The sequence below is a fragment of the Mizuhopecten yessoensis genome, unplaced genomic scaffold (genome assembly GCF_002113885.1).
Source record: "Mizuhopecten yessoensis strain PY_sf001 unplaced genomic scaffold, ASM211388v2 scaffold8149, whole genome shotgun sequence".
Lineage (NCBI taxonomy): Eukaryota > Metazoa > Mollusca > Bivalvia > Pectinida > Pectinidae > Mizuhopecten > Mizuhopecten yessoensis.
The window spans coordinates 1,212,521-1,283,181 of record NW_018407403.1 but is presented as its reverse complement, the minus strand read 5'-3'; the positions used below and the strand labels follow the sequence as shown (position 1 = coordinate 1,283,181).

Sequence of the window (70,661 nt, the reverse complement as noted above, 5' to 3'; positions counted from 1 at the left end):
ACCCCCCCAACCCCCAAATTAAACATCATAATTCAGATATGCAATTTGGATATTTTGAACGTGTTCTTCAGTTATTAAAAATGGTCCACAGTGTGGACACGTTAATGCAGTCGGTAAAAAATCATTAGGGTGGATATCTTCATAAAAGTAGGTCACCGGAATTTGTTAGATGTCCAACTCTTTAGTGACCTTACTGAACTACTAACTGACATTATCTTAAGTACATCTAGGTCATGCATCGGAGATGGATACCGGTCTCAAATAAAGATGGATGTGGCCATGCGAAACAGCTGTAATCGTAGTAAAATTACCCAGTAATGTATTTCATCAAAATGTAAATACGAAAACGAGGCTAAATAACTTTTATTAACTCACCTGGCCCGAATGGCCAAGTGAGCTTATGGCATGGTGCGGCGTCCGTCGTCCGTCCGGCGTCAATTTTTTACTTTAAACAGCTTCTTCTGAATAACCAAGAGGCATAGGGTGATGATTTTTGGCCAGTAACATGCTGGGATGAAGGGCTACCAAGTTTGTTCAAATAAATTACCTTGACTTATATTCGATGTCACTGGGGTCAAATATGCTTAAAACATTTAAACAACTTCTTCTGAATAACCAAGAGGCCTAGGGTGATGATAGTTGGCCAGTAACATGCTGAAATGAAGGGCTACCATGTTTGTTCAAATAAATGACCTTGATTATATATTCAAGGTCAAAGGGGTCAAATATGTTTAAAACCTTTAAACGACTTCTGAATAACCGACAGGCTTAGGGTGATGATATTTGGCCAGTAACATGCTGGGAGCTGAGGGGCAGGGCCCAATAGGGGAAATATAGCAAATTCTTTAAAATCCTTCTTCTTCTGTAGGAATGAAAGGATTTGTTCCATATTTGGTCTGAAGCATCCTTTGGTAAAGGGGAACCAATTTTGTATAAACCGTGGGTCTTGCCCCCGAGGGGGTGAGGGGCGGGGCCCAATATGGGAAACATAGCAAATTCTTTAAACTCCTTCTTCTGTAGGAATGAAAGGATTTGTTCCATATTTGGTCAGAAGCATCCTTGGATTAAGTGGAACCAATTTTGTATAAATCGTGGGTGTGACCCCAGAGACCTGAGGGGCGGGGCCAAAAGGGGATTATTTGGCTATATTGCTACAAACGACTTCTTCTGTAGAACTATGCACTGGATATCAACCATATTTGACTGGAAGCATCCCTAGGTGGTGGGGATTCACAATTGTACAAATGGTTGGGCTGATCCCCCAGGGGGCTGAGGGGCGGGGCCAAAAGGAGGCAATTTGGCTTTATTGCTATAAACGACTTCTTCTGTAGAATTATGCCATGTATATCAATCATATTTGGGCAGAAGCATTCATGGGAGGCATGGATCAAAAATTGTACAAATAATGGTGGGGCTGACCCCATGTGCTAAGGGATGGGGCCAAAAAAGGTGTATTACTTGGAAATGGTTGAGATTCCCACGGTATAACCATATATACAATTGTGGAGTATAAAGAGAAGAATGCACATTTGCTTCCAGGATGGCTTAGGGTCTGGCCCCACCCTTTGAGACATAGTCCCTGGGTCATAACTTTGAAACAGTTGAGATCCCCACCCCAGAACTATATATACAAATGCTTGGCATAAAGAGACAAAAGGAGTCATGGTATTAGAATAGACCCTGTGGTCTGACCGAACCCCTAGGGACCTAGTTTCTTAGTCACAGCTTGGAAACAGGTGAGATCCCCACCCTATAACCATGCATATATACAATTGCTGAGTATAAAGAGATGAATGCACATATGCTTCCACGATGGACTTGGGGTCTGCCCCACCATTGGAGACTTAACCCCTGGGTCATAACTTTGAAACGGTTGAGACTATAAATATACAAATGCTGGACAAAAAGAGACTTCACGCTATCAATGTCACAGGGGTCAAATGTCTTAAAATCTTCAAACGACTTCTTCTCAAGAACCAAAACGCCCATGGTACTGATATTGGGCCTGTAGCATGCTGGGATGAAGGGCTACCAAGTTTGTCGAAATGAATGACCCTGACCCGCTTTCAATGTCACAGGGGTCAAATGTCTTAATATCTTCAAACGACTTCTTCTCAATAACCAAAAGGCCCATGTTACTGAAATCGGGCCCGTAGCATGTTGGGATTAAGGGCTACCAAGTTTGTCCAAATGAATGACCTTAACCCACCTTTAAGATCGCAGGGGTCAAGTGTCTTAAATCTTTAAACGACTTCTTCTCAGTAAACAAAAGGCTCATGTTACGGAAATTGAGCCTGTAGCATGTTGGGATAAAGGGCTACCAAATTTGTTCAAATGAATGACCTTGACCCATTTTCAAGGTCACAGAGGTCGAATGTCATAAAATGTTCAAACGACTTTTTCTCAATAACCAAAAGCCCGATGGTCCTGATATTGAGCCTGTAGCGTGCTTGGATAAAGGGCTACCAAGTTTGTTCAAATGAATGATCTTGACCCAATTTCAAGGTCAAAGGGGTCAAATGTCTCAAAATTTTCACACAACTTCTTCCTTCTAAAAACCAAAAGGCCCAGGGTACTGATAATGGGCCTGTTGCATGCTGGGATGTGGGGGGCTTGTAAAAATGAATGACCATTACCTACTTTCAAGGTCACAGGGGTCAAATGTCTTCAATCTTTAAACGACTTCTTCATATGCTTGGGTGAAGGGCTACCAAGTTTGTTAAAATGAATTACCTTGCCCCACCTTCAAGGTCGCCGGGGTCAAATGTCTTAAATCTTTAAACGATTTCTTCTCAGTAACCAAAACGCCCATGGTACTGATATTGGGCCTGTAATATGCTTGGATAAAAGGCTACCGAGTTTGTTAAAATTAATGACCTTGGCCCACCTTCAAGGTCACAGCGGTCGAATGTCATAAAATCTTCAAACAACTTCCTCCTAATCACCAAAAGGCAGAGGGTACTGATTTTTGGCTTGTAGCATGCTGGGATAAAGTGGTACCAAGTTTGTTTAAATGAATTATCTTGACCCACTTTTCAAGTTCACAGGTGTGAAATATGTTAAAATCTTCAAACAACTTCTTGTCAATTACCAAAAGGCCCAGGGTATTGATATTGGGTCAGTGGCATGCTGGGATGACGACCTACCAAACCTGGCCATATGAGTAACATTGACCTACTCTCAAGCTCACAGGATTCAAGTATGCCAAAATCTTTTAACAAGTTCTTTCCAATGACCAATTACCCTGAAGTCATGGTATTTGTGTAATTACGTACTTGGGAAATGGGCTTTTAAGTTTGCAGAAATTGACAAATGATCTGACAATGTCTTAATAGTAACTGAAGAACAGGTGAGCGATTCAGGCCCATTGGGCCTCTTGTTACAATTATTTTGTCGGTAAATGAAGTTACCGGAATATTTTAGATAGGTAAGTTTTTTCATTAATTCCATTATTCATTGCAATTTTGCGCCACTAGAATTCTGCATTCAAATGTTACTTTTCAGACAAAGTCAACAATATTTTCAACAAATAATTTCTGCAAAGGTCATTATTGACATTTTTCCTGACATGGGAATACTAATCAACTTCCACATTTTTATCATTTTGAGGAAAAGTTATGAGCCAGTCTCATACTATATTCACGGACATGAGCCTTTAAGAGGTTTAGATTATCTGCGCCTAATATTCTCAACACAGAAACTGGACGTCGTAGAAATATTGGCAAAGAAAATAGATTGTGTAACAGATGTAATGACGGTGATGTAGATATGAAGATATTTATTTCTCGTTCTCAAACACAGATTCTTCAATGAAGCAAAAGATATATGTATTTCAATTTAATCGAAATCAGAAACTTGGTATGTCAGTTGCTAACAAGGCTACTGTGAAGCAGTATGAACATGTACAGTGTACCTGTATTTACACTAAGCAACCGGATACTTGTAAGAGCTCTACCCAGTATTAATTACAGTCAGATAACAATGTTTATTAATCTTTATGAGAAGTTAATTAATTAAATAATCACTCAAGATATTAAGTGGACACTTGACCGAATCATTCAAATGGCAATACATGTAACTCCCAAGAAATACAAAGGAATAATAATGGTCATAAGAGATTCCATAATATAATCTGTTATTATTCGTCATTTAGACCTTGCGCTGTGATTTGCTGATTGACAATGCTTTGAACAGATTGCTAACTCGACAGTGATCATTGTGGTTATACAAGGAAACACATTTAATCTCCAACACCGGTTACAACAACAACAACGTTAACAACAACACCGGTAACAACAATACCGGTAACAACAACACCGGTTACAACAACACCGGTAACAACAACACCGGTAACAACAACAACAACGTTAACAACAACATAGGTAACAACAACACCGGTAACAACAACACCGGTAACAACAACAACGTTAACAACAACACCGGTAACAACAACACCGGTAACAACAACAACAACGTTAACAACAACATAGGTAACGACAATACCGGTAACAACAACACCGGTTACAACAACACCGGTTACAACAACACCGTTAACAACAACACCGGTTACAATAACACCGTTAACAACAACACCGGTTACAACAACACAGGTTACAACAACAACACAGGTTACAACAACAACACAGGTTACAACAACACCGGTTACAACAACAACGTTAACAACAACACCGGTTACAACAATAACATCGGTTATAATAGTCCGAATTATTCTGACGTTTTATCGACTTTTTTCATATCGGTCTGTCGTCGATTAACGTCAGAACTCCGGCCCTTTAAAATATGCGGGAAATATGCGACCCGCGCCCGGAGCGCACTTCCAACTGATATTTTAGAAACAAATCGTCACTTTCACACTTTCATCTTTCCGACGCGGACCTCGAATGTAACCTCTAGGATACAGCAGGTTTAGCGTACTATGTACTCAGTGCAGGGAGTTCAATCCTGCAGTACGTCTGTCCGTAATACGTACCAGATTGTAGCGACATAATGAGGTCTCGTGTACATAATTACATTCTTTTATGCCAAACACATATAGTTTCTCTCTCTGTTAAGTGTATATCTGCACGTTCGATACTATAGCACGTGTTTACGAGTTACGTGTCGTACGTGTTATATCAGACACACTTGCAACAGATGGACGTTGTCCGTACTATGTTGAAACTCCAATGCTTTCGTAACATTAGTTTAGTCGTAATTACGAAATATTAATGCATGTTTTATATTTAAAACTTCGTATATTTATTTTTATGCATTTTTTATGCAATCAATAACATCAGAAAAACAACTTGATTTCTTTCTTCAAAAATATAAAAAAAAAATGTAACGTCTCCTTTCTGTGTTAATCTTTGCGTAAAATAACTCGGATATGCGAGCTGATTTTATATGTGATTTATAGTTTTTTTTAAAATAAAATTGATAGAAAGAATCAGAAATCAAAATAATATGTTTAAATGGTTTATCATGTCACTAAACTTTGGTTTCACTGAATTTCGTAATTGTTTCACTTTCTGTCACGTACTTGTCCGACAAATGAGTTTACATGTATATTGGTGCGCATGCGTTGACTGTTTCGTCGCCTTGTTGTCGTTCTTGTAATTGGCGAGGTGTTGATTAATTTGTCACAAAAAAATGTGTTATAAGCCCAGAAACGACTAAGGTTGAATAAATGGAAAGTGTCACGTTTTCGAGCTTACCTCTACCTAGTCCGAATTATTCTGACGTTTTAACGACTTTTTTCATATCGGTCTGTCGTCGATTAACGACGTTAATCGACGACAGACCAAAATGAAAAGAGTCGATAAAACGTCAGAATATTTTGGACTAGCGAAGTCCTGGCTTTACTGGAAGGTACAGTGTCCGTCATTCCACGCTCCGTACGTTGTTGGTCAAATATTCTACAGACGATTTATAAAGTGACATTTTCTGTGTATCATAGATCAAACTGTGTTGATCTGAGGTTCTCAATAGGTACACAGCATGAACAGATACATTTCAGGAAATGTTATGAAAATAAGCCGAATTTTGTATGTTTACAAAAACAGAAATAATCTCAACAAGCAAGTATGGAGAGTAACACATCTTCACGTGATGACATTTTCAATAGAGGTTGAATTTAGCTGGACGTGCTAAATATAAAATATTAGCTTAAATGGCTTTGGTTTGATTTGATATCATTTAACAGGGCGTTAACAGCTAGGGTCAGGAAAGGACGTACCTCAGGCTAGAGGCACCCGAAGACACCATGCCATCATAGTGTTTGGCCCGGTCACATTACACTGAAAAACGGGGGAACCAGTTGTTGCCGTCACCTGGAATCCTTCAAGTTGAGCAGGGAATAACAGCTACCATTTTTAAACACTTTTGTGGTATGTCACGGCCTTGGGACTCGTCCTTCCTCAGTTGGGGGAACAACGTTCTGCACTTAGGACAAAATAACGTATTGTCAAGGAAGGCGCTAGGAAACATAACGGTACACAATACCAGTTATTACATCATCGGGGGATCATAATTCATTGTTTTTCATTTTATTTATTACCAAATGCACATTGCATATAGGCGTACAGAAATAGACATATAGATAAATATTTACAAATATCTTGTACAATGGCGGAGAACATATGCAATAGATTCAATTCCATACATAATAATTACAAATTCATGAAATAGTCATAAGTTGGGGAACACTTTAAGGTTTTCCTAAGGTAACTTAGCGGACTGTTATGAAGCATAATTTAGATGTTTATGAAATAATACAAATAAAACCTTAATCTAACCAAATTTCTAGGAAATAACAAAACTTCAAAGTCAATCACGAGTACTTTATATTATATAATGAAATGAGAATATAACACATTGTGAAGTAAAAGACATAGATCTCAATCGCATTATACAGTAACAAAACGTTTATAGCAAGACTTTGATACAGCTTATATTTCATAGTATAAGACTTCTCTTAACAGTTGCTTGAATCAAGTACTTACTTAAATTTCTAATAAGTTTAATTTTTTTGCTAGCCAGTAGCTCTATTAATTTGAACACAGAAGGACGAATACGATAATATGGCTTGATATACGTACTCTTAATTCTAAAAATACAGAACACATAAGAATGAAATGAAACTCGTCCTCGACATCTTCTAGATCACATAAAGTACACAATCTCTAGTTTCAAGGCCCTGCATTATATCTACCTGTCTCTATATTAAGTTTATGTGCTTGCAATCTATATTTCGCAAGAATATTTTTTTTTTCTTCCTAAATAGCGGTTTGTAAAATACCATTGTAGATCGAAGAGGTCAACAATGTGTTTATACAGCAAACATTTTGAAGATGTCTCGAATATGTTTCTCATTTCCTGAATAAAAGTATCCTTCATGCGTTGCATATAAAATAATAAAAAATATTTCTCATTTGGTGCACATTGTGCCAACCACACATCTCCAAAACCCAACGTACACAAATCACGTCTAGGATGATAAACCCAATTTGCTTTACAATTTGGTTTCCTGTTATAAAGCTCTCAAGGAAAGCGCTAGGAAACAGAATGGTACACATACCAATCATTGCATCAGGTGATCACGTGACCGGCATTCACCGGTCACCCAAGCAACAAATTCTTTGTCACGTCAGACTTTAAAACAGACATTTCAAAAGTATTTTATTGACAATACATACATTATACAAACATATAAGTTAACATTAGAGAAGATATTAGAACAGTATTGACAAAAGAATTAGACAACAGGCTTTGCCTATATCAGTCTTCTTCTATTTCCGGTAGCTATGTGCTTACTTGCTTGCTTAATCCTTTTGCCCCTTGGTGGAGCATAGGCCACTAACGATATTCCTCCACCTTGTTTTGTTTTTTGCTGGCCTCTCCAGACCATGCCACTTGTACCCTTCTTTCTCCATCTCGGCTGCAACGTCTCTTCTCCAGGTGTATCTTGGTCTGCCCCTGCCACGCTTTCCTTGTGGGTTCCATCGTAAGGATTGCCTTGTAATGCTGTTATTTGACTTCCTCAGTGTGTTCCCTATCCATCTCCACTTTCTCTTTTTCAACTCTTCATCAACTTCTTCTAAAGCTTGGGTGTTAACCATCAGACTTGCTAGGGTCCTTGTGTTTGACTTTAAAACTTTGGTCTTTTTGTAGTTGATAGATAGGCCTGTTTCTGCAGCTCTCCTTTCAACCTGTGCTAGTTTGTCCTGCATTTGTTGGTGGTTGTGGGACAGCAAGGCAATGTCATCGGCAAAGTCTAGGTCATCCAGCTGGTTGAACATGGTCCATTGGATACCGTGTCTTCTGCCGTCTGTGGCTTGCTTCATGATCCAGTCAACCGCCAAGAGGAATAACATAGGTGAAAGGATACAGCCTTGTGTTACCCCAGTTGTGGTAGCTATGTACAATGCTTAAATATATAAAATGTTGTAATTCATTTTCCTCTCGCACACATTCACACCTACACCCACACCAGCTTATGTCTAATACTTATTATTTAAGGGACGAAACTGGCCTGAATAATAATAATAATAACAATACCTGAATATTAATTTGGAATTTATCTAGCACATTTAAATAACGAAACGTTTTGATGATTTAATATAAAAGTCAACATGTCTAAGAATAGTTTTATTTAATTGGTCAGATGCATTACTAACACCATATAATAAACAGTGCAGATTTAAATATCCTAATATATTATAAATAGTGGTAATATGATGCCTAATATTTGAATACAGAGGACATTGAAAGAAAAAATGTATTAGATCTTCCCTCTGTCCACCACATACACAGGAAGCATCATCAATCAGATGGTCTTGTAACTGATCAAAGTTAAGATCATTTTTAAAATGTCTTAGCTGACATAAAATGATGTTAAGTTTCCTCGGAACACAGTTAATAAAAGTTTCGGAGACAGGTGTATTAAAAGTTTTTTTAAGATTCTTTTTAAAAGATGAAATTGAGATAGAGTCTCGTACAGTGCTATCAAGTGCATTCCATTTTACCATTGTAGAAGGGAAGAAGCTATTCATATATTAAAAAATCTTGTTATTTCTGAAGGTATAGTTATCATTTACATTTAGAAATGGTTGAATGATATCATCGAGATAAGTTGGAGTGTAATTATTCAGAATCTTATACATTGATGTTAGTTTATGATTTTGTCTTCGTGTGTGTAATGTTTCACGTTGTGTTTCAGTATACAGAATGTGATGAGATGTACCTCGTCTGAGGCCAGTAATTAAACGCATAGCTTCTAGTTGAACTGATAATGTCAACTAAAACAGATATAATGTAAGGGGCGGCTCAGACGACTCAAACCCACTTTAGGTTCGATAAGGTTAATTGACTTTATATAGAGAACGACGACGACGAAATGCAGGTGTCAATATCGACCCCATCAGATCATTGTAACAGCACGAGATTGTCGACACTGTATCGACCCCGTCAGATCATTGTAACAGCACGCTGACACTACACNATATATATTGTTGGAACTGTTTAACTATCTTGTATGTACAACATAATATCTCATTGTGGTACTTATAGCTTACCATCGTGTACGTACAAGAAAGTATCTTCACACAGCATACTATTGTGTACGTAGTAATAAGTTGTACGTACCAGAATGAGATGATATGCTGTACTTACAAGTTTGATAATTTCAAACTAAATTTAAAGGTGACGCGTATGTGCCTCCTAAATTGTACCATTTTAACCAGTAGCTTAGCAAATGTACCACCGTTGGTAATATGCACGCCCTTACAACCTTAAAACTTGAAAACTTGAAACTTGAAACTACATGAGTTAATCAGCGTTAACATTTCNTTTTTTTTTATCGTAATCTGCTAATATTGTATTGAATATGGCAATTTATCATATTCATTAATTAAAGACATACTCTGATAAAAAAAAATGTCAAACCATGACACTTCAACTATAAAATATACATGCTCCAAGTCAGGAACCGTTACATTAGTGCATTTCACAATTATTTTATGTTTTTTAGCAAAAAAAAGGTCCAAAACTTTTTTCGCCTCGCTCCGCTCGGCGACAGATTTTATTCTACGCCCCCTCTTTCAAATATCCTAGAAACGCCCCTGTATATAGCTAGTGGCCTTGGGTGTCGCACTGATTTGAACTAACCGTTTGTTTAGCAACTTAGTGATGCCATGAATAACTCATTAATTAAACAGCAACGATGTTATGGTGTTATTTGGTCTTTTGTACGACAAACGTACAATGTCTGAAGACTAGATTTATATTTTGACGGTGGACCTCTCGTATCCCCCTTGCGGGCGGGACGCCAAATTAGGTAATAATGAACAAGCCCCCTGTGGATTAATACATTTGTCATCACCAGGTTGCCCCTATAATAATACCATCTGACTTCTAAAACACGCTGTTGATAGAGAATTTGAAACGAAACTTTAATTTTCTTTCCAGTACACAAAAAAAGTCTTTGGGCCATACTTAAAATATGCTTTTTTCTTCTTGTTAATCAAACATAAAAACAATCCTCAGAACACGGGAAATCGCTCCTGAGACGTTCTAGAAAACACATTTTTTTGGGGGGAGATCCCCCCAAACCCCCCTTACGGGGAGGCCAGGGGGTCTGTACCCTCCCCCTCCTCGCGCTACGCGCTCGGGCTGCTGCCTTTCGCAACACACCGTTGACTATTGAGAAAAATTTCTCGGCCCCCCCTTTTAGGAAATCCTGGATCCGCCCCTGGACCCCATCAGATCGTTGTAACAGCACGCTGACACTACACGAGATTGTCGACACTGTATCGACCCCGTCAGATCGTTGTAACAGCACGCTGACACTACACAAGATTGTCGACGACTTCGGGGATATTCCTATATTGAACATTTAATTGAATTGACAGATGATTAAAGTATCAATTTTCAATTTAATTTAAATCTGATGACTTGAAGTCGCTCCTGTGATTTCCGATACGTGCGATGCGTTAAGTGTGGTAAGGTCAATCGCGCCCCTCCCTAAATAACAAGGATGACAACTTCTGTAAAACAAGCCGGCAGGTCACGTGTTTCCCGGTACATTAACTTTAAACCTAGTAGAAATATACGGGGAAGTTAGAACACAACAAAGTGCCTAATAGATATACAGTGAAATCACCAACTTTAGTGAGATTTGAATTTCGTCGATTCAGGACGTGGGTACTACCAAAGCCAAATGGCAACACGATATTTTAACTTCTTTCGATGTGACCCTAGGATCCCGCCACTATATTTCGGCTATTGGATAAATACTTACTGCCCAGTGGTCACTGTGCTCTAGATCGGCTGGTTGTATAGAGGCGTATAGAGACATTGCCGCCAACAACTATCCTACGAACATCATACCCGGTATGTATTGCAGTATTACTTACTATCGTGTGATTGTAATATATATATAGCGGTCGGTCGGCGCGGAAGTTGTGTAGTATTTATTGTATGTATATGTGAGGGTGAGTGTATTTACTGTATTGTCCTATATCGTAGGTTTCTCGGAGATACAGATGTAGTAAAAGAAAGATGATAGAATACACAACTTGTCCGTCTTTGTAATTTATACTGAGCAACCGGTGACAGAACGTTTATGAAAAAAAATACAGATGACCGATATTTTTACGCGAAGGTGTTTACCGTATTAGTAAAAGGTGGAATACTGCCAGATTTCAAGGGTATACAAGTAATCCACGAATTCATATACCCATGATTTAGTTTGGTTTTCTTTTATAAAACTACAAAGTTTGTGCCCGAAAATAATATCTGATTTCACAGGAGACGCTTCTTATCGTTCAGGTGACATAACATGCATTTATTGGGAACACCGAGAAAGATAGAAGTTACAGTCAGGAGTGGCCGTTATCTAGACAGTAACTATCGCGGGATTGGGGAGGGTGCAATATTTATATGTAGTATAATAAAGAGATCTCTGGCACTCAAGGTTTTGCAATGTCTTTGTTTGTTCCTTCACAGTTTCCTACATACTCGTTATCCAGGTATTAACTTCACTCTCGCTCTCTACACGGCGAAAGTGAGCGTCGCTCTTTACACGGCGAAAGTGAGCGTCGCTCTCTACACAGCGAAACTGGATATCGAGGATGAGTTTCCTAGCGCCTTGGCAAGTTGCTTGGCAATAATTTACGTTTGGCCTTAATGCTAACTGTTAAGCATTCGCCCAAGTGGGGTAGGCAATGGGTTCCGTCCAAAGGCCGGGACATAATATAGTCCTTAAAAGATAGTTGCTGCTGTTACCCGCTTAACGTCCAGCATTTAGAGGCTATCACAACAACTGGTTAACCCGTTGTCAGTGTAATGTGACCGGGTGGAATACTGTGCTGGATGCCTACGGCATGGCATTTCAGTGAGATAGCACTCTCAAGTCGGCATCAGACCCGCGCTGTGAGATAAAACATCTCCAAGTCGGAATATGCAGAACAAATTGGAACTCTTCTACGTTAGAGGTAAAACACAGACCGCTCGGACTCTCAACCTTAAGGAATCTTTTGTATGAAAGCAAATTAGGACTGTTTTGTATGAAAGCAAATAAAGACAATCTTATGAAAATCAACGGAATTAATCCAGAAAAAATAATATACTCAATACTAATTGGAGGGCTATGAAGAAGACGTATTGATATGAAATAGCGATGAACATAACGATATATGCACAGTAATGTTTCGGTTGTTTTCGTGTTTATAATTTGGATGATTTCAATCTTATAGATATTCTCAAGACTGCAGAGATTTAATCTAAATCTGCGGTGGTGTCTGTTCTGGCACGAGTCCCTCGCCCCTCCCAACCCCGACCCCTGGGTACTAGGCACTGATTAATATGCAGAGACACAGATGTTTGGTGTTAAGGTAATTAAAAAAAAAATAGAATGAAATATCGGTCGAATATCGATTTGTAGCGTGTGTGACAATAGCCGGATGAATTATATCCGTGTCTATAAATACTCCCACCTCCTATATATTTAATAACGGAGAAGTCGCCTACTGACTTACTGAGGATTCGTCACTTCCCGACCGAGAAAAACAAATACTTAAAAACAACGATAGTGAAGTGAATTGGCGTTTAAATATACCCCTGCAGCGAAATAAAATAAATTCAGTTTTAAAAACATTTCATCAATGCATATGGTTGTGATAAATAAAAACATAATTGAAAATTGCATCTACATGTATTTACTTTATCACAATAAAAACATGTGTTTTACAAAATAAAATGAATTAAAAATTGGATTTAGTCAATGGCTAATGTATCTAGCCTTTGCAGAATAGCATGGTGAACACGGAGTTTGTTACACATGTATAGTGTACGTGTTTACGATTATCTCGGTGACCGTGTTCTCAGGAGGCTCTAGGACGATGTCTCCACATGGATTTGTAGTATGTCAGAATTGTGTACTATATATAGCTGACCAAGTTATATGGAGGAAGTCAACACGAATATCCATGGACTATTGACATGTGGTCCCGGGTTCGACTCCTATAGCGGTGTTGGCACCTGGGAAGGTGCCCTCGGTTACTTCCTGACGAAATTATCAGTTCTTTGCAGAACCCTTTGCTTGTTACAATTGTAATACTTCTTTGTGCCAAATGTAGACGGTACCGTATATAAACAGTGGCGATTTAATGATGGTAGTGTGTGTCTTGGGTGTGGGGCAATCGGGAACCGTCGGCACTTTCCGTAAACGAGAAACGGAAAGTGCCGACGGTTCTCGATTGGGGGCCGGGGTTTTGGGTTTTGGGTAGAGTGATGGGGTGGGGTTTATGGGGAGCTCGAGGGAAGGGGTGTACACCGTATTTATCCTCGGCGGCTCGTGACAGAAAACTGGGACAAAACTACATTGTACTGACACGATGTGACTTTATTACGTCAACTCCAGACATGTTCCGAATCACCAGATTATCGAGATTCTCGGAAGTAATGTATCAGTTCATACATAACTGTGACAAAAATATCCGTTATTTTATCACAGATAACAGACAAAATGATTACTAGCCTTAACCTTGCAAATCTGTATACACCCCATCAAACCTCAACAAAAACCTTCTTCTAAACCCTTAAACATCCACCATTCCACTCCCGTCCTCAATCCACAATTTCACTTCCTCTCTACTTCCACAATTCCCCCTTGATCCCCTACCCACCATTCCCCATCCAACCTCCATCCAGAATTTCCCTTCCTCCTTCCATCCACCCGCGGGATCCCTAGCTGTACTGTACTGATGTTAAATAACAACACGAATTCCTGGTAATCACTGATGTTATATAACAACACGAATTCCTGGTAATCACTAATGTTAAATAACAACACGAATTCCTGGTAATCACTGATGTTAAATAACAACACGAATTCCTGGTAATCACTGATGCCAAGCTGTACTTCACTAACAATATGTACAGGTGACTTTAACAGTATCTATAGAGTGAGGAGTATCACAGTTATACGTGATGGAGTCAAATATCCATGAACGCAGATCATCCCTATTATACAACAAGGGAAATCCTACGTATTAGAATATTTGAAGTTGAGAACGCCGTGAAATATTGGATAATAGGTGGACAAGGGTTCTCTACAAGGTTAATATAAAAAATCAATATATTATATGTTCAAGTTCAAGTTCAAATATTTTATTTTCGTGTCAAACACATAGTATTCATAACATCACAATACATATATACCTTTGAATATATAATGTGTCTAGCCAAAATGTCTTATTAGACACGTTAAAAGAACAATCACACTATTTACTTTTAAAATTATCTTCAAACATGTAATGTTGTAAACAATTGTGCTTGATAAAATTTTATTTGTAGCATGACTTTAATTTCCATATATATATATAATACCATGTACCCCAACAGGATAAGAGATATACAAGAGTGGTTGGGCCTATCCCTACCGACAAATTATATATACCCCACCCCTTACCTGCACATCTAATTATAATACATGATTTAATATGGGAGAAACAAAATGCTTCTCCTCCACATAAGAGAAAGTTGGGTAGCTAGTGTCGTTTGGAGAACTGGTTCACACATCACATATCTGAACTGTTCAAATTTGTTCATATCATTGAAAAGTTCATATACATTGTTTGCTTTCGTTAAATTTACAGATCTAAGATCATCATAACATATACATTCCATTAAAAAATGATACTCGTTTTCTACATCATTGTTGCACAATTAACATAACCCATTATTGACAGGAATCACAGGTCGGGCATGCCTACCTTTTTCTATTTCAAGGGGCAAAGAGCCACATCTTAAGTTACATAAAAAAAATCTTTTACATTTGAGATGTACAGATTTTGCATAATCGCTAGTGACAGACTCGTACTTGTTAGCGCGTTAGCGCACCATGTTAAATATATCGCAAGCCCGATGTAGTTTACACGCCAATAAACGTCAAAAATATGACAACCAATCCTTATATCTATATTCCAAACCAACAATATTAGTTGTGCAATGTTGCGAGAATTGTTAATTTCTGTTTTAAAACTCTTATACACACCGACTGGGTCAGCGGTAAATTGTTCGGAACAGCCGGGTAGTTTCGCATTCCACAGTCGTTGTCAAGGGCAACCAGGCCGTCAAAAACAATAAACAAGAAAGTTCCACAGTAAACACATCAATTTCATAATTGATTTTTTTTTATTCAAATGCATATATGTCAATTACCAATTTGTATACTAACATGTAACATCCCCGTTGTAGTTCATTGGAAAATATGTTACAATGGGACCAGTAGAGTTATCTAGGCACTATGCAGTGCAAATGTAAATATTAGTTAATATAGTCTAAAAACTTCAGTTAATTGGTTAGCTTCACATGAATTCCAACCCATATCTCTTTGAAGGGCTACATTACTTGGTTTTCTAGCAGCACCCAGAAAATACCTGCATGCTTTATTTTGAACCATAGCAACTTCTCCATATTTATTCAGACCCCAGATTCCAGTACCATAAAATAGCACTGGTTCCACTAGGGATACATACAGCTTACAGTAAACATCCTAACACATTTCTCCAGCATGTACATACTTAGAATAAAGAGCGTACAATGCTCTACTTGCAGATTTACACAGTTCTTGTACAGTAAAATGTAAAGAGATATGGCGGGTTGCTATGCCTATTTCCCCAAAGCTATGTTACGCTAGTGCGCGCATCCAACCGTGCACTGTTATGACCCGTCCTCAGCTATGTTTTTTTATACAGGTAGCAATATCGGAATCCCGTGTCTAAGAATAGATTATTGTGAACAGACCTTATATTTGGTATTTCGGCATTATTTGTTGGTGTTTAAGCACTTGATATAATTACTATTGCCAGTTGGAGGGTAAAACAATTCATAAATTTCATCAAAAATAGTCTTACCTACAAAGTGTAGCTGTACTGTACACGTGTACAGGGATTTGTTGACAAAAGTATGTCGCACTAAATAATAAAGAAATTATTACTAACAAAACTGATAAATCAATAGGTATGTTATTAAAATGAAAACAAAATTGTCCATCGATTTAAAAAAACACTATTGCCTTATTAAGGAAAATGATCACATGCCTAAATATTTAAAAAAAACAAAACTGAAGGAGGATTCGAATCTGCACCGTTTATTTTCTAGTCGCAAGTAAACTGCGTTACACATTCAGCTACATAGAACATATAGATATTGGCAATTACAAACTTATTTAACCCGAGAAACATCGGTCGCAGTTTAGAGAAACTTGATCACCCCTGTTTTTCATTATTTTGAGCACTTTCCCAAAGGAGGACCACTTTTCCGTAATACGATTTGATTTTGCAAATAACATCACGGTGACAAAAAAAATATTCAAAAGTTGGTCCACGGATGGGAAAGTGTTGAAAGTATTTGTTTAAGTCCGGGAAACCCCATCACTTTCATAGATATAGTGTATATGGCTATATTTGCAGTATCATATTAGCAATACCTAATTTCTCAGCAGTTTCAAAATTCATATTCAATTGGTTTTGTATCTTTTGTATGCATTTTTGCTACCCGAAATGCTTAACTCCTTTATTTTTTTCCCCGTTTTCATAAATGCCGACTTAGGGAAATACGGGCAGTTTTCCGCCATACCTCTCTTTCAGTGTTCATGAAACCATAAACCAAGATATTTGTAATTCTGGATTTTTTCTATAGGTATATCCCCACATGTAAAATAAAAATTTGTTATAGGTACAGATGGATTGCGAAAATGCACCACTTTAGTTTTTTCTTGATTTGTGCCTTATTTCCACTTTTTACACCAACTACCAAGCTTGTCTAACATATGTTACATCGACTCCTCATCTGGTGCGATAAGTGCTATATCATCATGGATACCTGGGCATCATCGACCTTGACACCTTTACCTAGTGATTTTATATCAGAGTGGACGCCAGATCATTTATATATAATGAAAAAATTGTTGGGGAGACTTAACATCCCTGTTTCAATCCTTGTTTTACTTCAAAGGCCTCCGTAAGTTTACTGTAAATCTTTACCCTTGATTGTATATCATGGTACATTTTTTTTTACTAATTTTCCTATTATTTGAAATAGAATATAAAATGTACTGATGATCAGGACAACTTCTATTTTTCTAAAACCATTCTGTTCTTCACCTAGGAGAGAATGGTTTTAGAAAAAGGCATTTGATTGTGTTAGACGGTAGTTTTTATGGATTAAAATGCAACAATTTGGTATCCATGGTAACAGAGGTCAATATTGTTTTAATGCCTCCGCTTGGAGTCGAACCCGGGTCTTCTGATTTGCTAGTCTTACGCTCAACCGAATGAGCTCAAGAGGAATTCTCTCTAGCCGAGTCGGTAGGAAGCAGCTAGTATTTTTACCAGGGTGATAAAAACACATGAATTAAGTCCCCCAGTCAAGTCTAGGGACTTCTTAATTAACTTGTCTTTCTCATTATCTATTCTCTTCTTTATTTGGGTTTGTCCGTCCGTCTGTCAGTCTGTCTGTTTGTCACGCTTCGTTTCCGTGCAATAACTGAAACAAATGTTAACTGATTTTCTTTAAACTTGCTAACAGGGTTAAATGCTAAGGGCTCGGCCAAGTTCGATGACCACTTTCAGGGGACTTTATTTGGCAGAGTTATGGTCCCTTGAATAACGAAAAACGTCATTATCTGCCGTTTCCGTGCAATAACTACAAAAAGTGTTAACCGATTTTTCTTGAAACTTGGTACCAGGGTTAAATGCCTTAAGGGCTCGGCCAAGTTCGATGGCCACTTTATTTGGCGAAGTTATGGCCCCTTGAATAACGAAAAACGTCATTATCTGCCGTTTATGTTAATTAACTCTCACAAATATTATCCGATTGTCTTCAAACTTAGTAACATGGTTAAACGCATTAAGAGCGCAGGCAAGTTTGACAACCATGGCCTCTTGATTAACGAAAAACGTCATTTTCTGCAGTTTCCGTGCAATAACTGCAACAAATGTTATTTGTGCATATTTACGGATAATAAATGCGGTTAGTAAATTATGATGAATTAAACTATTCATTTACACTGTAATACCTACATGTTCAATAAAAAGTCTGTATAAGGTTGTTTTTTCTTCGAGTTTCAAGCTATACATTATGTCTCAACAGCACGGTACTCACATGTTTAAACCAAACCTCAATAATGTTTACCTACAATATGTCCTGCAATCGGGGGATATAAATTCCACGAATTTGCTTGTTATTGTTAGGGACTACATACATGTCGGGTAACAACGAAGCGTGAATATTGATAGCTGTGTATATGTGCTGAACGGTTCCCTTTTCCCGATCGCACATCATGCCGAAAGTGATAGGGTTTGAACATAGGTGTACGGCAAGGTTCCGATTTGGGGTTTAAAATAGGTGTACGGCAAGGTTACGCATTTGTATCTCCTCAATTTTCTTCTTTCTCATGCCATTTTCTCGTTCATGGCTGCAGTAGTAGTTTGTGAAACTCTGTAGCATTCCTGTTACAGTTATAACTTCTCTAATCACCTTGCCATTCACAATTCTCACAATGAACTCTCGTTTACGACAGCATTACAGACATTATAATTAAATTCAATGATAGTACGGACTTTTATGATTATTAAGCCATTTGAAAAAATCAGTCTTCTAGGAAAAGAACTGTTCTTTTAGAGTCCTTGTTCATTCCCCAAAGTCCATAAACCAGCATATCGTCCAGAAAGTCATATTGTGGGTTTTAGCTCACCATAGGACCAGTGAGCGTATACCTGAGCGCGGCGTCTATCGTCCGTCCGTCCGTCCGTCCCCTTTCCTTTAGCATGCTACTTGTCCCGAATGGCTTAGTGGGTTTTGACTTAATGTTGTCTGGAGCATCTATCCTTCGGCAAAGAAGACTTATTTTGTGTAAATGGAAGGTGTGACCCCCCGGGGGCAGAGGGATGGGGCCCGATAGGGGAACTTGACGTAAATGTTTAAAATCGACCCCACTTCACGGGGGCAGAAAAAAGGAGCCCAACAAGTGACTGGTGTTTCTGAGAGACAGAGCCCCCCTCCTCCTTCTGCAAATTTACTTCCACCGTTTCTTTAAGCATTACATCCATCCTACTTTTCATCCTGCAATTAATACTTTCACCGCTCCTCTCAATCTTCCATCAACTGTCCAACTCGTCAACAATCCATCCTTCCGTTCTACTGTCTGTCAATCCTCCCTTTTAAACTTCTCATCCGGCCTCCCCTTCCACCCTTCATCCTTCCTTGCACTAGCCCAGCTATACTTGGTTTAACAATGTTTTATTTATAAATATGCTGTAAATAACGTATAATTTTACATGATGTAATATTAGGTATCTGGCAACAAGAGTAGGCTCTTATATTAAGCCATCTCCCAACAATGAGAAGATTGCAGTATAACACAAACAGGTTAGATAACATCAATAATTACATAAATTCAACTGATATAGCTAATTTAACAATCGAGGCCGACCATTTGAAATAATAGGCTATACTTTACCAACACTATGCTGTAACTGCAAAGTAATAGCATTAATGACATTAATGACATATTAAATGCTGTACACGTATTGGAAACAAATAATCGTAAACGCAATCAACAATATCTTTGAACTCGGTCCCATTTTGTCTATACTTGTACTTGTTGGAAGATTTTCGATTTTTTTTTAAATGTATCAGCGAAATCCGACTGTCATTTTCCAGTAGGAGACCTACGTGATGTATTAGTGTAGTTTTGAAAAAAGGTAATTCAAAATATACATCATCGTGCTGTAGCTTTAAGAAGAACTTAAAACAGCGGGGTATGAATGGTCATTAGGAGAGAGTTGTTTTCAAACTAAAAAAAACAAATGATTATTTTAATGACCTTTTACACAACCCTCAATGTTAAGATATACGCCCATTCGGTAGCATGATGACTAAATTAAAAATGAGATTTAATATTTATAAGGAAAGAGTCGTCTAAAAAACTGGTCGCTTTAACATCTCAATGTTGTCTCCCTTGTTCAAAAACTTACCTCGTCTCGTTAATAAGCGAAGGCAGCTATAATATTTACTTGAAAAGTCAGTCATATATATCAGTATTCCAATAACCAACATATTGTTCAAACGGCCACGCGCTTTAAGATATAAAATTCCCCCGGGGGTTGGTCGGTTCTGACTGACTGTACGTGTAACAAGTTGAATGCTCGTGAGCAGGGACGTATACTGTCCCTGTCGTGAATGACATTTTGTCTTATCACAAACATGCAGTCGGTCAGAAACATCCAGTGCACTAGCATGGTATTTGACAATAACATGTATCCTCGTTTTCTCGGTCAGGATTACTTCTGTTAACTTCCCCACACTCCTGCCCTAGCATTGTATTTGATAATAACATGTATACTCGTTTTCTCGGTCAGGATTACTTCTGTTAACTTCCCCACCCTCCTTCAGACCCCCATTCACCCTCCTACAGACCCCCATTCACCCTCCTTCAGACCCCCATTCATCCTTCGTCCTCGACGCACAAACAACCTCTTTACACAGAAGATGTGTGTAGATGATATCCAACAGCGACCAGCCAGGGTCCGATTCCCTGATCAGACGTGAAAAGGTATGGGGCCAACTGACCGATTACGTGGGGTTTCTCCGGGTACCCCGGTTTCCTCCCACACTGAGACTNATAATATGACACATGATACAATTCATACAATAACAACCCATTTCAATAATTCTTTTAGCTAAATTATTTTAGATATTAAGTAGCTTCATTACTCTTTGTATAAATTTACTTACTTTTGTTAAGAGTACCGTGTTACAAATTGAGAACATTCCTTTCATTTTGATATAAGTTGGGTTGACATAATAATAATTTGGTATATAAAGTTGTCTAAGAGCTACAACAGATACATTAGTACATTGGTATAAGTAGTGGTATTCGTCCCCAACACAGTTATTACATAGGGGACATAACCTTTCCTCGCGTGGGACTCTATTCCATCTTCCTGTTTCTATAGGAAATTTTATATTTGATGTTCTTAATTTACATATTACTTTTCGTTCATTACGATTTAGCTTTAAAAGATATGGTTCAATATTAAACTGAAATTTGAATAAGGAGTAAACTTGCCCTCGCGAGGAGGTTTCAACATCATGAAACCAACCCTGAATGAATTGATCGCATAATCTCTGCTTAATGATATTTTTCAAGCATTGTCTAACAATTGTACATGATATTTGGAAAGTTCATAAATTATTAAATCCAGTATTGTTTAAGATATCTCGTATATACGTTAACCATTTAAAACTCCGCAAGTTCACGCGGGAACAAGAATGTCCGCATCCTCAATATTTAGCTCACGTGGTCCGAAGGACCATAGTGAGCTTATGCCGTGGCGTAGCGTCCGTCGTCCGAAGTCAACCTTTTCTTTAAAACACATCTCCTCTTAAACGCCAAAGAAGGATTTCAACCAAATAGTCTGACGCGTCACTAGGGGAGGGCAATCATTTCTTAAATAAATGAGGTTGGTTCGACCCCTGAGGCTAGGGGGCGGGGTTCTGAAGGGGAACTTAGCTGAATTTGCTTTAAAACGCATCTCCTACTTAACGCCAGAGAGGATTTCAACAAAATTAAGTCTGAAGCATCATTAGGGGAGAGCAATAATTTCTTAAATAAATGAGGTTGGTTCGTCATATCGAGATTAACGAGGCACCCATCGATACGTCCATCTGATTATCTGGTCTTTCCTGGAAATAATCACGATATTCAGTGCAGAAAGTTCCCCGTAAATCTCGGTCAGTACAGGGCCGTATATAGATGTCCTCTTTGTTACGACTCATTGCAGCTATAAAAATTGCTTTTATGAAAAATATGATGCGTGTAAACACGAGAGTGGTTTAAGCCTGTCACCAAAACATACCTTATTCATATTCTTATCAGGGCGAAGGTCATTCCCTGGGAGCTTTGAATATCGAGAAATCGGTTAAATTGTACGATGTTAAGAAAATATTTTAGTTCTGTTTTAGTCAGACTTTTGACCAGAGCACTGCCTTTATTAGAACAATACAATAAGGCGTCTGACCGTCTGCGATCACTAGCGCTGTATCACATGGTCGCGGGTTCGAGGCCTGCGTGGGGCAGTCGCAAGTGATACACTCCCCAGGTCGATGGTGTTTCCGCGGGTACTTTGGTTTCCTCCAATATGCATTTATCTATAGAAACTGGAAGATGGATTGGAATATCCAAAGAAAACAGAACTTGTAATCTATGTTTTAATGAAATTGGTGATGAATATCATTATCTATTAAAGTGCGAACACGTATCTGTTAAACAAATAAGACAACTTTTGATTCCAAATTACTACTATACTTACTCTAGCCTTTTTAAAATGCATAGACTATTTACTATATGCAATGTAAAAGTTTTATTAAATGTTGGCAAATTTCTAGAAAAAACTTGAAAAGCTATTGAATGTACGTAATTAGTTTGTAGCCTTTATGCCTTTGTTATCCGCCATGTATATATGAATATGATACATATTGACCTCTTGTTACATACTTTGTATGTCTGAGACTCCAGAGAAATACAAATCTGAATCCACCAATAAAATCTGGCTCATTCTTAACTGATTAATTTATAGCTGTTAATATGACCTAAAACACAAACAAAATAAACAATAACTTGACCGGTTCTGTAAACGTAATTTAAATAGCATTTTTATGTCCTATAAGTACAGGATACGGTGTCATGATATCGTGACGTCACTTTGCAAGACAATAGACACGAAGTCCAAATAGCCGCGCTAAAAGGACTTGAGTAGAGTCTAAATTTAAGCTTTTTTGTTAACTAATTTTTCATATATTTTTGATAATTTTTAAGATTATCTTTAATTTCATGAGAACCTCAGAAGTGATTGTTTTAGTTCAACGAAGCTAAAAAGAAAACGCTCAGACTCATTTCAATAATCTTATTTAAACTGTAACCCTGTACTGATCATATTTGCAAGTAATAACACCATGATGTCATCACCAACTATGACGTCACAAGCAACAAAAACATGACTCAACAAACCTATGTTTAAGGGGAAACTAGAAGTGTTTTCCTTTGATTTTCCGGTCTTAATTATTCAAACATTTTCATTCTATTTATTTTTTATTGTAGGATTAATAGAATTTCATACTCGTTCGTTTCGGCTTTTATGAACGTAATAAAAATCTTATGAAAGTTGAACTCGTTTCAAATCATAGGATAGTTGTAACTGCCACCATTTGCCGAACAGATTTCAGGCATTCTAGAGAGGTTTCGCAATAAATCGAAGGAGACACATAAATTAGTTTGAAATCAAGTTAATGGACATTGAAATATGATGGCTACTAAAGCAAATGCCAAATAAATCGAGTGACGTCATAACAGAATTTTCTAATGACAAGTCATCTTCAAAAGACTTCTCTGAAAATAAAGTATAGAAAATATTTGGTTTGAAGAACAGAGCCGTTGGATTTCGGGATGGTATTTAAGCATAATTTCATATAATTTCTAGAATATTCAAGATGTATAATTTTCACTATGATACAAGAATAACCTATTAGTTCAGCCTCTAGTATTGCAATAGATGATAAATACAGATCATATATCAAATATCAAAAAGGTACAACAGTAAAATTATGTAAATATGCAGTTCTGTTTTTTGTAGTTTACTAGGTATTAATAAGTGTTTAAATAATTAAATGTACGAAATCAACATATGTGTATATTTCATATTTGGTTAGTTGTATAAAAATCTGACATGAAGAATTGAAAGGGTGTTTTTATTACATACAATACTCAGAAATGTTTCGGTCACATCATCTACATACCTATTTATATGTAATTATATGTTGTTCTTATATGAAATTATTTGTTGAAAATCCTATAAGTTGTAAAACATACGTGGAAAAAAAATATAAAAAAAATATGACAACAATTAATATTATAATTGACCGAATTTAGATTTTTTAAAAACTCGGTAGTAACGGCGTGTTTACCGCAACACGAGGGATCATAATCACACATCGCTTGGCTAGCGAACCATGAACGCGAGGAAAAATGGGTCAGTTCGCATTTCATAGCCGGTGTCGAAGCCGAGCAGGCCTCTCCAACGAAGCGACGTCGACAGCTAGCAAATACAGTCTGTTTGGAATGCATAGAGACAAATCCGACATATAAACAAAAAAAAACATTTTATGCAATCATACAATTTCCGATTTTTGCAGAATTGATTTTCTTTGTTGCCGTTCAGGTAGGTCACCGGCAATTCTAGGGTAATATATGTGGTGTAGTGTAATGTCAGTTGACGTCGTCCAATCAGATTGTCGGGATTGAGTTCACTCCCACAAAGGTCGAGGTCATCACCAGCGATCAGCTGTTCGCAAGTCCGCGAGAGTAAGAAAGCCAGGCGAGAAAAGCAACAACAGCAGGAGAATGAACGGATTTTATTGTGATTTTAGAACGTGTATCGGAGTATAAACAATCAAGGAGGGGAATCACACTCCCTGGTATGTATGTCTAACTCTACTTTTCTCGATTTCACCCCATTTTAGTACGATTTCTTTGTCCAGATTTAGCAGCTGACTCGTAAATGGGTCGATACTCAGGGGCTACATGTAGGTTGTGTATTATACCGGTAGCAGACCTGTACATATTTATTTCAGATATTATACTGTTTAAAGAAGTGAAATAACATCCGCAAAACATCGTTAACTATCTGTAAAAAAAGCTACGTGCATCAGCTCAGTTTTTCCCGCAGTTGTTTCAACCGAATGACAACAATTTCCATGAATTTTAATAAAATTATTCGGGAACGATGACATCATTTTCAGGTTCAAGTTTCACTTAGTAAATTGCTGATATTGAGCAAATTTGCGATTTTGTATGCAATAACTTAAAGTTTCATTACATTATTCGTGATATAATAGTATCAATGATTAAAATAATATACTTTGTGCAAACTGATATCGTATAAAATGTGTCTTGTACTTCCTTGTACTGGGCACTGCGTTGTATATACATAAACAGGGGATGATTAAAAATTATCATAACTATTCTACATGGAATGTTAGGTTAGAGAAAAAATGTCAGTTTATACCAATATTTTAGAAAGTTATACATAAATTACAAGTTTATACCGTATTGAAATATTATTAATTATCATATAATTATATAAAGAGAAATAGATAACGATGAGATGTATTTTAATCAGAGGGAGTTTATACTTAAATAGGAAAAGTGGAAATTTATTAATCATGGCAGGAAATGGATTAGCTAATGCCTTCAGTTATTCTTTGGATACGTTATTAGACCCATCCCTTTCCTAAAATCGTGGACATTTTTCTTGTGGAGGGATGGAATTGAACCTCCATGCTTCTAAGTTAATCAAAAGCTGATGACTTAATGAAAATTCTTTTTACAATAATGAATAGTTTTCTCTACTACATGAATGAGTTTGGTACACCCAACATACTCGTCAGAATTATATAGAATGAAATAGGAATTATTCTACCATCAATGTGATGTCCATCCTGTGTAGCCCTGAACCCCCTCCCGGGAAACCTTACTGCGTAAAACCCTCGAAACACAGGCCTTGGAAATACTTCAAAACTTTTATTTTTTGCAATCTTTGCAAAGTGAAAATGACGTTAGTTTTCTATTCTAGAATTAATATGGACTTTTTTTCAGACAGTTATTTCTCGAAATTAAGTCATGTCCCCCTCCCCTCCACTGCAACAAAACAACTTTTTTTTGTGGGGTGATAGCAGGAGAAGCTATTCTTAGCGTCCGCAGCTAAAAGCTAGGAGGCCCATAGGAGGGAACATTGCTTTTCGGCATACATTATATCAAAAATGATCAAATCTTTCAGACATATTTCTTCAACTCCAATCGACATTCCAAAATTTTCCAAGGAGATTTGTCAGATTTTTCACTTCTTTTGCTAAAGGCCTGCTAGAACAGACACGTATCTTCATATTTTAATTTTTAGAACTCTAAAGTTTATAGGTTACAAATACACCCCAGTTGATACAGTTGGTAAACGATTTAACTGTCAATGAGATTAAAACAAGAAAAACCCCACTGCACTGCACGTAGGTTTTGTTTCAAAAGTTTATTTTCCAATATTATGTGCTGTATGTAAACGGTAAACAGGTCTTTGTTCCTGTGACTCGACTCGTGTTAAATTCTCTACAAGTCGGAACACATCTTTCGCGATCTTTGTTCAGCGATGCCTTCGGGTTTGCTGCGTTAAATTTGAACAAACGGGTACGATAATGTTTCTTATCGAAACGCGGATTTGCCGTCCAAAATAACCGAACAATGGCGGTGCTACTCGGAAGGAACGTCTGTCAAAGGGTGTCTTTGAAAAGAAATTGCGCTCAAGGTTTGGTGTGCATTTTACTAAATGTTTTCTTGTAAACCTGTACGTGTCCACATACTTTTTTCAGAATATTTTCCGTCATTGCGCCGGTAAAAATGACTTTTTTCAGAATATTTTTCCGTCATTGCGCCGGTAAAAACGTCTGCAACGGTAATTCCATGCTTTTTTCATTTGGTTTTATAGAGTTGAGCTTCTCCGTATAAAATCTTGAGAGTTATGGCGGAGTATTATTTTTCTAAAGCAATCCCAGAATTGAATAATTCACCGATTTTGCGTGTTATGCATCGCAAGCTGCCGTTCTTGTCTACAAACTGTTCCAAGCTGTTCTGTCCATAAACTAGGCTCAAACAAATACCTACTAGATTTTACGTCATACTAAGCCCAGGGCAATCTGGATTAGTTGACGATCTTATGTTAAATCTGTCACAGATGATGGAATATATTGTTTTTTAAGATTTAAATAAAATCCTGATTAAAATTCAATGTCAGGGTTATTGTTTGGAAAAAATTAGACCACACACATTTGATAAATCCGGATTAAAGAGTCCGCTAGGGTAATGTATCATATTTAATACGTATCGATGCCATTCATTTGTTTAAAAAAAAACACAACACTTTTATTAAGAGGAAATACCTATAAAATAACACTGTTGTACGGAACATTTTGTTTTCGATAATCCGGATTTTTTTTCCGCAAAGGAAAAGGACTAGTCCAACTTTCAGGTGTTTTTTTTCGATAGAAACAAATAACAAAACAAAATTTTACATACATGTTTAAAAATTGTACCTATCGGGCTATACCAAAGGAATCTAAATCGGACAGGTGAAATACTTGAAAGAAAAACCGGAGGCTTGATGCCGAGGGATTGACTCTCAATTAATTTACCCCGATGGCTGCTGTCCGTATGATTGTTTCGGATTATTCGGCGAAAAAGAATGGTTTCTACGCCAAACATATAACGTGACGTCACATTCACTTGTTTTTATTTTGACGTCACAAGTGCATGTAGCTTGTTCAACCCTAAGGATAGACAGTCGACAGAGAAATTATTTCCGCCTGGAGACAAATCAATACAGGATGGTGAAATTGTTTGTTTCTTTTTCTCTCGAGAGATACGATTGTTTTTTCTCTCGAGAGATACGATATTTTTTTAATGATGACTAACGTAATGAATGCAATCATGTACAAATCTCATTCGAAGCAATCGCAGCCAAACGTCTAATTTAAATAAATCGGCCAGTCTAATTGATTACATAATCCTTTATGGCTAACATTTTCAAACTCTACATGGAAATCTACACGTACACATTCTCTTCGTCTTATAATCACAAAGAACGCAGGATTTATGTTTAGAGTGCAATAACTTCCTGTATGATATAGATCTACACACCCCAGATTGATATCGTGTTTTCTCCCGTTCCATGAAATCTGACAAGTAAAAACTTCTGCGCTGTATCAACTGAGGCAGGCTAACATAATTGTTTGTTTGTGCCTTTATTAGCACGGGGCGTGAAGCCGCGGTCGACCGGCACTTGATTGTTTTTAAGCTATTAAAATAAGATTTTATTTTAATTATTTAAGTTTAAACAGAATCGCTGTTTTGCAAAGTGCAACACTTTGCAGAAACGATTAAAAATGTACCTGGATTTGTATCCGTGTTACGCGGTTACGTGGCAACAGACAAGGAGATGTTTTCATGTCAGTGTTTTCCTATGATAATATTCTAGTTATTTTTTTTTTTTGCATGTAGTAGGTAGAAGATGAAGGGGGGAGGGAGCAAACAGTATTTTATTTAAGACCTCATTGCCGATAACTTCGTTTAAATACTTTGCCTGTTTGCAATTAAGTGGAGTGTGGGACAAGGTGTTGATGAGTTGAAATAAATTGATCTACGTTTGACAATAAATATGTTTAAAAGAAATCACCGAGGAAGCTCGCCAGAGCTACATACTTAGGCGATAATTCATGTAAAAATACTCTGGTGATAATCATAGGTGTGTGCTGTTTACTAAAGCTATTATCTAGATACACCTTTAGTTTCAGACCAACACGTACTTACCTTATATAAATACATATACGCCTCTGATAATACTGATAACTCAATAGTTTTTTTTATTAGCCCACCGTCATCTGATGGTGGCTATTCAAACCGCCCTTCGTCCATGATCCGTCCGTCCGTTGTCCGCCCTTAAACAATTCTTGTTATCGCTATTTCTCAGGAAGTACTGAAGGGATCTTCTTCAAATTTGATATGAAGGTTTCACCAGGTCCCTAGTTGTGCATGTTAATTTTGAGACTGATCGGATAAATGGCCGACAGTAAGCCATCTTGAATTTTGACAGCGAGTGTTTGTTATCGCTATTTCTCAGGAAGTACTGAAGGGATCTTTCTTAAATTTATAGGTTCCTCTTGGTCTGTAGTTGTGCATGTTCCGTTTGAGACTGATCAGATAAACAAAATGGAAGAAATTTAAGATGAAATTTGGAACTAGAAAGCTGTCGGTCATAAACAAACCAATACAGAAACCGAAAGTAAAAATAGATTTATGTTGATTGTCGTGTCACTTGACCCCCGTTGTAAGATAAGAAAGTCAGGAATATGGTGCCCTCATTGATAACAATGGTGTGTGAATTTTTGATATTTCGGGAAAATCGGTTTCATGTTAAAAACAAATACAAATGTAGATGTTAAGAACTTGAGACGTCTTTGAGATGTTCCTAAAGTAAACATTTTATTACTGGTGTGGTTATCCAGACTAGTACATCAGTAATGGTTTTAAACGTCTCACGTCAATCGGATTCCATTCGAACTTTTCCGGCATGTTCGGAATAAATTGCTTTTCGCATCCCTTATTTCCGGAAAGGCTCGAGGGTTTCCGATTAGCCTGTCATACATTAACGAATATTTATTAGGACAAAAAAGTCCGCGCGATGACGTAGTAAGATCGTGTAATGCTTTGTCGACAAAACTTTTTTTTTTTTTTATTAAAAATGATTGATTCCAGAAGACATACAAAGTTACTTCTTAAATAAGAAAAAAAAATGAATTATTGAGGTATCTCATTTTATTCCAAAACTGCATATTATAAGGAGAAAATAAATTTTGAAAATGCAATTAATGAATCTCGTTGAGCTGACAAATATTGACCACTTGATCCCTTTGGTCAGTGCGGTATTTATTTCCAAGGTCGTGTATAATAACAGAGTGGCGGCGTGTTATGTCGGTCAGCTGTCAATCAAAGATCACGTGACACGAAGGTTTGTTAGCTTAACTTCCACACATGAAACCTTAATAAATCGGACCCCGGTGATTCGGAAATCAGGCGTACTCGGGAACGATACACTACAACTTGACCTGTGGATTTGGATTAGAAGTTCGGCCCTATAGACTTCGACTTCATTCTATCTGGTCTGAGAACATCATCCTCGAGATCCAGGGGTTACGTTTACAGCAAAAGTGAGAGTAACCCCTGGATATCGAGGATGGAGAACCATTTACAGTTATGTATACAGTCAAGTCGACATAGGCCTGGCGACTGTCGCAATTATCTATAGGATGACAGACCCTCTTTAAATCATCTCTAAAATATGAATATTGTGCGTTTCAGTCAAGACAATTATTAATGAAGTAGTTAGTTTGTAAAGCGTGCCTACAGTTATATAACTATTACCAATGCCACTGTTGTAAAAATATCCGTCTATGACCTTTTAAGAAAGCATAGAAGTCAAATATTGCCATGAGTTTGAAATATTGAAGAAGTTTGAGTTTAAATGTTTGTAAATATAAATAAAAAAGAGAAATAAAAAACCTCAGGCGTCGAAGATGGAACTGGGAACCTTTTTATTACAAAGCCTTCACGATATCGATGTTGTCGTACGTATACAGGAACATCTAAAGCTCCGGAGCGTGCAGTGTATGGGTTACAAGGCATATGAAACAGTTGACATGGGGAAGTAACTCTGAGTCAGAAAAACGCCTTTTGGATGCTAAATCTTTTATAAAGAGGGGAGATTACTCTATAGTAAAAACATCTGACTGGAACTCTTTGCGATTTACTCATTCACCCCTGAAACTTCATAATAAACTATTCAAACCTTTGAATTGGAAGAGGTCAAATGTGTCTTCAGGGATGAATGTACCGTACTTATAAGGATTGAAGATAGAATTCCATTGATTTTGCTCATAGTTGATTATATTTGTCATGTATATTTATTGTAATGCATCAAAAACAATATTACTATACTGACATAATCTGTGTTTGGTCGGGGAAATGTAAAAATCTGATATTCCAGAAATATTTCTTGTTTTTCTAAAGAAGTCCTGCAAGTCTTGAAAAATTGAAAAATCGTTTTTCAATATTTCAAAAGAAAAATATATCATAAGATAGTAGTTTTTATTAGTAAGTATGTTATAAACAGAATAAAGCATGCCTTTTTCCATATCACACCCGGTATCAACCCTCGACCAATATCAGCCCTATGGCCTTCGGCCCTTGGGCTGATATTGCAGTCTCGGGTGAAGACATGTAGTTTCCCTCATGCTGAACGAAAACAATCAACCATGACAGTGAAGTTAATTCTTCGCTATATTTGTATTTTCTTGTGTTTCCTGCAATATCGGTCAAGGTCCCTCCCGAAATAGCGGGTAAACGCAGCGTAAAGTTCCATACACGTTCACATGGTGTACTCGCGTGCGGAGTTAACACCCAGCATAACATTAGACAGAACTCGGTTATTAGGCTACCATTGTGACCGCAAACCACACAGTGACCGAACTGTTTGGTACCCACTTATACGTGCTACTTTAGTTACTATCACATGACTGGTCAAGCGTCTTCGGACACCGGCATTCTCTGATCTGAAAAATAAAATTCTGATTGAAAACAATAACCAAACATGATTTGGCGGAGAGTGGACAAATGCCGGCCAGCAATTAGCTATCTATGTTGATAAATCCCGTTGGGTTATTGTTTTCAATCAGAATTTTGTTTTTGAATCTTAAAAAAGTATTCTAGTCGTGAAAACATTACTTTCTCGAGGAAAATGTGTGAACTGATGGAAATGATACTTGGGCCACAGGGACATGATAAATAGTTACAGCTATATTTTGACCTAAACTATGGTGTTTAGAGTAATTTTACACAGGGGCATGGATCGCTTTACTTATAATATTATAAATAAAGCGATCCATGCCCCTGTGTAATTTTACACGTTTTAGAGGTTTAGATAAACTTTAATTCAAATGCCACCCTCGTATGTGTATCATAATTGGGGTGGCATTTGACCTTAATTTGACTTACACACATAGAATCACTCTGAACATCTGAGTTTAGGTCCAAATATAGCTGTAACAAATTTTCAGGTCCCTATGATATTGGCTGCACAAGAAACGCCCGATGATACGTTTATATGAAACCTGAAACTACGCGATAAACTTATTTTTATCCTCGGTCTGGTGGTAGGGTGAGATGATACCCGGAACTCCTTGGTCGGGTGGATGGTCTGGTTGTACAACCATTAAATAAGCAATATATATATCTATTGCATATATATATGGACTCCAGTTGACCCCAAAGGGCCGCACGTTTTATAAACTACAATAATAACTATTTAAAAGTTTGTATTCGGCATGTACATTAAACAAATGAAATCGTTGCTCTGCAGTGACCCTAGTCAAAAGCGAAATTACTAATGTTGATGACATGACCTCGAAAATGGGACAACAGCGGCGTTAAAACATCTCCCTGTCAACATCACGTGACACAGAAAAAAACCTAAATTGGACGATCTTTCTACCTCATTTAAACACAGTTGCTGTTATCTCGCCTCGAGTAGACCTTGACAAATATTAACAGGTTCTCGACAATAACACAAACGAGAATATAAATAACTTTTGAGTGCTGACGGCAATAAATAAACGCTGATATTACTAGGTAGGTACTGTATACACTATGAATGCGACGTTGTTATCACGCTGTATTGTAATGTTATATAGGTTTCAAAAAACCAGTTTCGGTTTGTCACGGTTTCTCCGAAAGAGGAGTTAAAAAACCCACACATTTATTTATATTTATAGGGGCAAGGAAGTAATTACAACAGTGTATGAGGTTGTCAATTTTTCGGAGCAATCCGCTCCTTTATGGAGACACAGAAAAACAACGCCTACATTACAGAAGACAAAATAGATAAGATGTCACTAAAACATTTATTTTCCTTTATATTCCAATCTTAAAGTTATTCGTGTTCTACAAACATACTTTTGTAAGGATCCAGTGTTATATTACTCTCTTACACAAAAATATGTAGTGATATACGTATATGAGCTAATACGTAATTGGACAGTGCAGACCAAGGTATTTTCTATTGTTCAGGGCAACCGACCCTATACTGAAACATGTATAACGCTATACAGAAGATCGTTCGTTTTGTTGAAACTGTTAAAATTATATTAAAAAGTAATATAAACAGATTTCTGCTGGTACAGTATTATAAAGGATCGTTAAATGACAATCTACAATTTAGTATCTATGTGGTAAAGTTTCTTTCTAAATACAATTGGGTGGAAATGGAAAAAAAATGGAAGTATTATTCGTATACATCTTCAAGCGAATATTAGGTCTAGATACCCAGTTAAATGAAATCCCCGTTGGTGCCTCCTTCTGTACTTATCACCGTGGATAATGTCAAGGTCGACAGATGTGACTCACAGTGTAACGGAAAATGCGCATGCGTGAGAAACTGGAAGGACACCATGCTGAGGGAATACACAGAAATGATGTTAAGGAAATCGACTGCTGACGAGTATGTATAATTCTGATTTTAATTTTAACGATATGTTATGTCAGCGGAAGATCATAGCTACCTATTGGTAGCCGTGTTATAACCATGTAATTTGTACTTCACGAGTGTCAATGAGATAATGTTCGGCGTAAACAACTCTTATAAATCGGCCATCGGCCTCTATTTATAGTAAATGGGTCGCCAGCAGTCCAACTCAATACACATGTAAGGCTAGCCTGCCGACTCTAAAACCACAAAACAAATTTCATATGATTTTAATTCAGAACAGATCATTTGTTGGGCTTAACGATTTATAATACATATAATTGTTATATATTGTATCAATTTATTGTTCACGTTCGCGATGTTGAAGGTATGGCTGTACGTTATAATAGGTACCATATATATTCTAAAAATATCCTCAAAAAATGCTTATCTCATTCAAAACTATCGAGTTGCCAATGGATGTAAAACGGAAACGATATTATACACCAGACATGACCGTCATTTTCGAGCATTTATCATATATACAAGGAAATGTAGTATTTTCTCCTACACGAGAGATGTGTACACGTGTGCACTAATTACGTTGAGATTTGGTCAAATTGGATTTTGGCTAATTGATCCATTTAATAATCCATTAGACCAGAGACGTATATATATATCAGATATCTGTTATACATACGTCTCTGATTAGACGAAGTGTTGATTGTAAATTTGTAATATTTTTGACGTGATACCATCGTTATCAGGTCCAGTACACTCTGCCGATTGAGCTATATAGCTATAAAGACCTATAAATTATAGCTGTATTGAGCTATATTTTCTCAGATTTCAAATTTCATTAAATTAAAGCAAAGTCGCATAAAACAATAAGGTTAATGGTAATGTTGACTACAAAAAGCATACAGTTAGATGTTTATTTTCATTTTTCATAAATGTAAAATTTCCGATTTCTTTACATCATTATTTTTTAAAAAGAATACTTATATTTAATGTCTTTTGTTATCAACCTAATGATACAATCTTCTTTTAAATGCGACTTCGTTCCGTTTTCCTTAAAAAAGAAAATCACTTGAAAATAGCTCAAAAGACCTATTTCAGATAGGTCAATAGAGCTATTATAGGTCTTTACAGCTATTACAGCTTTTCCGAATGTAAGTAGAAGAAAAGCCCGTTCCAGTCACACGATGGCGTTTTAAACGAATTATTATATAAATATGGACCGGCGTACGCTACTTTTGACCAGAAACATCCCATTCTTAAATAAGGCTCTGGGCTGTCTTGCTGTTACTTTGCTTTTCTTGTTGTGGACGTTGTTACGTTTGAGGAATGTGTTGATAATCATTGGATGTTAAAACCAAGATGTATCAGTAATCTGTTGTGCTACTTCATGGATTAAATCTGATGATAAAGAGGACGCCAGACGCGTAGACTAGTTTGATACAAGTCTTCACAATGACATCCTCAAAATCCAAGACGTTCCGAACGCTTCCAATTTCTACCGCAGAACTGAATATACAGTTATATCGCTCATTTCAGGCAAACGAATATTGTAGTTGTTTGATCTAATATAATCAGTAAATCCAGAGTTACGTGTGCTGTATCAATTAATCAGCGAGTTAATTAGTTTGATTTAATATTATTATTTTATATCGGAGATTATTTTCGTGTTTAAGGATGATTACCAGAACGTAAATTTAAAAAAATGTACAATTTTTTTTAGTCCTAGTGTCAATAACGGCAGAAAATATCAAGAAAATAGTCCTATGAATAAATTATTAAATGTTAGTTCAGTCTCCGGTAACGATAGCAGTGATCTGTTGAATGTATTTTGGGAGACGTTGGTCAGTTGTTATGGCTTCGGGATATTCCTAGTCTTTAACGTTTGGCAATAAATACGTCTAAACAAATGTTAAACTTGGCGACATTCACGATGACAATTTATATGCGTTAGAAGTAAGTTATGGGTTCAGATGATGATGATCGGAAATTGATATAAAAAAGTTCAGCTTTTGATATTAAACGTGAATTCATACATGGCTACGTGATGTCCGGTTCACCACTGGATGTTTATTGTACATTTTACGTTAAAACGTGATGTAATTTCAGCTTTTAATATTTAACGGGAATTTATATGTGTATACGTGATGTCTGGAGTACATATAAAAACTGCATGATGTCAATACAAACGTTATTCTTTTTTTAAGCGACCCACGTCAGCCGATTATCGTCAGGTTAAAAGGCCTCGAACATGGGGTGACTTTTATTATTCACGCTCCGGAAATACCGTAAATTTCCAGACCGTTCTTAAAACGAAATATACGCAACAGTCCAACACAAGTTATTTTTAGAATCTTTTTGATGCGGTCATCGTATTCATAACCTATAGAAGGGATTATTGTGTTTTGTGGTCAATGACTGTCGGTTTTATATAGTGTGCCGTTACGGTCTGGTAGTTCGGGCAGTCTTTCACTCGGTAACGCAATTCTTGTATGTATATAAAATTTCGTCAGGTATATGCAATGATCTAGTACTCTCTAGTTGAGCCGTCAGTGCACGCCGGTTATAATATAGGAAGTGAGAAACCGGTATTACCTGGATGGTTGTATATAGTTATCGATTTTGGTGAGTTTTTTTCTCAGTCAGCGACAAGACGTATATATCTTTGTGAAAATCTATATTTTAAATTTATGATTTGACTAATTCTTTTAAAGTAATTTTATTAGACACTTTACTAATTATAATGATTTTAAGAAATTAATATTTTTACTAATAACCGGATAAGAAGGGAAGGAGGGAGTCCTATTTCAGTACATAACGAAGAAGTGAAATTTCACTGATAGCTTTATCGATTGTAGATGTGCGTGTGACATTATTGATTGTTACGTCATCAAGTGATAATTCCACCCTCGCTTGTAATATTGGTAGCCCCAATGGCCCCATCAGTACAAATCAGTCGTAGAGTTTTTTTGGACGATACCAATCGAAAAACGGAAGACAGTTAGCGGCAATTCATAATAGGGCCGATAGACGGACATCGACGTCGGGACAACGGGGTTAACACTTGTCAATGTAAGGCAAAACAAGATAGTTGTGTGTCCGAGTTCGACATTTCAATAGTAGAGCGTAGGTAGACATCAAAGTTCATATATATATATTACAAATGTAATATCAGAGCCGCCGTTTTAGACTTTTACAACAATTAAACTGAAATGGACCACCAAAAAACATTAAGACAAGGAAACGCTTTTTTAGCCTGACCATATTGAAGAACCTAAAAGTCGGTATAAATCAGTTCTGAGTTCTGCAACGTTCTCCTCAACAATGGGCAGTGACGTCACGTCTAGCAGTGACGTCACGTCTAGCAGAGGAATGTGTACTCGGACGGTACAACATCATCATGTAATGTATAAAACACAACATAAGTTTCGTTTGACCTAACACGACAGTCATCAACAAGTTCGGGTAGGATAGGACTGGGTCAGACATCGTACGTACTTGATTGTGGAGAAACACGCTATGTCGATAACAAAGATACCAGGTAGACTAGGCCAAGGCTATTGATACTGTTATATATATATGTATCACCGTCCCGGACATCTACCGCGTCACGAGCGGAGAAACTGAACCTTCGACCCGCTCGTGAGAGGAAGGACTGATGACAAACCGCATCGTCATATAGGTGCATCGGCTTACAGAATTTTTTTATCAGGCTCCGGGTTTGAATATCCTGCATAGTTTCTATATCATGAAAAACGGGAGATATCCTATACCTTCTTACCCAGTCGATGTCTTACCCACAAAACTTACGGAACTGAAACGTCTTACTCCAAACAGCTTCTTTCCCCCACATACGGAAAAAAACCACTCTTTGTTTTCATCGAGGTAGTATAATAACTGTGTTTACAAGCAGTCATCATTACATATATTCTTTATATATATGTACCAAAATATATTACAATGTGATGGGTTGATGATATGCCTATTGTTGTACATTTCCATGGTGATTGGGACTTTGGAAGCTACTCTGGATACCCGCCAAGTTGCAAAGACGTAAAATTGTACTTGGCTATCCGACCGGTCATTGATAACGATGACCGGGCCAATAGCCACTGTCGGTCAGTCAGAGGTCTAGATACGGTGTGAACATTGTCCGTGTGTTGATCAACTGCTGTCAGTCGTTAAGGCTTTGAGCGTATTTATGATCGCCGCTTTGTGGAGGCCGTTGACAACAGTGTACTTATCTCGGTATCAGTTGTTTGTCAATCAAATGTTTTATTCTGAAAAGTTCTTTTTACACAACCAATGAAAACTTCTATGTGACTTTTCGATGACTAGTACGAATGACCCGTGAAGCGTATGCACACAAAGGTATAAAATGTGTACGAGTTGTCCACAAAATCAATGTCGATTTGGGTTACGCTGTAAGCTTATGTACAATAGTTGTTATATATATATGTACCGAAATGACTTGATTCAGCTACGCTTTGTTTAATACTTGGTCATAGATGTACCAGAGTCTTTGAGCCCCCTCGTCTCGATTTATAACAGGCCCACTGCGGTGTATCCAGATGGATCCCTTCATCTGCCGCTTTAACAGATTGCTCTCTTTGTCCACAACTTTAACTTAACCAGTCAATCACATGATTTTTCTGTGTGGCATGTCTGTGATTGCCGATTTATTTATCCGGGACTCTGACTGCTTTCATTCTGATCAGGTGAATCTTTCCGGTGTTCACCACGACGGCCCCAAAACGCCTCCCAGTCTCCAATATACGACACGACGCGTCGCAGTTTTTGCATCCGATTTTACAATTGTTTAGTCATTTTTAACAGAAAAAACCCACTTCTGCGGTGATGTGCGATCTTTTCTAATAATGACGTAGTCTCAGAACAGACGTCACAGCGCTTATAGTCACAGCGCGTAACAAACGTCATCCATTTATCCACGAAATTAATTCATCTGCTAACACATCTGTGTATGGCAAAACTACAAAATTTGTCCGGAGTCTGGCTTACCTGACCGAAAGTAACTACATGTATTTCGTAACTAACATATCGCAGCCTCCAGCAAACACACCCATACACCACACGCATGCATCTTGCACACATGGGAGGCCGTCCTTGAATGACCATAGCTGTTGATCGGAATTTAAACAATACTAAACCAAACCAACCGAACTTCATAACTAAATTTCGGCCCGCTATCGGCTTATTTCATCATTTTTATGTGGACATTTATTTATGATAATATATGTATTGTTACAGACATTTTTTTCAACTGACCTTACGACACATGGACCTAGATTAGATATTGGACCGACGAGGAACGAGACAATCGGAGACCTAATCAGACCGCTGTTGGCGACGAAGGTCGAAGGTCACGGCTGTATGTTATCATCGTGTAAACGGGCTTACGATCAGAAACCATGACATATGATTAACTTTGTTGTGTAACAAATACAATCCGACACTGGGTTATATATAGATTGACTTGTCCTGTTAACAGGTTAATATTGTCACTACCCTTTACTTTAGGATCTTGTACGAGTTACAATTTCATGGGAGATTAATGAAAGAGACTATGAACTAATGTAGTATCATTTTAGCGCGCTATTACTGACCGATTGACGAGTTTCTGAAACCTCGGTCACATGAAATAAAAACCACTTCCGTATTACGTTGATCATACAAGAAGGAATTTGGGCTAATGTTGCGAAATGCATTTTTCGTGTCATTCTTAAAAAGCTAAAACTATAATGACGTCACAACTAATATGAGTTCATAGCAAAATATTTACCATCGAATAGCATTGCCACTATATAACCCTACCGAATTCAGTTGGCATTCATGTAGGCTATGAATGCGCATGGACCTATTGTTGACGTCATAATTGTTTCGTTGGATACTACTGAGCATCCCCTGGCGATGGCTGTTCTATTAAATGAACAAGCATACACGATACATACATTTATTATTAATTATTTAAACTAAATGCTTAATAATAATAAATGTAATTGATTTTTTTTAGATGAACAGATTCCAAAATGGTAAACATAAGTATTGAACTGCTTTCAATCGTCATCCATAGGCAATATGAGTGCCAACTGTACATAGGCAAATCCAACATGAACCTTCATTGAATTTGCCTTTGTCCAGTTGGCATTCATATTGCCTATGTATCCCAGCTGATAGCAGTTCAATGCTTAAACATATGACATGAGTGTAATCGCTTAGAAAACGGCAATTCTACGATGCTATTATACTGAAGATGTTTTATGTTCATCATCCTCTTTGCAGAGAACGTAAGTGAGCGTTACCCCTGGACTATTGAGGATGTACGTTCATATGCTCGGTGATATTTGGCCACATCAAACATTCTTTAAACGGATTGCCAAAATATCTTCTTTTTTTTAGTATTAACTCATTCACCCCTGAAGACACATTTGAACTCTTCCGATTCAAAGGGTGGAGTAGTCCATTATGAAATTTCATGGATGAACAAGTTAATAAAAAATAAATCCTCACAGATCATCAGGTACCTTTCCACAGTATTTCCTGTTTTGTCTTTCAGAAGCTCACAAAGTGTGGCGATTCCTAAATATTAATAGTTTGATTATCTATTTTGTTAAATCATTATGATATGAAACGGAGAGGACGTGTACGGCGGTAGTTAGTAAGGTACTCGTATCTTTCACGGAAAGAAGTCAGAAGTGGTGGGACTCTTAGTCTTAACGTGTATAACCCTCGCTGGCTGGGTAAACGTGTATAACCCTCGCTAGCTGGGTAAAGGTGTATGACCCTCGCTAGCTGGGTAAACGTGTATAACCCTCGCTGGCTGGGTAAACGTGTATAACCCTCGCTAGCTGGGTAAACGTGTATAACCCTCGCTGGCTGAGTAAAGGTATCCATCTCCCTCTCGTAAAATCAGCCAAGACTACTAGTCGTATAAATACGTAGTAGCTGGCAAAGGCATGAACCGATTCCGGAACGCGGATACGCAAAGTAGTATTAGCTTACATACAACGAAGTGAAATCCTCATCTACTTGGAAAATATTTATTAATGTAGCCCAGATTATATGGGGTTGCAATATGATAGTTAAATGATGGTGGAAGGAAAGGAAACAAAAGATTTGGTCATTATACTTTAAAGCAGTCGCAATTTGAAGATTTCAATGTGATAACACCCGAAAAGCTGACCATACTTTCAGACAGCATACAAAATGATGGGTACACTGGTACTACTGTGTAACTCATGTCGCTTGTATACGTAGTAAGGCCCAAAGTATATCTGGGTTGTCGGGTTATGTCTCAACAATGTACGTGCACAAAGCTGAGATGTCGGTTTACTACATCTGTAAGTGCACAGTACGCACCTACTCGCTCAGGGCCTTATTCGTGATGTGAGGAGGTGGTATAAATCTACTGGACGCACACTTCTCGCCGTTGAAATCCAAGAGTTATAACGCTATCTATATCATACTTATCTTTAGATGAGATACAGACAGCGGAACTCTTGGATATCGAAGTTTATGCCCGACCGCTGTATATTCACTCAACGTGTATGCGTCTCCTTGTGTAACCGAGAACGGATTATCAAGATTACACGAATGCCAACGAGATAACTAAACTCTACGCGTACAGGGTCGACGACGATCGTTCTTTGTGAGAAAGCCTTGCGTAGACCACATTGATCTTTGCGAGATGATNCCCCCCGTCAGATTATGATTTCAACCAGAAAGTTTATAACGAACTGTCTTAGTTGTACAACTCTTTGTAGCTGGTTTCCCGTTTCACCGGTACACCTATACTATGAACAGACAAGTATATAAATTAGCCGCTCGACCCGATTTTTACCTGGCAGGTACAGCAGTCCCTATGTCTCCTTCCTTCTGCGAGTCCAATACACCTATACATATCCAAGGTGAAGGTCGAACTCTACGAAGCTCTTTAAACTGCCCAGGGACGTATAATGGAACTATATACTGTCCCTGAACTGCCTTGTTAGCTCAAAGTCGTGAAAATAAAAAAAAAGTAATATATAATTTATACACTCTGTAGGGCCCGAATCAATACGGAGTAGAGAATAAAAAAAGCGTGTTTCCATTTAAATGCAAGTCGGCACCGGGACACGACCAAGTTTGATGCTGTTTTTGGATTTAAGAAAAACTAAATTAAGGGCACAAAGCTTAAAATCGAAGTTCCAATATGATTTTAGAAATGTTTCTATACAAACTTTTGTTGCGCATGGCTTTTTTATGTACGCTATATTACAATGCGTGTATTAGATTATTTTGGGCCAGCAACCAAGCAGTTCCTGACACATGTAGGTGTATATATATTGTATTTCTGTGTCGCCTATGAATTGTTTTTCGTAACACGCGGGAGCCACGCGCTGAGCAGACCTGTCCGAGTTATAAATAATATTACATACTAATGGGTTTGAGTCGCGGGTTAAATTTACATTCAAGGCCAGGCGCAATTATTCTCTTGAAAATGCTAAAACAATAGAGGGATTTAGTGTACAGAATTTTATGTCGGTGCGTTCATTGAACTGTTTGATTTGACCACGAGATCGTCACGTGAATTACAACACTCAATCAATGACCAGGCCAATTAATCATTACTCATTGCTTTAGGTCTCAGGGACATTTAGAACTGACGGGTGTATGTTTGAACCAACGTGAAGGGAATATTATAAATTAATGTGTTAAAGAGTGTAGATCAACTTTTCGTAAAAACGTTATCCCAATGATGGTATCATATGCGTCGAGTGTTCCTCTAAACCCCAAAGCTTCTCAATACTATTCCTTCTAGACATCAGAATCTCCCTGTAATGAATTCGGAGCAGTTATAATTATATCCAGTTACACAAAGGGTGGCCCGGTTTAATCAGAGATTAAAAAAACCCAACAGATTCAATATTTAACTTATGTTATTGCGCATCGAAAATATCATGGTAAATATACGATTCTGACTTGTTATTGACAGTTTTGTGATCAAATGTTCATGACATCTACCAATTACACACACTGACGTCAGAATGGACATTTGATGGAAAGAATTCGTCACAACAAGCCGGCCAACCGTAGAAACAGTTTAGTATTACATCGTAAAAATGTATGATATCCCAGGGAAAAACCTGGAATTGGGAGCAGTGTGCCATTTTCAGCAATTTTCAGTCAATGTCAAAATTAAGAGGGACCATTCTATGTAAAATGGAAAGAAAATTGGAACATGGAGGGGTCGATTTCAGTTAGGAGGGGTCAATGTGCGGCCCCATGGCCCCGTTCAGGATTATCCCTGTATACAAGTATACTATTCGTAATAGATAATGGGAAAAAGACAACAAATCATTTTTATCGTTAATTCTTTCCATTTAGGTTGAAACATCTATGGATTTTTTCAAAATAGAACGGAAATATCGTGAAAATTATTACAACTGGTGTGACGCGGTTAGAATTGTCTTCAGCCCGACATAATGGCGGGAAAGTGGACCAGCGTGTAGGGCCCAGTATGGCCTCTAGAACTACAAAAAGTAGGGATATAAGCTGAGTAAACTGTTTATTGGTAATGTCAGTTTATTAGCTTAAAATACTTATTTCTCAATGTCGCAGAAATACCGTAGATTTATTCGGAGACGTAAATGTATAACCCATATTCAGTACGTCTCTCTTCAGAGCACAATGTAATACTACTCATCACCTTCACCGTTTACCGACGGAAGAAACATCTAACATATTTTGTGAAAGCAAACTGAAATGTTTCCTCTGCTTGTCAAAGTAGCGCAGTTATAAATAAGAGGTGTATATGTATTAGCTACACCTCGGTGGCTTCTCTCACCTTGTCAACCGAGACCGGCAAACTATACGCTGAGTCGGTGGAAAATAAAAAAGACGAAGTAGAGAGTATCGATTAGGTGACTAGTAATGTAATATCTAGAGCTCGACCTAGCTACGGACATGGAGCGCAAGGTCTTGGCTAGGCCGACCAGTTTAACCAACCGAGTGACCTAAATCTCGCTGGCGCTGATCATACAGATCGCTGCTGACGGTCCGGTCTTTGAAAAGGCGATATCTACATGTAGCTCTGCGATCGTGTATCCTAAGACTAAAGTCCAATATATGTGCATGAGAACTGACCATTCTAGTTCATACGAACGCTTGGGTGTCGGGATGGGTAATATTTCATGTTCACTTGTAAGGAATTCGGACAGTTTTCAACTTTAAATCGGCATCTGTATATTTCCTGTACACAAACATGGACAGTAATAACTGTACTAGAGAGTGGTCAGTTCTCTCTATCTGATCTTATAATGACCACTCAATACTTAAAAAAAACACCAATCTAAATAAGTAACTCCTTATAAAATATGAATGAGTCCTTATAATATGGTAGCTTTCTTTTTAATGTACAATCCTTTCCATATTTCAGGTTTAGTGTTACCCTAGAACCCTTAAACATTTATCCTCCATGATATATTCCAAGTTTGACAATTCCTCCCTTTAAAAAAAGCTTGCCCTTCATTAATACCTTCCCTAAAGGTTTTTCTTGATAACCTTTCTTTTCAGAGTTACCTCCCCTGACATATTTCCCGATTTTTTGCCAACTGGCTATATATAGAATGATATTTCCCTTAGGTTTAACTTTGTAATAATCCCCATTTTCTTTCCATTACATTCCTTTGCAGATTTTAAAAAAGTTCTGTGTGCATAATTACTTTGGCTCTTGCTAAATAACCTTCCGTTTATAGAATTGACTCCCTTTAACAGATTCAAAGTTTGTGAAGCATACATATTTTATCTCTTGATTTTGCAACACTAGTTGGAAGGTTTTTTTGCAGAAAAACATTAATGATCCTTCATTAATTTTACTGTACACATTCCATGTTGTTGCATGAAATATTGTGAAGGCATAATTACCTCCCTTTACTGTCAAAGATATTAACGTAATTGTCTCTTCTTTGCAGATCTGACAATGTAACATTGTATCAAGCTGCAGTAGCCAATGGCTGTAGCTGCTACGATGAAGGTCACGAAATTTGATGAGTGCAGCGAGAAGGACCTTGAGTTTGAGCCGGAGCCAGAGCCGCGCACGAACTCAAGATGTCCAGATGGAGGCTGGGGCTGGGTGATAGTGTTTGCCTCGTTTATGTGCAATGTGATTGTTGACGGTATTTGTTTCACGTTTGGACAGTTCGTGCAGGACATAATAAGCTATTACGATGCTGGACATTGGAAAGCAACGCTTGTGGGGTCTTTACTGGTGGGCTGTTACTTGTTGGCTGGTAGGTATCAACTCTGTGCAACTAATTTCTTTTGCAAAGCTTCATCGTGTATTTCATTTATTGATTCTTAAATATATCTCTGGTCATTTTTCATTGATACAGCAGTTGTACTGTTATTGCATGCCTGCGTAAAAAATTAAAAATTAAACGAATACCAAAAATGTATCAATTGAGCAAAGACTGAAAGAAACTGAAAATGTATTCATGCATGAGAAGAAAGTATTTGAAAATATTAAAAAAAAAAAATTAAAAACAAATGTCACAGTTTTGGGTATTTCTTGTAAATCGGTTAAACCGGTGTTCTGGAAAAAATAGTTCTGTAATTAACTTAATAGATGTGAAACTTCCGTCACAGTGTTGAGAATTACTTAAATCNGGGGGGGGGGGGGGGGGGGGGGGGGGTGAAAGTTCATCGATTAACTTAATAGATGTGAACAAACTAAGGTCTTTCCATTCACAGGTCCACTTGGCGGTGCTCTGGCAAACAGATTTGGATGCCGTAAGGTGACGATATTTGGCGCAATTCTGGCATGCGCTGGTTTCCTCATCAGCATGTCGGCACCCTCCATAGAGATCCTGGTTCTGACGTACGGCATTATTGCTGGTGAGTTGCTTATCATATATCACCATAACAACTCCTGTTGCGGGAAAATGTTTTGAAAAGATACATTAGAAAAATTTTGAGAAAATGAAAAAAATAATATTTCTGAAGCAATCAAATTCTGAAAATTTGGTGTGTTACAAAAATTGTTTTTTTCATAGGCTGAGAAAGAATATTCCAATTCTGGAGATGCGTACAAGATATGTCACAATCAGCTGTTTTGTGGTTTGAATGTTGTGCATTTATTTCTTAATTTTAATACTAAATGACCTTGACTTTGCAGGTGCGGGCCTAGGGTTGATCTATCTGCCAGCCATTGTAATCATTGGGTACTGGTTTGAACGCAAGCGGGCATTTGCAACTGGTATTGCACTTTGTGGGTCCGGGATTGGCACATTGATCTTTGCACCGCTGAACAAATATCTTCGCGAGGAATATCACTGGAAACAGTGCACAATGATCGTGGCAGGAATCGTGCTACAGTGTGTCGTTTGTGGTGCTCTGTTCCGTCCACTGGAGCGCCCGACAGTGAAACGCATGAAGCGCGGCGTCGTACAGAGAGGTTCCATCATGAAGGCCCTAATTTTAGAGAAAGAACGACAGCGAACAATAAGTAATGGCTCGCTAGACAATTGCATTATTACAAAAGACAATAGACTTATTAAAATAGACAAGATAGACTTACGGAACAAAAGTTCCTCATATATAAATAGACTCAAGGAACACCTAGGATATAGTTCACGCAGTTTGCTTCGGAGTAAAAATAGTCTTATAATTCACGGTAGTGCGTGTTCAACGCCGCAGAGACAAGGAAGTGTCGTTTCAACACCTCCTTCACTTGTTATGTCATCCCAGGAAACACCGTTGGCAGAGGAACCTAAAAAAGCTTCCCCTCAAAAACGTCGTAAAAGAGATTATGAAAGGCGTTTGGAAAGACGAGACAGCGGATGTGGGAGTCTTGAGTCTCCAAAAGCTCGAAGCTACGATGCACTGCCGCAGGAAGACCCCTGGGAAAAGTTATCGCAAGGAGGCTCATTGAACACTAAGAGCTTAAGCTCTAACACCCTAAACAGTCAAGACAATGTGAGCCCTACGATGTCAAATGGCAAGACGAATGGAAGTTTTTACAGCGTTGCCGACAGCAACGGAAACTCTCGATCTCAATCAAACAACCATCTCCTGCCACCCCAGTGCATTTTGGGATCATCGGTGATGACTGTACCTCTTCAGTATAGTGCGAGCGTGCAGACGATTGAGAATTACGAGGACAGAGACATCCCCGTTTGGATCCAGAGTTTAAGTACAATGTTTGATCTGTCGCTGTTGAAGGAAAAGGCTTTTTTATTATACGCATTAACAAGTTTCCTCAACATGCTTGGTAAGTACCGAAAGTACCATAAGCTATTGTAAGTACTGTAAGTACCGTAAGCTATTGTAAGTACCGTAAGCTATTGTAAGTACCGTGAGTACCGTAAGCTATTGTAAGTATCGTAGGTACCGTAAGTACTGTAAGCTATCGTAAGTACTGTAAGCTATTGTAAGTACCGTAAGTACGTAAGCTATTGTAATTATCGTAAGCTATTGTAAGTACTGTAATTACCGTAATCTATTGTAAGTACCGTAAGTACATTAAGCTATTGTAAGTACTGTAAGTACATTACGCTATTGTAAGTACCGTAAGCTTTTGAAAGTACCGTAAGTACCGTAAGCTATTGTAAGTACCGTAAGTACATTAAGCTATTGTAAGTACCGTAAGCTATTGTAAGTACCGTAAGTACATTAAGCTATTGTAAGTACTGTAAGCTATTGTAAGTACCGTAAGCTATTGAAAGTACCGTAAGTACCGTAAGCTATTGTAAGTTGACAACTGTACAAACAAATAACAATGACATGCTGGGTAAACTTAATGCAGAATTGGCTCATTTTAATATCTAAATGGAATCCCCAATTTCTCCAGAGAAATTCACGATTTGCCAAATCAAAAGGGAAAAAAAAGATGCAAAACAGATTTATTTGTTTCCATTTTTCCTATGTAAATTTTAATGTTTAACCAGTTCTCTTTGGAAATCAGAGATATTTGAGGGTTAACCTGAAATATTTTCTGGTAATTCAAAACTATTTAACCCATTCACCCCTGAAGTCACATTTGAACCTTACCAAATCAATGACTGGTCAAGTCCAGTTTAAGGTTGTAGGGGTGAATGAACTCATAGTGATCTTGAATGTTTTTTTCTTTCGTTTCAGGATTCTTCATTCCTTATTTTTTCTTGCCCGAGAAAGTCCGAAACATGCCAAAAGAGGACAGCTCGACACCTGACCCAGAATCGTTCGTCCTCGCTGTGATTGGTTTGTCCAACACACTGGGCCGAGTCCTGGCAGGCTGGATCGCCGACAGGCCTTGGGCGAACTCAATACTGATCAACAATATCAGTCTGATTCTGGCTGGAGTTATTACAATCTTGTGTCCATTCTGTACAACATACTCGCTGATGATTCTGTTTTCTTGTGGATTCGGTCTGACAACAGGTAAAATACATTTAACTATTGACCGAATACTAGCCCCCCCACCACCCCTGTCTGGAAATTCCAGGTTTTGTGCTCACTTACATTCTCTGCACACCTGGAAAATGTCATGACAAAATTGCAGGCATGCAGTAAAGTACTTGATTGATAACAGAATTAGAAAAAAATACCAATCACCTGGTTGATACCTGTCCTCTGAAGATTGCAGAGTAGTGATGTACATGGAAGGATCAAATGAGTCTACTTGTACCATCCGCAAGGTGGTGAGTACAGAGCCTTTGTTTTCAACATGACATATTCCAGGGTTTGCAGAGAATGTAAGAGAGCATTGCACTGGCCCCCGGCTCAGCAGTAAAATCTAATGTGTTTCCAGGATTTGAACATTTTAAAGTTTTAAATCACTATATTTCCTTTCCTGTTTTCTGTTGACAGCTGCCTTTTTGTCGCTGCGTTCCATTGTACTCGTCGATTTGATCGGCCTGGAGAGACTGACAAGCTCTTTTGGTCTTCTGATCCTATTTCAGGGGATCGCCTCCATCTTAGGGTCACCACTAGCAGGTGTGTATCATTATCAAAATGTATTATCTCCCTTGTAAGTTGTAGAAAATTTCTTTAGTGCAACCAAAACCAATGGGAAATATCAAATTTATAAGTGTGCGAAAAAAATGAACAAAAAATGAACAAAGTAAAGTAAGTAAAACAAATTTGAGTCTGATAAAATGGCTGAACGGGCTATTTTAAGGCTGTAGGTACATTCCCTCCTCCTGTTTGGAAACATGCAGGACATTTCTTGTTCGACTTCTGATCTTGACTACAAACTGATTTGGACATTAAACTAATGAGTCACCTTTTCTCTGTTACAGGTTTCCTCATGGATACTACAAACCATATTGACTCGGTGTTCTACATGTCTGGGAGTCTGCTCGCATTGGCAGGAATTCTGGGATACCCGTTGATGCGGATGAAGCATCGCCCACAGGAACTACCTCCCCATCAGGACGACCCAGAGCAGTACGGCGATGTTTCTCGGGCACAGATTGAGTTTGTAAAGCTTGGACAAAACGAAACGGCGATGTGATCGTGTTGTATGTTTCGGCCACCAGGTGGCACTATTGACAGGTTTGATTGTGTAGGAATTACGAAGGACGGAAGCAGACAACAAAAACTAGTCTACTTATTACGTTGATTCTGTGAGTGTGTGTGCTTGTTATACTGACCAATGTTTACTCAAAATATGTGATCGTCAGGGAAACAAACAAACATTCGTGTACGAAGGACAACGGGGACATGAAAATGCCAGATTGAATAAGATTTTGTTGGCCGTTGCTATGGAAACATGGGAGAATGAGAGAAAAGAATGTAAATTAAGTCGAATATATTTCCATGGAAACTTGTTAACTTGAAAACCATAGATAAAATCTGAACCTACATTCAAGTATTAGTTAGTTACCATGGAGAAAGGTTTGGTATATTTTAATACCAATGTGTGGAATATCGGTAAAATACCGAAAAACCTTGTGTCAAATGACTGATGTTTGTAGAAAATTTTGTGTTAAATAGGGCTGTAATTTTGTGACGTTTTAGTAACAGGGTCAAGCCATATACAGGCAAGTGCTGGAATGGTTTGGGGGGAAAAACCTTGAAGACTTACCATGGTATCATGGTTATAAATAGACTTGAGTATGATGTCACTAAATAAATATATATATATATATGTGTGTGTGCGTGTACATATTTGATGAATGTATTAACGTTGACCTCTTTACCTCTCAATGAAGATCAAAAGTGGACAAGGTGACGTATCTCGGTCCAGGTGTTGAAGTAACCATATGTTGTGCAAGAGAAATAGATGTGAATGTTTGGCAGATGATATCTTCTACGGAGAGGCATAACTGATTTTACAGAGGTTCAAGCAAAATCAACTTTTGAACTTTTTTTCATAGTTGAAATGTTATTGAGTCACCTCTGTATTTTAGGGTCAATGGTTAATTATGCTTACGGCAGGGAACTTTTTTTTTTTCATTCGTCTGGTGCTGCTTTACCTTGGTCAAGGGTCAAAGGTCAAGATTCATTATGTATTGGAATGAAAACTAGATGTGATGTTTGGTATTAACTGAGCAGCAGTGGAGGTGACCACAGATAGGAAGGAGTACGGTATAAATGAGATGAGTGTCGGGTCTATTTACTTCTAGACCTTAAATGTCTGTTTATCTCCTTGGGTTCCTTGGTTTGTCATCAAGATTCATTCATGTTACATCTTGACTCATTTAAAATATCACATTTTAACCCATTCACCCCTTAAGTCACACCAAATCAAAGACTGGAAAGGTCCAGTTTAAATATGTAGGAATGAATGAATGAGTTGAACCATATTTTTTTTTAACTCAAAATAGATATCTTCTCTTTTTGTTTTATTGAATGAAATTAAAGGGGTTTGATTCTCTTTTAATGTCTTTAAGTTGAAAAATCTGCAGGAAATATTGAATTAATGTGATTTTTATAAGATACTGCTTTGAAGAACAGGGAGGAAATTATGTCCTGAAGAATAAGCTGAGTGTGGTCTCGAATTGTGCTATAGAATTATATTGATATTAATGATTAGTGCTTTATTAAATGTGTTTCAATAATTTGTTAAAATTCTTATAAGTATTTGATAAGAAATTTTGACCTGCATTTTTGTTAAAAGTTTTTCAATTTTTTCTAGGGATGCATTTTCATGTGCATGGGCATGACCTCTCAAATTATCACTTGTCCTACCTGGAACAGTTTACGTTTTTCTGTTGAGAAGGGGTCAGCTTTAAATATTGAAAAAGTTTCACTTCTAAAAAATCATGGTCATTAATGTAATTGAAGAACAAAATGTTTTTTTCTCTGATCATGCTGTGAAATAATTACTTAAATAATAAATGTTGTTTATTTGTGTTTTTGATATATTCTGTATATTTGTTGTACAATTTCTGAAGTTATTGTGTTCCTTCTGTAAAAGATATCACTTGAAGGTCAAGTTTTGAAAGATTTTTGAAGGTCAAGGTCATGGAAGCTTTTAGCACATAACACAGTGCCTTTTTAAGATGTGAAAATGCGCCTGCGGATCGTTAGTTGTTGCTGGCATAAAAGTCTTGAGATATTTTGGGAGAAAAAATGTGTTTATGTAAAAAAAAAAAAAAAGTTGTGAAAGTCGGTAACTATTTGTAGCTGACTTGGTTATTTTGAAGTAATTTGTTCAAAGTGATTGACCAGCATGTTTTCAAAAATGAACAAAAAGGCAGACATGTCATTTCATGTCTGTGAAATGATGGGAAAATGTCTGATTAAGGATGTATGCTACACCGTACCCTCACTCTTATCTTTTTGTTTTTGTTTTGGAAGAGTTCAAGATTAGGAACTATGAAATGATTTTATTATGAATACAAATTTTTCAAGTTTTGATGGCAAAAATGTCCTTTGTGCTATTAAGAAAGTTCTTAAACGGGAGAAAACACTTCACATAAGTCACCTATATATAATGTGTGTGATAGTTATATCATACAGAGGGGTACAGACTTATTTATAACTTTTTCAGACAGTTTCCCCATTTATCTTAGGACTTGAGCAAACTTTTCTCAGAATGTTTCTCCCTGTCTGCAGTGCTGGATGGTCTGGAAGTTGTCAAGTATCGAAAAGTTTGGAAACCGTCTTGTGTGATTCTGGATTATGTGTTGATATAGAACACCGGCGTTTTGTACAGATGACCGCGTGGGTACAGATGACCCGTGTGGGTACAGATGACCCGTGTGGGTACAGATGACCGGTGTGGGTACAGATGACCCGTGTGGGTACAGATGACCGCGTGGGTATGAATGTGTCTGTAGATTACCTATGGTTGTAGTCTGTTGAAAGGCTGTACAGTTATAAAAAAAACTTATATAAATATATATATAAATATATCTTTTTAAAGTATATAACTATGTATGATATAATTTGCATACTGATAAATTATGTTGTTATTCAATTTAGCGAAGAAAAGAAATGTCACATGACTTCATATGTTTTGCTCATGTGGCCGACTGTGTATAAGGCAGTTTTACATCCCAGTGACCTTTAACCTTAAAAGGTCAAAGGATGGAGGGTCAATGTCAGGATCATTCAAAAACTACACAATAACAAGTATTTTACAGATGAAGCAATCCTGTAAGTTTAATAAGTTTGTACCTTTGTAAGCAAATGGTATTTATCTGGATTTGCTTTTTGATGTCCTTTGACCTCGAATGTGATTAGAAACTTGACCTCACCTAAAGGTCAAAGGTTACTGAGCACATAAATATATGTAAATTGCTATAATAATACTTAGAGTAGTTTAACAAATTACTAGGCTGTCTAGTTAAATGTTGTTTTTTTTGTATATTAAGCATGTTGTATTTTATTTGTATCTGTTTTAGTTACAAAAACTTTGATATTAAATAGAAAAGAAATTTGTCATAATTCAAGACTTTGACATTCTTCCCGAGCTAACTAAAGCTCCAGTGGGTACTTCTGGTTGACCTTTATTGCTGATGTCTTTCCTCAAATGAAGTTCCTGTTTGTTTTGGTATTTTATCTGAATAGATTTAAGTTTTGTAAAGTAGACAAAAAATACCTGAAAAGAGAATGTTGAAATGACTGAATTGTGACAAAGGTTCAAATTTATTTGAAAAACTCTTTATTAATATTTCATGTTTGCTTGTAAGTGTGCTAGGCTGGTGTCGATTTAGTTTGAGGTAAGGATGAGAGGGATGTAGTGCTTATTAACTATACATGTTTTTTCTCCATACCTTTTTACTTTATTTCAATTTTTTTTGTTTTATTTGTTTCTGAAATTTTTGACTTGGAGGTCAGACGACCTTGGTATGAAGAATTGTTTGTTTTACCCATTAGTCTTATTCAAGTTAGAAACATGTTGCTGCACTGCGGTACATGTCATCAAAATCGTTTCCATGGCCTCATGAAAATGATACAAAGCTTTTATATATTTGGACATATAGATACGGCTTCTACATGCTTCTTGTTTATCAATGTATCGGAGGAAATTGCAATCGAATTATGTTTTGCCAGCTCAAATTTGAGTGAGATGTTTATCATTCGAAATATATTTTGTAAGATCCTATCTTTTTGCATGTATTTGTTTCCTTTCCACCCTTCTGGGATATATTATCTGCTTCACGTTAACCCACCACCTCGTCTCCCCCTTCTTTCCCTCAACCCCATTTCCCCATCCCCTACCTCTTCTGGAATAATATTCACCAAATCAACCTAAATGGTCACATTTTCAACATTTTGTCAGAACGCACAGTTTTGTAATATTGATGTATTATGTGTATGTTGGCTCTGTAGAATGTGTTTGACTGTTATGCTGCCTATATGCAAGGGCCATTTATTAAGAGGAATTCAATGTTTGCATTCAATACTGTATAATGTAGATATATTTATTGATAAAAAGTGATCATATTTTGTTGACAAATGAATTTGTGAACTTTTAAAAAATATTTAAATTCAAATGACATCTTTATTTCGGAATGAAAAACATTTCTGCGGGCAAAAGATTAGTGGAAGTATTTCATTTCATTGATTTCGAAATATCTAATCTGAATATAAAATATTTTGGACTTATAGTGGAAGTATGAGGACACATGAAGTGCTATAATTTAAAACAGGTTTTCTTGTATTTGTATAGGGAAGCATAATATAAAAGACATTTTATCATATATTATTTTAACTTTTTAAAGTATTTAATTTTATTTAAAATGTACTTAATTATTCCAATATGAAAGGGTCCTTGCATGGCTTTTATGCAGCTTGAGAGACTGATTCAGACGTTTTTTTTTGTTCGTATGTAAACATTAGTATGTTTGAGAAACTGAATATGATTGGTTGCAGTATATGTATTTTTTGATTGGGTGAAATATTAATATACCCTGAGCTATCATTGGTTAGAGACTGGTATGTTGTAAGTGATTTGATTGGTGAAAATATGTTTGTACAGTGTGAATGTGCTGAAGACAATTACAATATCAATCTATAAGTTCCTTTTCTGGTGCTTGTAACCATATTGAAACACAAGTTTGTCACGGGCTAGTTGTTCAGGTGCGGTCAACCCTTCCAACTCTCTCCCCTGCAAGTAGTTCAGCTAATATAAACAACTTGGATTATTCCATTACCGGAAAAACAGGGTTCTTTCATTGTTCCAGATATCACCAACTTCTAAAGAATGAAATCTTGAAATCATAGACTATGATTAACACCCTCACCCCTGAAGACACATTTGAACTCTTCCAAGTCAAAGGATGCAATAGTTCAATATGGAATTTCAGGGTTGAATGCGTTAAGCAAGGTTCTACGTTATTGAAGTACAGTGCCTAACAATGTTGGGAGTCGTCAAAGTGACAGCAAAATAAGATTTTCATCGGGGAAAAAGATTTTTCTTTGCTTTCGCTGGAAACAAGATATGTTTTTACTCACTTGTACAACTCTTATTTACAGACTAGGCAATTAATTCAAATTACCAGAGATATTTGACTGATCTGTATTTACGCAGTTGGAAGGGTTTTACTTCAAGGTTGTGGTAAGTGATAAGTTCTAGTGTTTTTCTTGATGATCAAACTATGTAGTTTTAATTTGCTGTCATTACTGTATATCGGGAATTATTCTGTAGAATTTTTTATTTATTTTTTAATTTCGGCATAACACAACATTCTGATGACTATAGGCTGAAATAATGTTATTTCTTTGATTTCTGAGGAGGTTCTTTGAAGCGTCATTATTATGGGTTTTTTTTAAATTCACGGAAAACGAAATTCACGAAAAAAATCTTTTCTGATTTGGTTTGATCACTTTTTACAACAATGCTGCAGAATGTGGCATTATTCCCGATGTACAGTGTGTGGAACAATGGTGTAAGGAAAAGGAAAATACGGTGACTTGGGTCAAACACTTGACGGGCGACAAAGGGGCCATTTTCTTCACCATTTTATGCAATGGCCAGCAATCTATTGGAACTGCCCATAGTATTTAACCGTACAAATGGATAACTGATCGTGGAACCGTTTCTGGGAACGTTGCTGAATGAACAGATCCATACATCATTTTAAGTTGATTCATGATTTGGCATTTACATATTCCAAAGACATAATTCACTGGACATATGGTCTGTTCATTTGCTCAAACGAATCCGGAACGATTCCCCTGAGTTCTTGTGTATTTGCGACACATCTGACTAACATAGGGCATTAAAGTTAGATGAACATATTTTTTTAATTTCAAAACTGAATATTGTTTTTATAATCGATCTTTCAGTAAAGGAAGGCCAGAGTTGAAGAAAGTTTTTTTTGTCATTTTGTTTTCTGATTGGCCAGTAAAATTAATTAAAGAGCAAAATGACAAAAACGTGTATAGTAAGGTCGTTCGCAGAAAGAGTTTCAGGTTGAAATTGTCAGTCGCGTTGATGGATCAAACTTTTGGTTCAGTAGTTCATCGTTTTATGATATTCATGAATAGTTAGCTTGTTCTTTTTCCCTTCTTGACTCCTACCTATGATCTTCTTCTCTTTGATATCAGGTACGCCATTGGAAAATGTGTATGACCTCAGCCCAAAACGAAACATTCATAGGAAAATCCATTAATATACTCTAGCAGTTTTGGTATTCTTGCTCGCAGTTTTGGTATTCTTGCTCGAGTGTCATAAATTTGTTCTTAAATTATGTTAGAAAGGTCACATTCCTTCCATGAACGTTAGGTTTATTTCTCAATCAAGAGTTTGAAATCGTCATATCAGAAGTTTGGGGAGATAATGTAAAATTGTAGTACACTGTTTCTGATTTCAAACAAAATTTAATTTATTTTTTCACCAGAAAAGTCTTTGTAACATATTATATCATATTACTTGGATGTGACGTTTCATTTATCCTGTCCAACACTTAAGTAATTTTTTAACTCTGTCATTGGAACAGTTCATTATGACTGGTATGGGTACCTGATTTTTTAACTCTGGTCATTGGAACAGTTCATTATGACTGGTATGGGTACCTGATTTTTTAACTCTGTCATTGGAACAGTTCATTATGACTGGTATGGGTACCTGATTTTTTAACTCTGTCATTGGAACAGTTCATTATGACTGGTATGGGTACCTGATTTTTTAACTCTGTCATTGGAACAGTTCATTATGACTGGTATGGGTACCTGATTTTTTAACTCTGTCATTGGAACAGTTCATTATGACTGGTATGGGTACCTGATTTTTTAACTCTGTCATTGGAACAGTTCATTATGACTGGTATGGGTACCTGATTTTTTAACTCTGTCATTGGAACAGTTCATTATGACTGGTATGGGTACCTGATTTTTTAACTCTGTCATTGGAACAGTTCATTATGACTGGTATGGGTACCTGATTTTTTAACTCTGTCATTGGAACAGTTCATTATGACTGGTAGGGGTACCTGGTGAATCCTAACTCCAAGATACCATACTACTAGGAATCTGTATCGGAAACTACCAAACACCTGTCTTTCACCATTCTTGTCTAAAAGTAGATTGGGTTCCGAATTGCGGAACTCGGGTTCCGAGTTGCAGAGATCTGTATGAAAGATTGAAACTGATATGTTGCAGCCCTACAAAGGCTTGTTATGAGGACACATGTAAACGTTGAATGCGGTATTCTCCTCCATTTGGGTTTACTGTGCTGTAAGCTTCTCAACTTAAACACTAGGTGGCGCTCAGGTATTATATAGATGGCGCTTTTCATTCAGAATATACAAACTTATTGTCAATCATGTTTCAAGTTACATTGAGAAATAAAACGTTTAAAAGATGGTTTTAGTATTTTTTGTTATTTGCTGTTTTGATTCAGTTGATGTCATTGCAGCAGATGACGTTGACGACGAGAAATGGACACTTGACATAATTCATCAAAATTTGAAAATAATTCATTATGTAACACTTCGCTTCTATTAATAATACGGGGTTTTGTTAGACCACATTCAAAATTGAAGTACAAGTTAAATGGCAAATAAGCATTGAAAGACATTATTTAACACTAGTTTTGTATATTATATACAACTGCCGTAATTATAATTTTGATATACATAACGGACCTTAACACTCGCACGACCAGAACGTCAATTTCGGATTTTGCATTGACATGAAAAGTAACAACAGCTATTGGAGACCTTAACAACAGCTATTGGAGACCTTATAAAGTAACAACAGCTATTGGAGACCTTATAAAGTAACAACGGCTACTGGAGACCTTAACAACAGCTATGGGAGACCTTATAAAGTAACAACAGCTATTGGAGACCTTAACAGCTATGGGAGACCTTATTAAGTAACAGCTATGGGAGACCTTATTAAGTAATAACAGCTATGGGAGACCTTATAAAGTAACAACATCTATGGGAGACCTTATTAAGTAACAACAGCTATGGGAGATCTTATAAAGAACATTTGTACCAAGTTCGAGGTCGATGAATGCAACCGATTTTGACAATCATTCGGAGCGCTATTCGGAAATTTTTTGGCCAACCGGAGAGCAGGGTGGCACCTAATAAAAGGCCATTTTGGATTTTCGAATCGCCAAGAAAAGTAAAACACCTGGCAGAGACCTCATACAGAACAAGTTTGTAGTCAATCGCTGCTGCCGTTATGGAGGTGATGTCGTGTAATGCAGAAATTGACGGAAGAAAGATAACTGACGAAGTTGCAGGTGAGCTCATGATCACGTGGTTTTGTGATGATTACGGGAACAAACAGGACATTGTGTTTAAAGATCCTCGTCTTACTGACGGTTTACCGTGTTTGGAAAACAGATTAATGCTTTCACGTTTAGGAAGGATTTGTTTGTCAAGAAAATACTGGTAACCATCGTCATATGTTATTTTCTCATATAAAGTTAGTTTTGGAGAAAATTTTGGAATTATAGCATACGTTTACCTAGCTGCGATAACGTAGCTTTCTGACGACGAGACGTTGTTTCTGTATATTGCGTGGTCAGAGGCCGGCCGGGGCAGAGGAGGCCGGATATTAATATTAGTTCTAGCGTTTAGCGAGGTATGTTCCTACAATAAAATGCATTAATTATCACCATACAGTGTAAAGTATAGGGAAATGCAATTAATGTTTGGTTGTATGGTTATGGTTAAGTCCTTAAAAATGGTAGTTGTTATTCCCTGATTAACGTTCAGCATTGAGAGGTATGGCAACAACTGGTTCACCCTTTGTTAGTATAATGTGATGTTTCAGTGAGATAGCTCTGTAAAGTCAGCATCAGATCCGCGCTATCACAAGGAGGCAAGTACACCAACATACCCTGTCTCCGGCACACATCATACACATGCACGTTTACATAACACACACGGAGGCACGTATTTAAATGACCTTAAATGTTGATAGGACGTTTAACAAAATAAAACCAAACCAAATATTCATGGATAGCAGTGTATATATCTTGGTTTGGTTTGATTTGGTTTAATATTGTTAAACTTCCTATCAACAGCTATGCTCATTTAAGGACGGCCTCCCCTGTGTGCAAGATGCATGTGCGGCGTGTATGCGTGTGTGTTTTGGGAGGCTGCGATATGTTCACCTTGCCCCCCTGTTCTATGAATCACGGATAGTTCTGCGGACTTTCTCCAGATTTATAGATGACAATAAAAAAAGTTAATGTTCCTTCTCTCTGATAGATTAATTTTCATTATTCCTCAAATATATATTTGCTAACATTGTATATTGAAATGTATTAGTACCAACTACAATGAGTTTTTTTTAGTATAGATCGTTATTCATTAACACTGCTTGCTTTGATTAACCAAGGTATCATTGATATTTATTTCATTAATATAATTATTTCAAATGTAATTTGGCAACACATGGTAAAAAATCTCTCTGTGATATTGTTTTAGGATTAAAGGAATAGAACATGACAACAAAATGACAGTAAACTATCAAACGTTTATGTAAGGATCGGCTCCTAATTCGTCACAGTAACATACATGTATACATGTTAATGATGTATCACACAAGTGGTACACTCGGCAGCTCGCGGGGGCAAAGTCCAGTAGGCTAACGTTCTCTGAGTCATTGTGAAACAATAGCAAGTCGGTGTATAATCCTATTATGTTCTGGGCCTGCAAAATCAATGACATACGTTTTTACATAATGCTATCTACGAGTACAATTGAAGTCATAGCGTCCAGATGTTATCAAGAAACAGCCGTCATTATATTGTCGAGGCGTGGCGTGTACCAGAGATATATAGTTACACTGTTTGTTGTCAGTGCTGTACAATTAAACACATGCCGTGAGACATTATTTTCGAGTTTTACGCAAGAACAAAACATCGCGAATCCATCTATCGCTGACCATACCACATTAATCTGTTTCTGTTAACGTTCACATTCACACGAACCATTCGTTTAAAGCATTACCGCGAGTATAGATTTGTGTGATTTTTTGTTTGTTGCCAGTACATTAAGTGACTGACTGCTAAATTATAAAAAAAATATTGCTGTTAAGTGAGTGGTTAATAATGCATTTACTGATTTATATAATACTGAGTGATTTATCTTATATTTGAGTGATTTATATTATATTGAGTGATTGAAATTACATTAATTTATTTAAAGTTTATTTAGTTTTCTAAAAGTATATTGAGTTATTTAAAATATATTAAGTAATTTAAAGTACATTGAATGATCTAAAATATGTTGAGTTATTCAAAAAAAAACATCGAGTTATTAGTAGTATATTGAGTAATCTAAAATATATTGAGTTATTTACAGTACATTGAACTATTTAAAATACATTGAGTTATTTAAAGTGCAATGCGTTCTTAGTAGTACATTGATTTATCTAAAGTATATTGAGTTATTTAAAGTACATTGAGTTATTTATAGAACTAAACAGTAAACGTATGTCACCAGTAGACAAGTGAGCAATTCACTCATTGATTGGCTGCAGCTGATAGGAAGATGTTTGTGGGGGTCATTAAGGCTTCCGTACAAAAGGTAAAGTTTTACGAAGTAACATATTTCATATAATTCTTAATGTAATTGATATCATAGCAAGTTTTACATGGGTGCCATCCTCGAAATCCAGGGGTGACGCTCATTTTCGCCCTCTACACCCCTGGAATATGTCGTGGCAAAATTGAAGGCACGCGGCTAGCTATTTGATTGGAGTCGACTTCAAAGCCTGTACTTTTTTACCGTTACGCGACCGCGAGATTTTTTTGATGTACTCAAAGGACCAAACTAGTTTTCTCGTCTTATCCACAAATGCTATGGAAAATTTCAGGGAAGTAGAGAGCGTAAGTGAGCGTAACCCCTGGCTATCGAGGATGAGGAATCGCCAAACCTTCTCTAAAGCCTGGCTGCTCCTTTAGTTGCATCCTCGGTATCCAGGGGTTACGCTCACTTTCGCTCTCTACACCCCTGGAATATGTCGTAGCATAATTGAAGGCACGGTGTGCACCACCATGTTGATGAAACAAGGAGACTTGTTCGATCCTTTGATGTAGCGATTGGTCAGGTATTTTTTAACTGAGACTGATCAAACAGCTATCTTCGTGCCTTCATTTTTGCTATGACATATTCCAGGGGTGTAGAGCGCGAAAGTGAGCGTAACCCCTGGATATCGAGGATGCTTTAGTTGTTGTTAGATCATGTCGTCTTTGTTTTGTTTCTCATTTGTTCTTACTGAATTTTTATTATCGAATTTCAGTTCCGGTTTGTACTTCTTTGTTAGATATAACAAGCATTATATATATTGATATTATTTTGCATTGAATATGTATTTTAAACATGGTGACAAATGAACAATTCGTCAAGTCTCCTACAGAGATACACAGTAAACCTGTAAATGTCAACAATGCATACATACCCTGTCTCCGGCACACATCATACACATGCACGTTTACATAACACACACGGAGGCACGTATTTAAATGACCTTAAATGTTGATAGGACGTTTAACAAAATAAAACCAAACCAAATATTCATGGATAGCAGTGTATATATCTTGGTTTGGTTTGATTTGGTTTAATATTGTTAAACTTCCTATCAACAGCTATGCTCATTTAAGGACGGCCTCCCCTGTGTGCAAGATGCATGTGTGGCGTGTATGCGTGTGTGTTTTGGGAGGCTGCGATCTGTTCACCTTGGCTGCGATATGTGCTGCGATATGTGCCGCATGAAAAATGTCATTATGTTGAGTTTTAACCCACTAAACAGTGACGATGATTGTCACTTTGCACTTCATACTGATGAGCACATAGTACACATCGGGGTCAAACCTCAATGACTTAAGAGTGCATTATATGTGTGTATCACCCCATCCTCGATATCCAGGGGTTACGTTCACTTTCGTTCTCTGCACCCCTGGAATATGTCATGGCAAAATTGAAGGCACGAAGATAGCTGTTTGATTGGTCTCAGGTAAAAAAACCTGACCAATCGCTAGGCTGATACCTGTCCTTTGAAGACTACAAAGGAGAAACGCTCGACTTCAAAGCCTGTCAACTCTTACCGTTACGTGACCCCGAGATTCTTTTGTTGTATATCAAATGATCGAACTAGTCTTATTGTCTTATCAACAAGGTGGCGCACACCGAGCCTTCAATTTTGCTATGACATATTCCAGGGGTGTAGAGAGTTAAAGTGAGCGTAACCCCTGGATATCATGGATGTTATAACCCATGCTAGAGTCCTGTAATGACAAGTTTTATTACATAAAGGATAAATTATTTAGAATTATCGATTGAAATTGTTTAAATATGTGGATAAATATAAGTATTTTTGATTATATAATCAATGGGTGATTATCTTGAATCCAACGATCAACATATTTTAAGTTTTGAGAATCGTGAAATTAACGCCAATGTTTTTATATGTAATGACGCTAAATGAACTGTTGTTATAAACGGCTCCGGATATTATTGTATAATAAGCCCAACAAATTTTACATGATTGAACGTAAGTTTTTGACATTATTAATGAAACAAAAACAAAGAGCTAGATAGATGGGAGTGGTAGGTATGTGGTGGACACCTTTATCTAACAAGATATATGGGAGTGGTAGGTATGGGGTGGACACCTTTATCTGGTTAGATATATGGGAGTGGTAGGTATGAGGTGGACACCTTTATCTAGGTAGATATATGGGAGTGGTAGGTATGTGGTGGACACCTTTATCTAGGTAGATATATGGGAGTGGTAGGTATGTGGTGGACACCTTTATCTAGGTAGATATATGGGAGTGGTAGGTATGTGGTGGACACCTTTATCTAGGTAGATATATGGGAGTGGTAGGTATGTGGTGGACACCTTTATCTAGGTAGATATATGGGAGTGGTAGGTATGTGGTGGACACCTTTATCTAGGTAGATATATGGGAGTGGTAGGTATGTGGTGGACACCTTTATCTAGGTAGATATATGGGAGTGGTAGGTATGTGGTGGACACCTTTATCTAGGTAGATATATGGGAGTGGTAGGTATGTGGTGGACACCTTTATCTAGGTAGATATATGGGAGTGGTAGGTATGTGGTGGACACCTTTATCTAGGTAGATATATGGGAGTGGTAGGTATGTGGTGGACACCTTTATCTAGGTAGATATATGGGAGTGGTAGGTATGTGGTGGACACCTTTATCTAGGTAGATATATGGGAGTGGTAGGTATGTGGTGGACACCTTTATCTAGGTAGATATATGGGAGTGGTAGGTATGTGGTGGACACCTTTATCTAGGTAGATATATGGGAGTGGTAGGTATGTGGTGGACACCTTTATCTAGGTAGATATATGGGAGTGGTAGGTATGTGGTGGACACCTTTATCTAGGTAGATATATGGGAGTGGTAGGTATGTGGTGGACACCTTTATCTAGGTAGATATATGGGAGTGGTAGGTATGTGGTGGACACCTTTATCTAGGTAGATATATGGGAGTGGTAGGTATGTGGTGGACACCTTTATCTAGGTAGATATATGGGAGTGGTAGGTATGTGGTGGACACCTTTATCTAGGTAGATATATGGGAGTGGTAGGTATGTGGTGGACACCTTTATCTAGGTAGATATATGGGAGTGGTAGGTATGTGGTGGACACCTTTATCTAGGTAGATATATGGGAGTGGTAGGTATGTGGTGGACACCTTTATCTAGGTAGATATATGGGAGTGGTAGGTATGTGGTGGACACCTTTATCTAGGTAGATATATGGGAGTGGTAGGTATGTGGTGGACACCTTTATCTAGGTAGATATATGGGAGTGGTAGGTATGTGGTGGACACCTTTATCTAGGTAGATATATGGGAGTGGTAGGTATGTGGTGGACACCTTTATCTAGGTAGATATATGGGAGTGGTAGGTATGTGGTGGACACCTTTATCTAGGTAGATATATGGGAGTGGTAGGTATGTGGTGGACACCTTTATCTAGGTAGATATATGGGAGTGGTAGGTATGTGGTGGACACCTTTATCTAGGTAGATATATGGGAGTGGTAGGTATGTGGTGGACACCTTTATCTAGGTAGATATATGGGAGTGGTAGGTATGTGGTGGACACCTTTATCTAGGTAGATATATGGGAGTGGTAGGTATGTGGTGGACACCTTTATCTAGGTAGATATATGGGAGTGGTAGGTATGTGGTGGACACCTTTATCTAGGTAGATATATGGGAGTGGTAGGTATGTGGTGGACACCTTTATCTAGGTAGATATATGGGAGTGGTAGGTATGTGGTGGACACCTTTATCTAGGTAGATATATGGGAGTGGTAGGTATGTGGTGGACACCTTTATCTAGGTAGATATATGGGAGTGGTAGGTATGTGGTGGACACCTTTATCTAGGTAGATATATGGGAGTGGTAGGTATGTGGTGGACACCTTTATCTAGGTAGATATATGGGAGTGGTAGGTATGTGGTGGACACCTTTATCTAGGTAGATATATGGGAGTGGTAGGTATGTGGTGGACACCTTTATCTAGGTAGATATATGGGAGTGGTAGGTATGTGGTGGACACCTTTATCTAGGTAGATATATGGGAGTGGTAGGTATGTGGTGGACACCTTTATCTAGGTAGATATATGGGAGTGGTAGGTATGTGGTGGACACCTTTATCTAGGTAGATATATGGGAGTGGTAGGTATGTGGTGGACACCTTTATCTAGGTAGATATATGGGAGTGGTAGGTATGTGGTGGACACCTTTATCTAGGTAGATATATGGGAGTGGTAGGTATGTGGTGGACACCTTTATCTAGGTAGATATATGGGAGTGGTAGGTATGTGGTGGACACCTTTATCTAGGTAGATATATGGGAGTGGTAGGTATGTGGTGGACACCTTTATCTAGGTAGATATATGGGAGTGGTAGGTATGTGGTGGACACCTTTATCTAGGTAGATATATGGGAGTGGTAGGTATGTGGTGGACACCTTTATCTAGGTAGATATATGGGAGTGGTAGGTATGTGGTGGACACCTTTATCTAGGTAGATATATGGGAGTGGTAGGTATGTGGTGGACACCTTTATCTAGGTAGATATATGGGAGTGGTAGGTATGTGGTGGACACCTTTATCTAGGTAGATATATGGGAGTGGTAGGTATGTGGTGGACACCTTTATCTAGGTAGATATATGGGAGTGGTAGGTATGTGGTGGACACCTTTATCTAGGTAGATATATGGGAGTGGTAGGTATGTGGTGGACACCTTTATCTAGGTAGATATATGGGAGTGGTAGGTATGTGGTGGACACCTTTATCTAGGTAGATATATGGGAGTGGTAGGTATGTGGTGGACACCTTTATCTAGGTAGATATATGGGAGTGGTAGGTATGTGGTGGACACCTTTATCTAGGTAGATATATGGGAGTGGTAGGTATGTGGTGGACACCTTTATCTAGGTAGATATATGGGAGTGGTAGGTATGTGGTGGACACCTTTATCTAGGTAGATATATGGGAGTGGTAGGTATGTGGTGGACACCTTTATCTAGGTAGATATATGGGAGTGGTAGGTATGTGGTGGACACCTTTATCTAGGTAGATATATGGGAGTGGTAGGTATGTGGTGGACACCTTTATCTAGGTAGATATATGGGAGTGGTAGGTATGTGGTGGACACCTTTATCTAGGTAGATATATGGGAGTGGTAGGTATGTGGTGGACACCTTTATCTAGGTAGATATATGGGAGTGGTAGGTATGTGGTGGACACCTTTATCTAGGTAGATATATGGGAGTGGTAGGTATGTGGTGGACACCTTTATCTAGGTAGATATATGGGAGTGGTAGGTATGTGGTGGACACCTTTATCTAGGTAGATATATGGGAGTGGTAGGTATGTGGTGGACACCTTTATCTAGGTAGATATATGGGAGTGGTAGGTATGTGGTGGACACCTTTATCTAGGTAGATATATGGGAGTGGTAGGTATGTGGTGGACACCTTTATCTAGGTAGATATATGGGAGTGGTAGGTATGTGGTGGACACCTTTATCTAGGTAGATATATGGGAGTGGTAGGTATGTGGTGGACACCTTTATCTAGGTAGATATATGGGAGTGGTAGGTATGTGGTGGACACCTTTATCTAGGTAGATATATGGGAGTGGTAGGTATGTGGTGGACACCTTTATCTAGGTAGATATATGGGAGTGGTAGGTATGTGGTGGACACCTTTATCTAGGTAGATATATGGGAGTGGTAGGTATGTGGTGGACACCTTTATCTAGGTAGATATATGGGAGTGGTAGGTATGTGGTGGACACCTTTATCTAGGTAGATATATGGGAGTGGTAGGTATGTGGTGGACACCTTTATCTAGGTAGATATATGGGAGTGGTAGGTATGTGGTGGACACCTTTATCTAGGTAGATATATGGGAGTGGTAGGTATGTGGTGGACACCTTTATCTAGGTAGATATATGGGAGTGGTAGGTATGTGGTGGACACCTTTATCTAGGTAGATATATGGGAGTGGTAGGTATGTGGTGGACACCTTTATCTAGGTAGATATATGGGAGTGGTAGGTATGTGGTGGACACCTTTATCTAGGTAGATATATGGGAGTGGTAGGTATGTGGTGGACACCTTTATCTAGGTAGATATATGGGAGTGGTAGGTATGTGGTGGACACCTTTATCTAACTAGATATATGGGAGTGGTAGGTATGTGGTGGACACCTTTATCTGGTTAGATATATGGGAGTGGTAGGCATGAGGTGGACACCTTTATCTAGGTAGATAGAAGGGAGTGGTAGGTATGTGGTGGACACCTTTATGTAACTAGATATATGGGAGTGGTAGGCATGATGGTATTATGGGGAGTACAGCTTTATAGAGGTAGATAGATGGGAGTGGTAGGTATACGGAATCAATAGAGTCTAACGACATGTTAAAGTACATCCCTTTAGATGTTAATTTCATTAAAAACACATACAAATAAAGTATTAATCAATAATTTCACCATAACTAGTAACACTGAACATAAAATTAGCATGTTCAGAGATTAGCTATAACTGGTCTTATAGATAATTACGACAAAAATACACTGAATGATCTAAAGTCGGCATTTAAAAATAATACACAAATTTTAATGATTTTGTTATATAGTTGATGACAGCATGGTGCAATGGTAATTTCGCGATATTGTTCCTCTCATCATGAAACATTAAGTTTAAGGTAGACAAAATTAGTAAGGCCAAAGAAATGTGTGTTTCGTGTTTCTGTTTGAAAAAAAGTCAGAGCCGGTGGGTAGGCATTTTTCTTTTTTTTAAATATTTTAATTATTCTTATATAGGTACGGAGCTCTGAAATTAACAGTGCTTACACTAAATGACAGTTAAACGTTAGGGTTTATCGCAAGGTTTAGTTTATTCATTTATCTATTGTTTTTGCGTTAATATCCTATTTCATAAGCGTTGATTTTTACATGATATTTTGTCTCAACTCTATTTCAAACAGATACTTTTCTAGTGAAATTATAAACAATTGATTTGTTATAAAATAATTCGTATTTTTTCACATGTGCACTATCATTTCGAGTTACAATATAAAAAATAACAATTACAGAAAAAACAGCAAAATTGAAATAATGAAATAATTTCAAATTTGTACATTGTGCACCAAATCACTAGAAAGATAGGTACTACTAATAAAAAGTCTGTCTTTATTCTGCCTGTTACCACTGAATCTTTGTAAACTTCTATTGTCTATTCCGGGGTTAGGCAGGGTGAAAAGCTTTCTCCATTTTTATTTTCATTGTATCTAAATGACTTTGAAATGTTTTTCGAATCTAATGATTGTACAGGCCTATCAAATTTGGGGGGAAAACTTGAGAATGAGTTACAAATATATCTCAAGTTGTATGTAATGTTATATGCTGATGACACTATTTTGTTAGCAGACACCCCAGAAGATTTACCAAAACAACTTAATGTGTTTTATGATTAATCAAAATTGTGGCATCTTAAAATAAATATCGATAAAACAAAAGTGATGATATTTGGTAGAGGGAGAGTATCCCAAAATATGCGTTTTACTTATTACAGAAATGAAGTAGAAATTGTGAAAAATTTCAAATATATTGGTGTTCATTTTACTCAAAATGGTTTCACGCAGTTAAATATTAGACAATTATTATGATAAGGGCCTTATAGCAATGTATGGTGCTATTGCTAAATGCAGAGACCATAATCCATCAATTGACTGTAAATTAGATATTTTCGATAAAGCTATAAAGCCTGTCATGTTATATGGTTGTGAAGTCTAGGGGTTTTGTGATTACAAACTTTTAGAACGTTTACATTTGAAATTTTGTAAACATATTCTTTAGGTGAAAACATCGACACCCAATTTCATGATTTATGGGGAATTAGGAAAATTTCTCTGAGTATAAATATCAAAGTTCGAATGATTGGATTTTGGGCCAAATTGTTAGACCCAATACTTATTAAGTTAATTAATAAAATGTATACAATTATTATAAACTATAATACTCAATGGTCGATTTGTATATCAAGAATTCCAAAGTATCCAATGCTCAAAGATAAATTCATTAATAATTGGAGAAGCGATGTTTTCAATTCACCTAAAGGGACCAATTACAGAATTTTTAAAAATGACTTAGTATTAGAAAAATACCTGCTAGATCTCCCTCCAAGACTAGCAAATGTTTATTGTAAATTTAGAATTTGTAATGTTAAATTTCCGATTGAATGTGGTAGATGGAATAACATTCCATGAGAACTTCGAAATTGTATTTCTTGTGACCTAAATGAAATTTGAGACGAATATCATTATTTGTTCAATTGTAATGACCACCAGATACTGCAAAACAGAAGAAAGTTTATGTAGAGATATTATTTTGAAAGTCCTAGTACTTTCAAGTTTAATACATTGTTTAATTATGTCAATAATGAAGAATTAATTTCACTTATAAAATTCCTTAAGCACATTTAATTGAGCGAATTACCACTGGCCATTAACACCATGATTTATATGTAAACTGTACTATATATATGTATATAATTCTCTACACTGTAACCTGTTTGCGGGAATACAAACTTGTCATTGTCATATTCAAGAGACTAAGCTGGTATCACAAGGACTGACACTTTTGAATAATGCAATGCAGAAGAAACCTCGAAACCTCGACAATTCGGCCAAGGGGAGTCGGATTGGCTTGGTTTTATTTGTTAACGTCCTTTAATAAATTAACAGCTAAGGTCATTTAAGGAAGTGCTTCCATGTGTGTTGTGTAAACGTGCATGTGTGTGTGTGTGCTGGAAACAGGGTATGCTGGATCACTGTTGTCATCTCACTGTATTAAGAGTTAAGTTCAAACATTTACATTTCTTTCACTTCAAATTATTCTTTATCATATTAAAATCATAATATATTTATCAGTAATTCAACTATATAGCCAACTTAAAGGAAATAAATAACAGCTGGTACACAGTTTAGATATTAGATTCAATTCAATTCAAATGTTGAGTTTGAGTCTCATCCTCAATAAAACAGTTACACATATACAACATCAATGATAAATAGAAATAGAGGCCACCCAGTATAGAGTTACGAGAGACTATAAAGGATATATACAGCTTAAATATATGATCATAGTAAAAGATTAATTTCTATAAAATAAGCTTCTACGTCTATCTAAAATTTGTTTAGATATTAATTGACATTCAGGTATAACAAAGAAAGCATTTTTGTCCAAACAAACCATATATTGTTCAGATCCAACTGCATTGATTATCAGCAAAATGGCTGTAGCATGAAATAATTGGTCTACCTCGATAATTTTGTATAGAAAATTCCTATTTGTATCATAACATGCTGGCTGGATAATTGGGAAGCTTGACAAGGGGTGCTTTGATTAATTATAACCAAGGCTAACACTACATAAATCAATACCATCCGCTGATCCGACAAATATGTAGCCCTGAACTAGATCCAAAATCATTTGCAAACAAATCTTGTGGTTTCATATATTAATATTTACAATAAACACTAATTAGATTTGTAAAAAAATATAAGATTGTTTTATATAGTCATTGATATTTAACATTTGCTGGTCCATATAAATACACTCGCTCTTTAATGTATGTTCTTAATTATGTTGCTTTCAAATAGAGTCTGATACTTTGGTTTGTTATCAAAAATGTATCATCAATTCGAACTAACTGTGGTAATGCTACCGACACAGTTAACAAACACACAGCTATCCACGGTATACTAGTGGCGGGCTGGAATTGAATATCTACCCACTTGTCCTCATTTTGGTTTGTATGTAAAGAATTAGAAAATTACTGTGATTCAATGCGCATGGCAATTTTAGTCACCTAAATCATGTTTAAATGTAATCTCATGATAAAGTACAGGAGCGTGTCAACATATATTTTCATTACGAATAGGTTCTTTTCTCCATTATACGTATAATTAGTCTGATGAATAAATAAGCATCAAAATTTGAATATCTTTTTATTATTCTTACGAACATTATACATAATGGTTGTTTACATATATATATACGTACAAGATATACTGTCAGGAGGTATATTCCTAACTTAATTGCTATTATTTTTATAATTATTTTCTCCCATTTTGAGAAATTGCACAAGAAATTTCTGTTCTTCATATTAAATGATATCTTCTTAAGCCTACCACTTCTTCTATGAAATTATGTTCCTTACATATCCTCTCGTTATTTTTTGTGCAGAGGAATTGACTTACATATGCCTATATATGTGCATTAATAAATGAGTAAATAATTTTAGAGGGAAATGTTTTTTGGCAACCAGCTAGCCCTTTGTCTATTTAGCCTAGAGTTGACGGTGCTATTATAGGTGTCTCGACTATATATACTGATGTGGAGAAGGAATTCCATGTGTCGGCCTCTGATTCAAAACGAGTGTAAAGTGTCATTGTTATCTGAGCGACAGTAGAGCTGAACCCAAACACATCAACACGTACCCTATTTTTTCCATGGAGTATCGCTGACCTATGACCTGGGTGAACTTATGTAAAAATATA

At 37.2% G+C, this 70,661-nt stretch overlaps 1 protein-coding gene across 3 annotated transcripts; it reads left to right on the top strand.

The window, feature by feature from the left end:
- The first annotated feature begins 24,837 nt into the window (after nt 1-24,837).
- Nucleotides 24,838-56,932, top strand: LOC110455148 (monocarboxylate transporter 5-like). 3 transcript variants are annotated; one of them, XM_021505107.1, is made up of 7 exons: nt 24,838-25,038; nt 44,666-44,983; nt 45,444-45,587; nt 45,868-46,962; nt 47,829-48,110; nt 48,540-48,665; nt 48,971-56,932. In XM_021505107.1, the coding sequence occupies exons 2-7, from the start codon at nt 44,704-44,706 to the stop codon at nt 49,183-49,185; spliced, it is 2,142 nt and encodes a 713-aa protein (XP_021360782.1). In that variant the 5' UTR covers nt 24,838-25,038; nt 44,666-44,703; the 3' UTR covers nt 49,186-56,932. The 3 variants fall into 3 exon arrangements, with proteins under 3 accessions (XP_021360782.1, XP_021360783.1, XP_021360785.1); XM_021505108.1 differs by lacking the exon at nt 24,838-25,038 and adding an exon at nt 33,607-33,713; XM_021505110.1 differs by lacking the exon at nt 24,838-25,038 and adding an exon at nt 36,227-36,320.
- The last annotated feature ends 13,729 nt before the right edge of the window (nt 56,933-70,661 follow it).

Bases quoted from the DNA above. Each gene is read 5' to 3' on its own strand.
- LOC110455148 (XM_021505107.1), top strand. From the start codon at position 44,704: ATGGCTGTAGCTGCTACGATGAAGGTCACGAAATTTGATGAGTGCAGC. The intron at 44,984-45,443 runs GTAGGTATCAAC...TTCCATTCACAG, and splicing joins GGGCTGTTACTTGTTGGCTG to GTCCACTTGGCGGTGCTCTG. The intron at 46,963-47,828 runs GTAAGTACCGAA...CTTTCGTTTCAG, and splicing joins AAGTTTCCTCAACATGCTTG to GATTCTTCATTCCTTATTTT.